Source organism: Phoxinus phoxinus (assembly GCF_949152265.1).
Source record: "Phoxinus phoxinus genome assembly, chromosome: 6".
Taxonomy (NCBI): Eukaryota; Metazoa; Chordata; class Actinopteri; order Cypriniformes; family Leuciscidae; genus Phoxinus; species Phoxinus phoxinus.
In genome coordinates this window covers 149,772-220,000 of record NC_136881.1, presented here as the reverse complement: position 1 = coordinate 220,000, position 70,229 = coordinate 149,772, and the positions used below count along the sequence as shown (strand labels likewise).

Here is a 70,229-nt window from a genome sequence, read left to right as displayed (position 1 = left end):
AGACAGAAGCGCGCAGCCAATGCCAGGTAAGGCCCCGCCCCCTTACCTAGTGGCATATAACGCCTGCAAGCGCTGCTATTCTCCAGTAAGTATATTCGCTTCTCGTGCGGCAAGCGGGGCAAAGCTGGTGGATCTCTCCACTCGATGTTTCAGAGAACCGGGGTTACGACAGTAACCTATTGTTCTCTTTCATCATCTAGTGTTCGAGATCCACCTATGGGAGAGACATGGACAGCTCCCCGATTGCCCAATACACTCACAGTGAGGTTCTGAAAGCCAGAGAAGGACGGTCGCCCCAGGGGGGCGGTGCCAGACACGTCCCATAATCATGAACCTGCAATCCTGACACACACACATAACTGCTGTGCACATGCAGGACATGAAACATGTATGTGGTAATAACCCCAGCAACACCAATGTGCATATACACCCAGGAAGGATTGGAAATACGTGCTTGGTGAGAGGAATGTGCATGGCCAGCCGGCCCATTCACTCCTTATTAGTTACTTCCAACGGGGTTACAGGGAAGGGCTAAGAAGACCCCACCCCTAAAACCGAATGTGCTACCGAAATTCTGGTGACATCCAGCCGGTAGTAACGCACAAAGGTATGAGGAGAAGCCCAACTGGCAGCGGAGCAGATGTCCTGCAGTGACACTCCCCTAAACAAAGCCCAAGAGGCGGCTAAGCCCCTTGTGGAATGAGCTCTGATGCCCCCTGGGGGCTGCACTCCTTTTGATTCATAAGCCACAGCTATAGCATTCACAAGCCAATGTGAGAGGCGTTGCTTAGATATGGGACTCCCTTTGTGAGGGGGCGCCCATGAAATAAAGAGCTGGTCGCTCTTCCGGAACGCACTGGTCCTGGTCATATATGTCTGTAAAGCACGGACAGGACACAGAGCATTTAGCCTCTGATCCTCCGGGGAGGAAAACGGTGGAGGGTGAAAAGCGGACAGCTCCAACACCTCCGAAGTGAACGCAGGGAAGCACTTCGGCATGAAGGCCGGATTAGGCTTAAGGGAAACCTTATCTCCACTAAGAGAGAATTTAGTGCACGAGGGATGAACCGAGAGTGCATGTAGCTCACTGACACGTTTAGCTGATGCCAAGGCCAAGAGCAAAGCTGTCTTGAAGGACAGCAGCTTAAGGGAAATACTTCCCAGAGGCTCAAAAGGATGTTGAGACAGAGCCTCCAGCACCATGGAGAGGTCCCACTCAGGAACAGTTCTCCTGACGACTGGCAAAGAGCGACGGGCACCCTTCATAAATCTGCGGATTAGAGGATGCTGCCCGACTGTTGAGCCCTCAAAGCCCACATGACAGGCCGAAATCGCAGCCAGGTAGACCTTAATGGTGGAAAAAGACCTCCCTTTTTCCATGAGGTCTTGAAGGAAACACAAAATATCAGGAACTGAGCACTGATAAAATGTGAGACCACGCCCATCGCACCACCCTTCGAACACTTGCCACTTACAGCCATATAAGGACCGTGTAGAAACGGCTCTGGCATTCTGTATAGTGGCAATCACACGCGGCGAAAGCCCCAGTGCGCTTAGGTTCGTCCTCTCACGGGCCAGGCCCAGAGAGCCACCCTGTCCGGGTGTGGGTGGTAAATCTCCCCGTTCGCTTGGGACAATAGGTCCGTGCGTGGGGGGAGGCGCCACGGCTCGGCATATAACAGAGGGATTATCTCCGCCAGCCACGGTGCCTTGGGCCACCTGGGTGCTATCAGAATGAGAGACAGGCTCTGCTCTCTCTCCCTGGCCAGTGTTGGAATTATCAAGCACAGGGGAGGAAAAGCATACAGCAGCACTCTGGGCCATGGGTGGGCCAGTGCATCTACCCCGAGGGGTGCGTCCACGTCCTTTAGCGAGAAGAACATAGGACAATGGTAGTTTTCGCGCAAGGCGAATAGATCTACGGTTGCCTGTCCAAATCTCATCCATAACATATCCACTATCTGGGGGTGAAGGCGCCAATCTCCGTAGATTGGATTTCCCCTTGATAGAAGATCCGCACCTCTGTTCAGAATGCCCGGAACATGAGTCGCGCGTAACGACAGGAAAACCCGTCTGCTCCACACCAAAAGCTTGTAAGCTAGAGCGTGAAGTTTCGATGTGCGCTGAACGTAGTCTGCTCGGCCACAGACCGTTCACCGTTCTGCCCTCCTGGGTGGCACCCCAGCCTGTTAAGGACGCATCTGTCGTCACAACTTTACGCATCATAACCGTCCCCAGAGGGGTTCCCTGTGCGTAAAAGTCTGCGCTCTTCCAGTGTCGCACGGCTGCCGAGCAGGCGCGCGTCACTATTACAGAGCGGCAAAGATCGCGAATCGGGCTGAAATGTAGTGACAAAACCCATTTCATGAACGCTCTCATTCTCAGGAGTCCCAGTGGCACAACTTGGATGGATGAAGCCATAAGACCCTGCAGCCTGAGGCATGTGCGATATTGCACTCTCGCCCCCTCTCTGAACTGCGATGGACAGTTCATTAGAGAGAGAACGCGCTCTTGAGAGAGACGCGCTCGCATGGAGACTGAGTTCAACTCCAAGCCCAGGAAAATGACATTCTGACTGGGTGTAAAATTGCTCTTGCTCACATTCACTCTGAACCCGAGAGATGTGACGTGCGCGAGCACACGGCAGGTGTCCTGCAACACTTTCTCCTTCGATTCGGCTATTATGAGCCAATCGTCTATGTATGTCAGAATCCTCAGACCAGACATTCTTATGGGTGATAAACCCGCCTCCGCACACAGACTGAGCCCAAACGGCAGAACTGTGAATTCGTAACATGTGCCTTGGTAGGCGAAACGAAGAAACTTCCTGTGTGGCGGATAAATGCTTATATGGAAGAAAGCATCTTTCAGGTCTACCGATGTGAACCAGTCGTTCTGTTTTATGGCGCGGGCGAGCGAGCCATGAGTTAGCATTCTGAAATTGTATTTCCTCAAATGTTTGTTCAACACACGAAGGTCCAAGATAGGGCGGAGAGAGCCGTCCTTCTTTGGGACCAGGAAATAACGAGAATAAAATCCCTGATTCATCAGACTGGGGGGCACCACCTGAATAGCTTCCTTGTTTAGGAGGGAGGATATTTCCTCTGCATTATAGTCCGCATCACCCACTCGGGAGCCCGTTCGTGACTCGCGAGTGTTCCCACCCGAGCCGCAGCGGAGCTGTGTAAGCCCAGCTGACTCATTTGTGATGCAATGGCGCCATCTAGTGGATGAACTAGGGGCGACATGCCGGGGTTTAGAATGATGTTCTCTCTCTGCAGGGAGATGAATTCTCTCTGCGGAGAGAGATCCTCTCTCCGTAACGAATTCATTTGATTCGTTTGTTTTAATGTGTTTTTTGTGTGTTTTGTGTTGGGGGAACACTGGGGCCGAAGCCTTTAATAATTTGGTGAGGGGAAGTGAGTGTGTGCGGTGTGGTGACACTGCTTTGTGACTTTTCCTCACAACAGACCCCTCGAACGTGAGGGGGGAACACACGTTCAACAAACACATGGGCTGGGCAGCCTCGCGAGAGACCCTGCGTCTTTTGGACAGGGGTTCTTGGACATGAAGAGAGTCCAAAGGGCTCGTAGCCCGTGAAAGTGGACTCGATGCCCCCACCGGCCGAACATCAGGCAGACCGCTTGCGTTTCGAGTCGGTGGGGGTAGGGTTAGATGGTCTTCCAGCCGCGGCCGCGGTGGGAGTAGATTTTCCCCAGTGCTTAGCAGGCGGTGGGTTATTCTGCCGTGGGGCGGGGGGTCTGTTGCGGGGCCTTTCCTTGCCCTGGTGGAAATGTCGTCCCATGGCAGGTGGGTTAGGCAAACGCGCAGGGGGTGCCTGGCGTGGGGCCGCCTTCCTAGGAAGGCATAACTTGAAGGCCTCATCCTCCTTCTTTTTGTCGTCACACCGTTGTTGCATCAATGCGACGGCGGGGCCGAAGAGAGCCCGGCCGGGCTCCACCGATGCGCCCGCGATGCGCCGCTTCTCACTGTCAGGAAGGCCCGACAGGTTAAGCCAGAGCGCGCGCGCTCTCCCACCACAGAAAGCGCCATAGAGCGCCCGCAGGCTTGGACGGCCTGCCGAGCGTTACGGAGGACGAGGTCGTTCACCGTGAGGATCTCCTTCCACAAGGTTAGAGAAGGAGTTCCCTTTTCCAGCTGTTGCCCTAATTCGTCCAAAATCTCCGCCTGGTAAGCGGAGAGGAGTGAAGAGACGTTCAGGGCCCTGACAGCCAAGGCCGAGGATTTGTATGCGGCCTGGTGAACTGAGGCAGAAAAACGGTCCATCTTGTTGGGCAAGACCGGCTTCGAGGGAGCGAGCAGCCCTCCCTGAGCGGGGTTAAGGTGCCTGGCGATGGAAGGCTCGATAGCGGGGGGGTCACCCATACCATGAGCTGCCATGTCCTTCACCTCCAGACCCGTGAGACCGTGTTTGAAGTCGAGGGGGTCGCTCCAATTGTGCCTCATGTGCTTCGCGCACGCTGGAAGGACGGGGAAGAGTTGTTTTCTCGGACCGGGAGGGGGTCCCAGCACTTTCCCGTCGTAAATATCCCTCTCCTGGTCGGTGGCGCTCTGTGGAGCCGGCCATTCCATGTTGAGGCGAGCGGCCGCTTCCAGGAGGATGGACTGAGGCAAGGCCGTGTGGGCGCTAGCCTGGGGAAAGCCAGAGGGCGGGATGGCCTCCTCGTCCTCTGAGACCCCAAGAAGGGCCGCGTCATCCTCATCGCCGGAACCGGCCGGTTCGTCGACGAGCGTGAGGTTGCCCGCGAAGATGTCCTCTTTGGGGAATGCGGGATTGGGCTGGTCAGCCCAAATGAGAGAGGCGGCGCCCCGGGAGTCCCCCGGTAGCGCGTCGTCGTCACCGTGTCCCCCATCCGAGTCGGAGAGGCCGAGCTCGGAGCACTGGGTCGCTGCAACTTTCAGACGACGTCGTAAAAGCTTCTTGGGCAGCATAAGGCAGTGACTGCAATTTTCCAGGTTCTCCAAGGCTTCTTGAGCGTGTTTAAGGCCCAAGCAGACCACGCAGAACGGGTGAAGGTCCTTAGCGGCGATGAGCGCACCACACGCGGCCGGGCAGGCCCGTGATAGGCTGTTCCCCGGAGAAGCGGAAGGTTTAGACAGCGACATTCCGGAGAAGAACTCGGAAAAATCCGTGGCGGGCAGCCGTGGAAGGAGGAGCAGGTGAAAAACGGCGAGAGCGCGGGCGGCTCCGAATGCAGAACACAGCAGAAAAGCTGAAAAAACGACTGTCACGTCTGACGGAGGCTGATCAGGCGATATGTCCTCCTGAAGACACGAAAGTGAGCAGCGTAATCCAACCGAACTGTGTCAGTGCAGAGATCGCGAGAAGCGAATGTCAACTGGAGAATAGCAGCGCTTGCAGGCGTTATATGCCACTAGGTAAGGGGGCGGGGCCTTACCTGGCATTGGCTGCGCGCTTCTGTCTGTCTAGCCAGACTTGGTGCAATTGGATGCTTCTGCAGAGGTCAGGTACGGATGCCCTTCCCATAGGTGGATCTCGAACACGAGATGATGAAAGAGAACTCTGGTGGCGGACGACACCAAAACACAGATATTGTACCACAAAACACCAATTAAAGGTAGGGTAGGTCAGAATTGTCAAAAAAAAACTTTTATTCAAATTTGTTTAAACTGTCTTTATATACCAATACATAATTAAAATGCAAGTACTCTGAAATAGAGAGTATAAAAAACCGAGTGGCTCTAGTGTATATAATCTTCAATAAACACAGCTCATTAATTCCATTCACTCCCACCTAAAAACGGGTGCGCGACTGCGTGCATGTGGGCAGAGCCAGTAATAGCGGCGGTAGTCATGGCGACGGAGAGTGACAGCCGCGCAAGCCAATCCTGTGATTCGTCCCGAATGGAAATAATGAGCTGTGTTTAATGAAGATTAAACGGTCTAGAGTCACTCGATTTTTATACTCTTTTTATCAGAGTACTTACATTTTAATTATGCATTGATATAGAAAGTTTAATCAAATTTGGTAAAAAGTTTTTATATAAATCCTACCTACCCTACCTTTAAATGAGTTAAAATCAATAGTAAGAGCAGCCATAGAAAAGTCTAGGCTTGTTTTTGTTTAATAGTGGTGCTAAAATGGGTTAGATTTAATTCGTTTTTAAAGGACTTGCACCCTGTGGACAGAAATATGCCCGAGTCCCCGTTGAGAGTGAAGGAGTGAAGCCCTTCTCCTCCAGATCAGATCCTCTCGGTGTGTGTGATGATGTGAGCTGGCAAGACCTGAGTTTCTCTTTCAAAAGCAGTTTCTTTCGTGTAAATCACGATGGAAGAGTGTGTGTCGAGCACCAACCAGCAGCGCAGATCATGTCTCAGAAACATGACTCATAAACGAACTTCTGTGAGTCAAATTAAACATCTGCGAAACTTCATCCACCGCAGAACACTCAGACGAACTGTGGTTTTAGTGTTCATTTTGTAATGTTCATTTTCAGTCTCTCAGATCATTTCAGACTTACATATTTTTTTTTTTTTTTTTTTTTTTTTTATTCTTATTTTGCAATAACCAATACAGAGAACAATATAATAATACACAATACTAAACAATACACAGTACAGAGGGTTACATAAACAAGAATATTAAACTAGCTTAAATGATTTACACCATTGTAGAGTCTTACAAGCAATAGAGTTTTTAGAGTTCCTCAAAGAATTTAGATATATATCAAAATCTTTCTTAAAAATAAAAAAAGAAGGAGTTTTCTTTGAAAATTTACACTTGTGAATATAAAATTTGGCAAGAAGAAGTAGCAAGTTAAGAACAAATTTAAAATGATAAGGATCTAATTTCAGAGAGTCACCAAAAAATACAATTTTCTGGCTTATATAGAAGTTTAAGGATATATTCCTTTTAACAAAGTTTGAGAAATCAAGCCAAAATATTTTACAATACACACATTCCCAAAATAAATGAATAATTGTCTCATCAAACTGATGACAGAATGAGCACAAAGGGGAAATACTATTATTAAATTTAGCAAATGTATAATTAACTGGGTAGCAATTGTGAATAATTTTGATAGAGACTTCAACCACTTTATTAGTTAAAAAAAAATTTCGCTGAAGAGACCAGAAATCTTCCCATACTATATCATCAAATTTGTTATTCCAAAAGCTTACACAAGCAGGCAAAGATATCTGATCTCTGCTTAGAATTGAGCGAATTTTCTTGTTTGACAAGCTGCTGAGAGGACAATGATCAACAAATATATTAGTGCTGTCAAAAATAAGTGGAGAGAATAAAGGACCATTAGGGTCAGGTTTGACTAAAGGTATCACACTATCAGGAATTGCACCAAAAACAATGGCATACTCTCTTGGGGGGACTGGAAAAGAGAATTTTTGCATAAAGTGTTCATAAGAGAGCAAGACACCCCTTTCATCTAAAAGTTGACTCACTAAAAGTATTTTTTTATCAAACCAATTATCTAAAAAAAGAGATTTATTTTTATATTTAATATTTTGGTTGTTCCATATAAAATATCTATGAGGAGAAAAATTATAATTTTATATTAAAGACCAGCATATTAAAGCCTGTTTATGAAAACTAGAAAGAGTTAAAGGTATTTTAGAGATGTTATAGTTGCAGCGCAATAAAAAATGCAATCCACCAACTGAATTGAAAATATGATTTGGAATAATATTCCAAGAAGAAGTAGGATTGTTCAAAAAAGATTTTATCCACTTAATCTTGAAAGAGTTATTAAGAGTGGAAAAGTCCACTAAGTCAAAGCCACCCATTGTCCGATCAGCTATCATAACACTTTTTTTAATTAAATGCTTTTTAGATTTCCAAACAAAGTTTACTATCATTTTGTCCAGCATTCTACAAATCTCCACAGGAACATCTAGAGCCATTGCAGGATAGATAACCCGAGATAACCCATCAGCTTTAGAAAGCAACACTCTACCCGTTATAGACAGATCACGCTGTAACCAAGAATTGAATTTGCGTTGAATAGAAAGAATAAGAGGTTCAAAGTTAAGTTTTGATCTTTTTTTCTGATCTTTACATATGATTATACCCAAGTATTTAACTTCGGATTTGACTGGAATGTCACAGACTTTAACATCCATGGACTGTTTAATAGCTAAGAGTTCACATTTGTGCACATTAAGAAATAACCCAGAAGCAGATGAGAAGAGATCAATTATCTTTAAGGCTACAGAAACTTGATCTTTATTATTTAAAAACAGAGTTGTGTCATCAGCCAATTGGCTTATTAATATTGATTGGTTTGTAACAGAGATACCTTTCAAATTACTATTTTGAATGTGGATGGCTAATAATTGCATAGGAAGCAGAAAAAGATATGGTGATATTGGGCAGCCTTGACGGATGCCTCTTTCAATATTAAATCTAGTACCATGCTGTAATTTAATTGAAGCATTGGCGTTATTGTACAGAGTTTGAATTGCATTGATAAAGTTGGGGCCAAAACCAAAAATATTCAAAGATTTAAGAATAAAAGGAAACTCAACAGAATCAAAAGCTTTATAAAAATCAAGAAAAAACAAGAAACCATCGTCAGGGATCATATCCGAATAGTCTAAAATATCAAGAACAAGTCTAATGTTATTTGCAATTAGTCTGTCTTTCATGAAACCTGATTGAAAGTCATCTATTATATTATCTAAAACACATTTAATTATTTTAGCAAAAATCATAGCTAGTATTTTGTAATCATTATTTAGCAAGCTTATAGGTCGCCAATTTTCAAGTTGAGCAGGGTCCTTTTGAGGCTTAGGGATCAAATTAATAACACCCTGAGTCATGGAGCTTGGGAGAGTTCCCTTAAGCAGGCTTTCTAAATACACTTGGAGAAGAAAAGGAGAAAGAATATTTGAGAATTTCTTATAGAACTCTGTGGTCAGACCATCATTTCCAGGAGATTTATTTAATTTCAGCTTATCGATCGCCTCAGAAACATCTTTAATTTGAATAGGAGCATCACACAGAGTTTTTCCAATATCATCAACTTTGGAGATACGGTCTGAGTCAAGAGAATTAAAAAATAAATCCAACTTTTGTTGGGCGTGTCTAGAACGATAAAGATTTTTGTAAAATTCTTCGCAATAATTAGAAATTTCTTTATGATCTTTTAAAACCACTCCATTAATGTTAAGACTATTTATAGAATTGAGATGATTACGTTGTTTCTCTAACTTAAAAAAATAATTGGAATTTCGCTCTCCCTCTTCCATCCATCTCCTTCTTGAACGAACAAAAGCACCCTTTGCTTTACCAATATACAAGTTATCTAATGAGTTTTGAAGTTCGGCCAATTCTAATTTCTGGACAAGTGATACATTTTCAAAGGGGATGCAAGAGAGACAGACAATTCTTTTAACAATGTTAAGTTCCTCTGATTTGTATTGCTTTGCTTTTTGAGATCCAATTTAGACTTACATATTAAACCGCGCGTTACAGTGAGGAAACGTCATATGATGAATATGTATACCTGTGCGCACGCGCGTCATATGACGCACCTGTGTTTGGGGTGGAGTGATGATGATGATGAGGGGGAGGAAGAGCAGAGCAATCACTAGCCGGTCTCTGAGAGGAACACAACTACAAGTTAAAGCGGCTTTTGGGATAAAATGCGGGTTTGATCCGTAACTCTGATCGCATTCACACTCGCGCTGGTTTCGGTTCGTTTACTGGAGATTCATCTGAACATCATGATGATCGTGTCTCTGCTGCTGCTGAGTGTCCTGAGCTCAGGTGAGACACACACACACACACACACCTGCTCATTTATAATGCAGAATAATACAGTGACATTGTGAAGGTTGGTCAGAGGAACAGTAACTGAGTTTCACTGTTGAGCGCGTCCGTTTCGGTCACGTGATCACTGGTTGTTGACATCGATCCAATTTAAAATGTACAAACATTGAAACAATGACGGGATGTAAATGTTTAAAACAATTTAAAGCACTCAAGAGTAAGAAAGTATGAAATCTATTGAAAATAAAAATGAAAACAAAATAAATAAATAAACAAGTATATAAACGCAGCGCTCAGGTGATCGTGAATGTTTATTTGAAATCCAAAAGATTAAAAGAAATAAAGTTTTCACGAATATTTTTGCTGAATGTTTGTCTTTACTAACACAGAAACTCGATTTGTTTGAAACCAGTGAAGAATTTCCTGCTCTTTGTGTCATTTCCAGTTTTACAGGTTTGGCAGCCTGTGTGTTTCTGTCTGTTTATCTCTCTCTCTCTCTCTCTCTCTCTCTCTCTCTCTCTCTCTCTCTCTCTCTCTCTCACACTCACACTCACACTCACACACACACACACACTTACACTTTCTCTTTAAAATGCACTTAATGTTACACTTTTTATTATTGATCTTACTGCACCGACACTATATGGTTAAGAACGAAACTTGATCTGAATAAAGACTCTCTTCTTCTGTAGAATATGAATGCGTGTCATATTTGATGAAGTTTGCTTCATTGATCGTGTTATTCTCTTGTCTGTCACTGTGACGCTGCTACTCGATCTGTATAAAGCAGACGTTCTCTTCCTCTCTTCAGGGATTCTGTGTATCCAGGTCACTCTCTCTGAGTTGGAGAGACGCACGACTCTCTTTGCTTCGGTCACTTTGCGCTGTGATTACTCCACCTCCGCGCAGATGCAGAATGTGTTGGTCACCTGGAAGTTCAAGTCCTTCTGCAAAGACCCTGTTCTGGACTATTACTCCACAGGTATCTCTTCAACATCAGTCTTCTCTCTATGATCTCCGTGCGTTCGATGCTTCACTGTCGTGAGCGCTAAAGTGAGCAAGAAGTTGTGAATGATTGAGTGGATCGGTGTGTGGCGATCTGAGCCCGAGTAGAAGCAGTAAAACATGTTTTGGAGTGAACTACTACTGTAATGTTCAACAGCAGATATCGTTGTCATTCCCATCAGATCAGCAGAGCCCGTCCAGCGCTGTCTAATCTGTGTGTGTGTGTGTGTGTGTGTGTGTGTGTTCTGCAGCGTACCAGTCTGCCCTTCAGATGGGTCAAGATCCAGCCAACGACTGCGTGGACTCGCAGCGCACCATCCGAACCGTGGCTCAGAAGCTGGGCCCCAACGAGGCGGTGCTGGGCTCCGAGTACAGGGACCGCAAAGTCTTCATTCAGAACAGTGAGTTGATGAAAATACGAGAAACGTGTGAAAGAGGATTTACAGTCAAAGAACCAGATATGATGATAAATTATAATAAATTGAAGAAAAGTTTTACTGAAGATAGTTTGCAGTCTCTCAGCTTCAAGACTCACGAGGAGTTCGCAGGCCGCCCCGTTTACAGTTACACAGATCAGAAGTTATACCCTACACCAAGGTCTACGCTACGTCCTTGCTTCAGGTTGAATGGTTCTGATTGGCTAAGAAATAGATAAACAGTAATTTTCCACACATGTACAGATAGACTGAAGCATGTCTCCATCGACTAGGCGACTGACACTCGGACCCTGAAGTTAGGCACGCAGTGATCTGGCAATCGCAGATTTGGGTTGCCAACCTGTCCAGAACAACAACTCAGTCAATCTCCTATAACACACACACCGACACACAGCTTCATCAAGGCTGGATCTGGTCAGCCTCGAACTATAAACAGGAGAGTCGTCTCAAAACATCAAGATAATACGTTCTTTCTCTCAAGGCGAGGACACTTTAATCTAACACAGTAAAGTAAGGCTTTAACTGAGAAATGTTAAATCCCTTAAAGGGCATATTGCAGTTTTTTTTTTTTTTCAGAATTAATATATAACCTTGTATGAAAATACCATATGAAGAGTAAATGCATGATTAAAAATTGTTTTGCCAGACATAAGGGCACAAATTTAGTAGAAAACGTGACAGTTTCCTTGACCGTGTTGAAAAAGCGCTTTTTTTTCACCATCGCGTCATATTACGTCAGAATGGGGAGTCGTTTGCCGGCTCTGCGTTCGCTCAGTGCAGAATAGGCTGGTATTATGTTGAAGCGGTCGTGATTCAGTGTGTTTTCAGTGGTTATTGTATTTCAATTAATAATTATCGTGATAAATGACTGTGAATTATGGCCTGTCAGAACATCGAGTCCACAGGTTTCCGAACAAGAAAAAGGATGGTGCTTTCTTCCGTGTGTGTGTGCGTTTTGTGCAGGGTAAGAGACGGCCTTCGCTTCTGCGTCTGCTTTGAAAAACGCGGTAGTGTGTAGCGTTCACTATAGACTGCATGATTATAATCCCGGCGATATGATGAGTTAACGTTACGTTATATGATGACGGCGATATGTGCACACTGTCCCGGCTCCTTCATCGGGTCGCCCGGTCCGCCGTCAGCATGTGGGTCGGCCACCGGTGGGAAACATGACGCTCACGGATCCGTCAGAGATCACTTATTGTACATTTGTTTTACAAAATGTGCCTTGTCTTAATTTAATTCATTAACGTATCCTCCATAAACTTGTAATGTCTTGCAAGTCTGCAGCCGACAATTATTATTATTATAATATAATATAATGTTCATTTTCAATCTGTACTCCGAATTTTAATGTTTGTGTTGGCTGTTTCTACATATAAAAATTTTATACAGTAAGAAAGTTGTGATTGTGATAATTTTTTTTATTCATTATCACCAAATGGGGCCATTCAAAACCTTTATAATGTCCCTCTTTCTCTGGAAACTGTCTCCTAATGGCTGACATACACATGCAGGTAAGGGTCTAAATACTAGCTTTGCTATTGCCTGACACATAATTACAATATTGTGATCTGAGCATAGTGTTATACATATCGTCGGCTAACATGAATACATCTATAAGCTAACACTGTTCTCTCATGAGACCCGACTCCTGCCCTGTTCTCCTCAGACCACAGCTCAATGCGTCTCCTCTGACCGTTGTTTTGTCTAATCCTGACCTGTCTACTCTCTTGGCTTCATATCAGGCTCATAATTATATGGCTGAGGTCCGTCATACGAGTAAACATTTAGGCTACAATTTCCTCAGCGTCCGAACTGTCATTGCGATCCATTGCTTTCCTATTGTTTACTTTGACCGCGCTCCCCCATGCTACGTCAGTTCCGGTTTGGCGGTTTTCAAACGCGGAAGTAAAATTTTCTCACAAAAACGACTCCAGAAGCCTAAATAGCGTTTTATAAGTATATGTTTATATTTAAATCTAGTTCCTACATTATTGTTCTATACATTGGCGCACTGGGTACTCTAACCTGCAATATGCCCTTTAAACTATAGACATCATTGACCCCATGTGACCATAGCTGTCAGGGTACCCCAGAAAAACAGATGTATGTAGTGACATATGTTGAAGAAGTCCTTTCTCAAACACAAAACAGGTCCACATTTCATTTCTGGAAGCCGGGCTGAATGAGCAAGCCCTGTTCCGTCAGATATCAAATACAAACATTAGAGAATACATGAAAAGAACATTTCAGTAATCACACTGGTAACTTAACTTCTATAACAAAGTAAAATCTCACAAGCCTAGAGGAGCCATTCAACTCATTTGATATTTAGAAGGACAAATATTGATTAATACCTTGATTATAGATATACATTGAAGCAGCAGTGGATTCCAGAATCCCCCCCTTCACGTGAAACACGAGATTGATTGTAAGAATGCAGGCGGACTGACGCTGAGACAAACCTGAGCCATCGTCACAAATCAACACAACGAATTCTTCACAATCATAACCCTTCAGCTTCAGTTCAACAAATTAATATTTTCTTTCACTACTGACCACTATCAGTTTGTAGCAGTAAACGAAGAGATGTCGTATCGATCACAAGTTCAGTATGGAGTACCACAAGGCTCAGTGCTAGGACCGCTGCTGTTCCGGACTAATCAGTTTGTTGTTTTCTCCATGAATGGTTATTGTTCCTATTTCAGTCTAAATCCAGATATTTTCTCTGTGTTTGTGTTGATCAGAAGCGGATCTGGTCATCAATGAGGTGATGTGGTGGGATAACGGGATGTATTTCTGCTCTGTGGATGCGCCTGGAGACACAATCGGAGATTCAGACAAAGAGATGAAGCTGATCGTGTACCGTAAGTAAAGTACCAATTACTAACACGAGTTAAACGCATGAGAAGAAAAAGCCTTACAGTCTCATTATACGCAACATGTTCAAAATTTCATTCACTTTTATCCAAAGCGACTTAAAGGAGTAGTTCACTTCAGAATTAAAATGTCCTGATAGTTTACTCTCCCCCACGTCATCCAAGATATTCATGTCTTTCTTTCTTCAGTTGAATAGAAATTTAGGTTTTTGAGGAAAACACTCCAGGATGTTCTCCATTTAGTGACTTCAATGGTCCAACGGTTTGAAGGTCCAGATGTGAGATTCAGTGCAGCTTCAAAGTCTCCACACGATCACAGCCGAGGAATAAGAGTCTTATCTAGACAAACCAGCGGACATTTTATTTAAAAAAATTAACATTTATATACTTTTTTTACCACAAATACTCGTCTTGCACTAGCTGTGATGCGCCACACATTACTTAATCATGTTGAAAGGTCACGTTGAAGTGAAGTGAACTACTCCTTTAAATTAAATTTAAGGTCTAGATTTGATCAGTTGATGCGTTTACTGAGAATAGAACCCTTGAGCTTGTGTGTGTGTGTGTGTGTAGACTAACTGATGCTGATCCTCCTGCTGTGTGTGTGTGTGTGTTGTTAGACTGGCTGACGGTGCTCTTCATCGTGATTGGAGTGCTGATGCTCGTCCTCCTGCTGTGTGTGTGTTGCTGTCAGTGCTGTCCGCAGAAGTGCTGCTGTTACGTGCGCTGCCCGTGCTGCCCTCAGACCTGCTGCTGCCCCGAGAAGGGTTAGTACACACACACACACACACACACACACACACACATCCTCAGACTCGCACACACCTGCCTCAGACTCTCAAACCACACATACTCCTAACGCTGTGTTTGTGTTCCTGTGTTCAGCCGTGATGCAGCACCGGCTGATGAAGGAGGCACAGAAGGGCATGGCACCGTGGCTGCAAGGACAGCCGATCTATGATCACATGAGCGACCACAGCTCCCACTACCTGATGAACCCCGCGCTGTACCCAGGTCAGTCCCAGTCCATCCTCACAGAGTCGGGGTCAGTCCCAGTCAGGTGCTCGGGGAGTCGGGGTCAGTCCCAGTCAGCTGCTCGGGGAGTCTGGGTCAGTCCCAGTCAGGTGCTCGGGGAGTCGGGGTCAGTCCCAGTCAGGTGCTCGGGGAGTCGGGGTCAGTCCCAGTCAGGTGCTCGGGGAGTCAGGGTCAGTCCCAGTCAGGTGCTCGGGGAGTCGGGGTCAGTCCCAGTCGGGTGCTCGGGGAGTCGGGGTCAGTCCCAGTCAGGTGCTCAGGGAGTCGGGGTCAGTCCCAGTCAGGTGCTCGGGGAGTCGGGGTCAGTCCCAGTCAGGTGCTCGGGGAGTCGGGGTCAGTCCCAGTCGGGTGCTCGGGGAGTCGGGGTCAGTCCCAGTCGGGTGCTCGGGGAGTCGGGGTCAGTCCCAGTCGGGTGCTCGGGGAGTCGGGGTCAGTCCCAGTCAGGTGCTCGGGGAGTCTTTATAAGGGTAATGTATTCAGCGTGTGTTTTTATTATTTAATATATATTTTCTAAGCTAATTTGCAACTTATTTTCATATTTTGCCTCTATGCATGCAGACATGTTTTTTAATGTGACATTTGTGTTTGTGGGTCAGGGTTCTGAGTCTCTCTGTTTTCCCGCTTCAGGGTCACAGAAGGGTCAGATGACGCCGGTTCTGCTGCCGCCTCCGCATATGCAGATGCTGCCTCCACATATGCAGATGCCGGGTCACATGCCTCCTCCCAGCATGCACGGCAACGGCAGCGTTCACGGGAACAACCAGATGCTGGAGTACCTGGAGAATCAGGTGCGCGGCATGGATGTGAACAGCCCTCTCCTGCAGCCCCAGCTCATGCCCGCCCCCCCGCAGCTCGTCCCGCAGCACGTGCCCTTCTCCGCCGGGCCTCCCAGCATGCTCTCCGGCCTGGACGACGGCCCCGCCTCACGCAGGCTCCCGCCCGGATCAAGAGGACCCAGATCACACTCCAGCGGCTCGTCTGCGTACGGCGCCCCACCGCGCGACGAGCGCCGCTACCCTCGCCCGCTAATCCCGCGCAGCTACAGCCAGGAGGACGTGCTGGACAGCCGGAGCCGGTCCGGAGGATCCCGCCCTCGCTCCCGATCCCGGGACGATCTGCTGGCCGCGGAGCGCAGAGGCCCGGCCCGGCGGGATGATTACTCTCCTCTGCCCCGTCGCGGCTCCTGGAGCTCTGCTAACGAGGAGGCTAGCAGACGCGGAGGAACACGAGGAGCTCACGGATCCGGATGGTCCGATCATCCTCCCACCTACAGCGAGTACGAGCCCGGGAAGAAGCCGAACAAGCGGCCGGAGCGCTTCTCTGTAAGAGTCTGAACTACTCCTGAGCGGCTCACACGTGCACTAACACTGCTTTCCTTTTTTTAATCCTGTCATTCTCCTCCTGTCACTAACATGTAGCACGTGAGTCCATCCGAGCGTCTGAAATCGCAATCACATCAAACATGTTTCATGAATGTAAGATAAATTCTTTCGTTTAAATCTGAAATGTGACCTATTATGCAGAATTCACTTTTACATGGTGTTAGAAGATAAATGTGTGTGTGTACAGTGTCCAAAAATTAGTTTTCCATACATGTTGACATCAGTGTAACAGGCCCCGCCCATGACTGCTGCCCTATTAGCATAGCTCCTCCCCTGAGCGAGCGTACACACTCATGTTTATCTCATTTAGCAGCGAGCACCAGCTCATTTGCATTTAAAGACACACACACACACACGATAACAGTGTGTTATTGCTTCCACCCAAAAAGGGGCGTGATGTAGTATCTGATCTGTGGGGTATTTTGAGCTGAAACTTCAGACAGATTCTGCAGTCACTTAAGACTTACACCGTATAAAAGGTCCCGTTCACCGTTTGTACAGACGCTCAGATGTTCTTTCACCGAAGATCTTTCTCAGAACATGATCATCAGGTTTAGCTCATGGAGCTCCAGTGCAAATACTGCAATCCTGTTAATTTACCAACCTAACTGGTGGATTTAAAGCGAACTCTTTTCTGTCCTGTGCTCTGTGGCGTCGGACTCGTCTGCACAGATCCGATCACGTCTGGCGTTCAGTGGTGGGTGTTGATCTAATCTTCGCTCTCCTCTTCCTCTGCAGGATAAGAGCTCTCGCAGCGGCACCAGCATCGTCATCTGAACACCAGCGTCTCGAGCTTCTGTGCTCATCAACACACAACGAAGAAAATGCTTTTAATGAACATATTTGAAGGATGTGGTACTTTGAAGATAGATCATGGATTTTTTTTTTTTTTTTTTTTTGTGCAGAGCAATTTATACACTTGACTGTGAATATTAATGTATTTCCTCTTCTAGTGAATGTGACATTGGCTGTGTATGACGTCACGTTTCTTGGGTTTGAGGTTTTATCTGTGTAAATATCACATCTTTTGTGTCAATATATGTATTAATATAGTAAGTTTTTTTAAGAATCCACTGCATTTACAGCACAGAGATATCATGCAATATAACACAAGAATTGTGTATGAGACTCTGAATTGCTCATTATTATGTCCGTAATAACTTATTCATTGTGATTTGTGATTGCAACTCTGGCTGCATAAACACAAGGAATAACTTATTCATAAGTTATTTATGTTTTTTGATCGTGCTCAGGTCAATCTGTTCTTTAGCCTTTTATAAATAATGTCTTTTTGGAACTTGTTACTGCATCTAAAGTTCAAAATCAGAATGATTTTTCAGTCTTGCCTTTATATCAACTTGATCTGAATATGTGAATGACTGTTTGCATCATGTGATCAGCCTCTGTAATGAAGGACTTGTACATGTTCTATTGTTCATGGACTGTATATTAATGTTTTGTTTCTTTACGTCATGCATCTTATTTGGGCAGAATTAAATTTTTTCCACTTGCATAAATAAATCTGCGAAAACGGCAGCATATGTCGACATGTTTGAGTACATCTGTGTTTCTCAGGCTAATATTAGCCGATCATGGCTCATCACAATCCCGTCATGTTTTCATCTTTGAACAGAACAATATTTCTCTCACATCGACAGTGTAAGAATGTTAGCAAGGCAGTTTCACAAAGCAAAATAAAAGCTAGAAGCTAGCAATACAACATTTAAATGTTACATTGAACTGTTTTAGTACCACATCTGTTCCCAGCGTGTAGTGTGTGCTGCGCCTGCGCAGTGCGCACCAGAGACGCGTCGCGGTGCTGATGGCGTCATGTGACGCAGCGTCGGTTTGCCACGTCGGTCTGTAACTGCGCGAGGAACTTCTGCAACTTTGTGTTTTGCATTTTAAGGCCGTTATACAAAGCAGCGCGCGAGTGCAACAACACACGCGAAACACAATATCCACATTGTCTGTCAGAAACTTTACACTGTATCATTATTTCAGAGAGAGAGAGCGAGAAACAAATGTGGTTGTTACAGAGTTTAGGTGACTGATGTCTGCGCTCATGATTGGTGTGCGGTAAGTGTTTCTTTAATTATTCATAAATGTTAATGTAAATCATGCATTCAGTCAACATTTACAGTATAAACATCAGCTCAATATTCATATAGTTCAGTTAAGGTTAGTTCAGTTACCAGCTGCAGACCAATGATTCTGTTTATTTCCTGTGTGTGTGTGTGTGTGTGTGTGTGTGTGTGTGTGTTTTGTGTTAGTTCATGTGTTATTTAGTTAGTTGATAACTAGTCTGTCTGATTAGTCTGTTTGTGGGTTGTAGTTTTGTAAGTGTGAGTGTAGTTGATGAGTTAGTCTGATTGTGGTGCTAGTTTAGTCAGTCTGGTTGCAAGTGTAGTTGATGAGTTAGTCTGATTGTGGTGCAAATATCGTCATTAGTCTGGTTGCAAGTGTAGTTGATGAGTTAGTCTGGTTGTGGTGCTAGTTTAGTAGTCATTAGTCTGATTGCAAGTGTAGTTGATGAGTTAGTCTGGTTGTGGTGCTAGTTTAGTCAGTCTGATTGCAAGTGTAGTTGTTGAGTTAGTCTGATTGTGGTGCTAGTTTAGTAGTCATTAGTTTGGTTGTGGTGCTAGTTTAGTAGTCATTAGTCTGGTTGTAAGTGTAGTTGATGAGTTAGTCTGGTTGTGGTGCTAGTTTAGTCATTAGTCTGGTTGTAAGTGTAGTTGATGAGTTAGTCTGGTTGTGGTGCTAGTTTAGTCAGTCTGTTTGCAAGTGTAGTTGTTGAGTTAGTCTGATTGTGGTGCTAGTTTAGTAGTCATTAGTCTGGTGGTTGTGGTGCTAGTTTAGTCAGTCTGATTGCAAGTGTAGTTGATGCGTTAGTCTGGTTGTGGTGCTAGTTTAGTCAGTCTGATTGCAAGTGTAGTTGATGAGTTAGTCTGGTTGTGGTGCTAGTTTAGTCAGTCTGATTGCAAGTGTAGTTGATGAGTTAGTCTGGTTGTGGTGCTAGTTTAGTCAGTCTGATTGCAAGTGTAGTTGATGAGTTAGTCTGGTTGTGGTGCTAGTTTAGTCAGTCTGATTGCAAGTGTAGTTCATGAGTTAGTCTGGTTGTGGTGCTAGTTTAGTAGTCATTAGTCTGGTGGTTGTGGTGCTAGTTTAGTCAGTCTGATTGTAAGTGTAGTTGATGAGTTAGTCTGGTTGTGGTGCTAGTTTAGTCAGTCTGATTGCAAGTGTAGTTGATGAGTTAGTCTGGTTGTGGTGCTAGTTTAGTCAGTCTGATTGCAAGTGTAGTTGATGAGTTAGTCTGGTTGTGGTGCTAGTTTAGTCAGTCTGATTGCAAGTGTAGTTGATGAGTTTGTCTGGTTGTGGTGCTAGTTTAGTAGTCATTAGTCTGGTTGTAAGTGTAGTTGATGAGTTAGTCTGGTTGTGGTGCTAGTTTAGTCATTAGTCTGGTTGCAAGTGTAGTTGATGAGTTAGTCTGGTTGTGGTGCTAGTTTAGTAGTCATTAGTCTGATTGCAAGTGTAGTTGATGAGTTAGTCTGGTTGTGGTGCTAGTTTAGTAGTCATTAGTCTGGTTGTAAGTGTAGTTGATTAGTCAGTCTGATTGTGGTGCTAGTTTAGTAGTCATTAGTCTGGTTGTGGTGCTAGTTTAGTCAGTCTGATTGTAAGTGTAGTTGATGAGTTAGTCTGGTTGTGGTGCTAGTTTAGTCAGTCTGATTGCAATTGTAGTTGATGAATTAGTCTGGTCGTGGTGCTAGTTTAGTCATTAGTCTGGTTGTAAGTGTAGTTGATGAGTTAGTCTGGTTGTGGTGCTAGTTTAGTCATTAGTCTGGTTGTAAGTGTAGTTGATTAGTTAGTCTGGTTGTGGTGCTAGTTTAGTCATTAGTCTGGTTGTAAGTGTAGTTGATTAGTTAGTCTGGTTGTGGTGCTAGTTTAGTCATTATTCTGGTTGCAAGTGTAGTTGATGAGTTAGTCTGGTTGTGGTGCTAGTTTAGTAGTCATTAGTCTGATTGCAAGTGTAGTTGATGAGTTAGTCTGGTTGTGGTGCTAGTTTAGTCAGTCTGATTGCAAGTCTAGTTGATGAGTTAGTCTGGCTGTGGTGTTAGTTTAGTAGTCATTAGTCTGGTTGTAAGTGTAGTTGATGAGTTAGTCTGGTTGTGGTGCTAGTTTAGTAGTCATTAGTCTGGTTGCAAGTGTAGTTGTTGAGTTAGTCTGATTGTGGTGCTAGTTTAGTAGTCATTAGTCTGGTTGTGGTGCTAGTTTAGTCAGTCTGATTGTAAGTGTAGTTGATGAGTTAGTCTGGTTGTGGTGCTAGTTTAATCAGTCTGATTGCAAGTGTAGTTGATGAATTAGTCTGGTCGTGGTGCTAGTTTAGTCATTAGTTTGGTTGTAAGTGTAGTTGATGCGTTAGTCTGGTTGTGGTGCTAGTTTAGTAGTCATTAGTCTGGTTGTAAGTGTAGTTGATGAGTTAGTCTGGTTGTGGTGCTAGTTTAGTCATTAGTCTGGTTGTAAGTGTAGTTGATGAGTTAGTCTGGTTGTGGTGCTAGTTTAAGGCAAGTGCACACTACAGGATTTTAAAACGTCGGGCTGAACTGTGCAGTTCACACTACATGACTTGCTCTCTGTGAAATCAGGAGTGTTCAAGTTGTTGAGCTGTTCACACCACACGACACAACGTGATTGATCCGCAACAGGAGGTAACTCACTACACGAGGTGACAACAACTCTGTCAGCCAACGATTCTACCTTGTCTACAAACCACGTTTTATCACGAAGAAATCACGCGATAAAACGAACCGGAAATTACGCAATACAGCACGCGCGCCACTACCCAGCAAAGAAGAACACAAGTACACAAAACGCGAGTCTATGTTTGAATATGGACGTCAGACAGAAATTAGTGCTGCAAACTGTTTGCGCGATGATTTGCTCTGGAAAAAATAATAATAATTCCCATAGACAGTATATAAACGGTATTTTCCCAGTGACCTCAACCCATGCCTTGCTCTGATTGGCTGTAGCTCATGGCATCACATGTGGTTGAGTCGTGCGACAGCTCCAGATATCTAGCATGCTAGATATTTTTCTGGGCTCGGCGACGCGTTCGCGAGGCGTCTGCGAGCGTCTTTGATGCGTTGTTGGCTCTTTCATACTAACAGATTGGCGAGCGTTCATCGGCCGCTAATCCCCCGCGATTTGCACGCGATAACAACCCGACCTGTCGGCGAGCTCAACGATTTGCAAATCGGGCTTAAATCGGGCTTAAAATCCTGTAGTGTGAACTAGGCATAAGTAGTCATTAGTCAGTCTGGTTGTGGTGCTAGTTTAGTAGTCATTAGTCTGGTTGTAAGTGTAGTTGATGAGTTAGTCTGATTGTGGTGCTAGTTTAGTCAGTCTGGTTGTACGTGTAGTTGATGAGTTAGTCTGGTTGTGGTGCTAGTTTAGTCATTAGTCTGGTTGCAAAATTGATGAGTTAGTCTGGTTGTGGTGCTAGTTTAGTAGTCATTAGTCAGTCTGGTTGTGGTGCTAGTTTAGTAGTCATTAGTCAGTCTGGTTGTGGTGCTAGTTTAGTAGTCATTAGTCTGGTTGTAAGTGTAGTTGATGAGTTAGTCTGATTGTGGTGCTAGTTTAGTCAGTCTGGTTGTACGTGTAGTTGATGAGTTAGTCTGGTTGTGGTGCTAGTTTAGTCACTTGTCTGGTTGTGAGTGTAGTTGATGAGTTAGTCTGATTGTGGTGCTAGTTTACTCATTAGTGTGGTTGTGAGTGTAGTTGATGAGTTAGTCTGGTTGTAAGTGTAGTTGATGTGTTAGTCTGGTTGTGGTGCTAGTTTAGTCATTAGTCTGGTTGCAAAATTGATGAGTTAGTCTGGTTGTGGTGCTAGTTTAGTAGTCATTAGTCTGGTTGTACATGTAGTTGATGAGTTAGTCTGGTTGTGGTGCTAGTTTAGTAGTCATTAGTCTGGTTGTAAGTGTAGTTGATGAGTTAGTCTGGTTGTGGTGCTAGTTTAGTCACAAGTCTGGTTGTGAGTGTAGTTGATGAGTTAGTCTGGTTGTGGTGCTAGTTTAGTCACTTGTCTGGTTGTGAGTGTAGTTGATGAGTTAGTCTGGTTGTGAGTGTAGTTGATGAGTTAGTCTGATTGTGGTGCTAGTTTAGTCATTAGTGTGGTTGTGAGTGTAGTTGATGAGTTAGTCTGGTTGTGAGTGTAGTTGATGAGTTAGTCTGGTTGTGAGTGTAGTTGATAAATTAGTCTGATTGTGAGTGTAGTTGATGAGTTAGTCTGGTTGTGGTGCTAGTTTAGTCATTAGTGTGGTTGTGAGTGTAGTTCATGAGTTAGTCTGGTTGTGAGTGTAGTTGATGAGTTAGTCTGGTTGTGGTGCTAGTTTAGTCACTTGTCTGGTTGTGAGTGTAGTTGATGAGTTAGTGTGGTTGTGGTGCTAGTTTAGTCATTAGTCTGGTTGTGAGTGTAGTTGATGAGTTAGTCTGGTTGTGGTGCTAGTTTAGTCACTAGTCTGGTTGTGAGTGTAGTTGATGAGTTAGTCTGGTTGTGGTGCTAGTTTAGTCACTAGTCTGGTTGTGAGTGTAGTTGCTGAGTTAGTCTGGTTGTGGTGCTAGTTTAGTCATTAGTCTGGTAGTGGTGCTAGTTTAGTCACTTGTCTGGTTGTGAGTGTAGTTGATGAGTTAGTCTGGTTGTGGTGCTAGTTTAGTCATTAGTCTGGTTGCAAGTGTAGTTGATGAGTTAGTCTGGTTGTGGTGCTAGTTTAGTCATTAGTCTGGTTGCAAGTGTAGTTGATGAGTTAGTCTGGTTGTGGTGCTAGTTTAGTCATTAGTCTGGTTGCAAGTGTAGTTGATGAGTTAGTCTGGTTGTGGTGCTAGTTTAGTAGTCATTAGTCTGGTTGTGGTGCTAGTTTAGTCATTAGTCTGGTTGTAAGTGTAGTTGATGAGATAGTCTGATTGTGGTGCTAGTTTAGTCAGTCTGATTGCAAGTGTAGTTGATGAATTAGTCTGGTTGTGGTGCTAGTTTAGTCATTAGTCTGGTTGTAAGTGTAGTTGATGAGATAGTCTGGTTGTGGTGCTAGTTTAGCTGTTAGTCTGGTTGTGCTAGGTTAGCTGTTAGTCTAGTCTTGGTGATCTGTGCATCATGAGGTGATTGCCATTGGCTGTTGTCTGGACGAGCAGCTCAGCAGGTTTGTGTGTTCATGCTTCTGGAGAGTTTAATGACTTTTTCTTCTTACTAACTTCAGCTTCATTGCACTGTAGCTTCCTCTTTTGGTGCAACGGTTTTAACAGAAAAACTGCTGCTTTGTGTCCGATGCTGATTTATCAGATGAGTGTTGGCCACTCTGACCTCACTGTGTTCCAATGAGAGTTGAGTTTTGTCTGTTAACATGTGATTTCACATCATGTTCAGCCCGCCGCTGCGTTTGTTAGCAGGCCGACGACCTGGATCTGAGTAGTTCTGACCTGAACCTTGGCTTTGTCCTGCAGTGGCCGGGCAGCTTTGGGCCGAGACGTGACGGGGCCGCAGGGAGCCGCTGGGGCAGACGTGAGGACGGGGCCGCAGGGAGCCGCTGGAGGTCATGCCCGGGGGCCGCAGGGGTCCCAGTAGACAGCAGCTGAGCCGCTGCGCTCTGCCCTCGCTGCAGACGCTGGTGGGCGGCGGCCTCAGCAATGGGGCGGGGCTTCGGTGCAGGTGAGGCGCTGATGCTTCTGACGTTCACCACAAAATGAAGTTGTTTTTTTATTACGTCCCTTTTCACAAGATGTAATAAATCTAAATCTAAAACAATGGAGCAGTATCAGACGACAGGCTAGCCGATTATAGACACGGAAAAAGTCTGATTTTCATTATTTGTCTCCTTTCACATCTAGTGGCTTTTAATAAACCCAAAACATGATTGTGTGGATGACAATCATAGTGGAGTAATATATATATGTGTATATATAAATATAAAGACGGAGGTGCTTCACTCACAAAACAAACTCTGTTTCAATATGAACTGCATCTAAACACTTAGTTGTCCACACGGATGCCTGTCATGTGTCAGGACCCCCACAGCTGTACTGAACATCTGCTCGTCAGTACACGGATCCAAAGCAGTCGCTCATTCTCGTTTAAAGAGACGCGCACCGGAACGTGCCGCTGTGAGCAGAGCTGTTTTTGAGGAGGTTTTACACAACCACTGAGGAATCTTAACCCTTAACCTAACCCTAACCCAATGTTACAAAATCTCCATGAAGACCCCACAGAATCACAACATGGGCATCCGACTAGGGAAGCTCATTTCGGTTCATTTCCCCGACCGACAACCGCCGCCCGTTATCCGATTATTAACCGTTAACTGATAAGATTATAATATTGAATTAAATAAAAATAAAATGAACGAATGTCTGTGACCCATTAAAAATACACAAAAAAATGATCACGGGTTTATTTTAACGAGCAAACAACAACAAGACCAACAACAGAACCTGGGGGCTGTTCCATAAAACAAGATTAGAATACAAGCCAGACTTATTTTGGTTAGTCAAACTTATTGTCGGTTGATTCTGTTTCATAAAGAAAACTTAAAATAGTTCAAACTCAGTTACCCTGGCAACTTATGCTGGGAAACTAGCCTGGTCCAGGGCAGGCTAACTGTCAGGCTAAGCCTCAGTTGTTGCACAGATCCTCTAACACTGACCAATAGGAACACAATTACTGACAATCTCTCATACCATTATTTGACTTTATTAACCACTATAAGCATAAAATCAACTTAAATAAGGCTACAATGATAAATTAGACAATATAGACCTACAAACATATATGTCGGGGTTTATATACATATATAAATATATATATATACATATATATATCCTACAGGTTTTCTTTTCTTACTGGCTGAATGTTTTGTGATTAATTAGATAGTTTAAAAAATTTATGAAACAGAACATTTAAAATAAATAATTACAATATCACAGTATACATTTAAACTGGTAAGATGAATCTGAGCTTAGTAATTGCTATATTAACCTACACTTGAATTACCCCATTACAATAGTCCCTTTACAGTTATTTATATCATAAAAATACACTAAATTGTAGGTTTAAAATTCTAAATAAGGCACATCTAATGTCCAACAACCAATATTTTAGCATATATATTTTATGTACTTTATTATGTCTTTCAATTCAAATACATTTCACAATTATACAAATGGACAGTTCCTTTAAAGACATAATATTTCCCCCCAATAAATCTTATTTTTCCTTCTACTTTTTTCTTTTGTGATAATACCCACCAACACATAAAAACAATTAGAACAACAACCATTAAGTACATAGTTAGACACTTTTACATATGACCAAAATCAAACATTCACATATTTATATCAAACTCTTATAATGACACAATTCATAATAAGTTATTAAAGTAATATTATTTAAATATAAAATATTAAATAAGTAAATAAATAAAATAACAAATAACTAGAATTAAGGGAGGGAAGGTTATTTAGTTATACGCTAATGTATTTTACGGAATATTCTTTGATTTTAGAGTTGCACATATCTTTTCAAAATGTATACTTTTGCTCTTAATTTCATGTTATCCTCTCCATAATGCACTGTATAAACTAAATCTAACCAAACCTTCTTGCTTTCTCCAAAAAAATAAAGATTGCTTTAAAAGCTGTAATTCCTAGCATTCTAATTAAATAAGTATAAGGCATCTTTTTTAAGTAGCTTAGGTCCTAAACCCAAAACTATATTTTGTATCTTTATTATATTTGGTTTCTTAAAAAAAACAAATTCCCTGAATTAGGCCTACTTCTGTTCAATTGTTTTATTATAAGTATAAAATTGTGTGAGTGTAAAAAAAAGAGTGTAATGAGATATAAGTTCACTGCAACTGATCCAACATCCTAAAGATAAATTATATTAATTTATAAATTATAAGATATTTCTGGTGTTATAAAATATCGCATAGCCTATTAATTTTCCAAGCAAAATGTATATTAGTCAGAATATTTGCTCCTATTTGGCGCGCATGCGCGCAGTAGCGCTCGTTCAATGTGAAGTTTACAGCAAAATTGAACTATTTGCACGACTTTCTAAGATTTTCAGATGGAGAATATTCCTGTGAAATGTAAGTTTTGCAAACACCATGTCTCAAACGCATAAAACAGCACAAGATATATGCAGTTTGATGGTGGATCGATTTGATCTATGATCGACCTTCAGGGCTGCTTAAGAAACGCGTGCACACGCAGTTATCTAGACTAGATAAACCTGGATCAAATTAGTGGGATTGCGTGAACTTGAATTACCTTTTATGAAACCGCTTTAGCCCCAACTTATTTGTTAGGTTTATTCAAGTCGGGTTTTGGAGTTTAATCCCCGCTTTTCTTAGCATCTTTTATGGAACAGCCCCCTGGATCCACATGATCACGTCTGCAGCGTTTCTGGCAGTGACAACAGAGAAAAACAAAAATAATATATAGAAAAAACTAAAATAGGCCTACACTAAATATATTTTTTAAACTTAAATAATTAACAAATTAATATGACAAGAAGAAAACACTGAAGCAGTTTGAAGCTTTTAAAAAACAAGGTTTTTTCCCCATCAGACAGCCGGCCTACCTCAATCCACCGCTTGTCTAGTTCTTATTTAAACTAAAGTCACATGTCTACATGATGTGGGTTAGTCTGGTCTCCGGCGGCACAGATGTCCCGGGAATACAGAGATAGCGTATCGCTAGAGTGGCCAACTTCGGAAAGCGCCTTTCATTTGCTTGTGGATGTTTGTTTCTCAAGTGATATTGCATTGTACTCGCACTAACCCTTTATTTTAATACCGCGTAGCATATTTTGCAAGTAACTTCGCCGTCCGTTCTGTCGAAGTGGTCCCACACAGTAGGCGGCTACTTTCCGCTTTCTTCATTTAGCGTTAGCTTGCTCAGCGAAATATGTCTTTAGGCGCGTGCGGTTGGGCGTGTCGACACTCCCCGTGAGTGAGTTAACAAATATAGGCTATATACTATCTTTTTTTAACCATGCAGCAAACAAACAACAAAAAAAGCTAAAAATATATATAATTTTTTTTACTTTTAAACCGTTTAACTGATAGTATTAATCGGTCAAAATTTACTTTCGGTTAAGGTTTAAACGGTCAATATGAGCATCCCTACATCCGACGCCCTCTTTAAGAGTCGTTCAAACTCGAAAGCAAAGCGGAGGTGGCAGTGACGTGTCATGAGACGTGTGTGTGTGTGTGTGTGTGTGTGTCTGTCTCAGGAACAGCAGTGCGCTGGGTCTCTCGGCTCCGCCCCTCACGGCCCTCATCACTCCAGATCCTGTCCGGCATTCCCGTATTCCTGATCTTCCTCTGGACAGTAATCTGCTGTTCGAGGCGCTGCTGTTCCTCTACCTGCTGGTGGCGCTGTTTGTTCAGTACATCAACATCTACAGGACGGTGTGGTGGTCCTCCTACAGCCAGCCCTCGGCCTCCACAACACTGGTACACACACACACACACACACACACACACACACGTCCCAGTACAGCTGTTATACTGGCGGCAGGTCGTCAGTGACTGGAGATGTTTAGCAGAATGTTCACGCTGCTCTTTAGCCGAGAAATATCATCATGACAGTTATTATATTCTGCTGGTGTTGATGATGCGTTGTGTGAGAAACTGACTGAAGTCAAGTCTGTATTTAATTTGCGCTTCTGATGAATGATTCATTTTTTACAGAGTTACACCATACCTGTCAACACTCCCGTTCCCCGGGATTCTCCCGTATTTCACACACATCTCCCGCCACGTCATTTCTCCTGAGAAACTCCCTTAATTTGTCTATCCAAACGTCGTTATATGAATAAACGCATCAATATATTATTCCAAGGTTGCCCAGTTGCCAGATCTTGTATGAAAGAACAGAGAAAAACACTCACTGCTTTTGACTAACTTTAATAATGATTAATCTATATATAATTGAACATTTATGCAGTGCGAACTGTTTGATAACTTTATCAAATTTCTGTATATTTCCTGCCTTTTAGACAAATATTTAAAAATATACTGTCTTTGTTGTTTCTACAATAATTTGAAGATTAAATGTGAAATTATTATTACATTTATAAAATATATTAAAAACATATTTTTTAAGGGCGATTCATTGTGAGTAATCACAGAAAAAAAGTGATTAATCTAGTAAAAAAAAATTGCAATCGATAAAAATAAATAAACATAAGTCTTATTCATATTTATTTTTATTGAATATTATGTATTTATGTTAATATCTGTGCAATTAATGTGTATTTAGCCTGCCTCTGCCATTGTGTGTGTGTGAATGCTCACGATCGAGATCTCTAGCAGTGTGTGTGTGTATGAACGCTTACAATCTGTAGCAGTGTGTGTGTGTATGAACGCTCACGATCGAGATCTTCAGCTGTGTGTGTGTTCTGCACGGAGGAGAGTGTGTTGATAATGTGCTCTTGTCTCTCTGTGAAGAACTATCACCTGATGGACTATCACCTGGCGGTGTTCATCACCGTGATGTTGGCCAGAAGACTCGTGTGGACCGTCGTCTCAGAGGTGAGTGTGTTCCAGTCTGTGAGGATCACATTAACATGTTCGTTAACTTCCCTTTCTGTTGGAAAATCCCAAAGTATATGAAGTACATCAGAGTGAGAGTGAGAGTGAGAGTGAGCGTGAGAGTGAGCGTGAGAGAGCGTGAGAGTGAGCGTGAGAGTGAGCGTGAGAGTGAGCGTGAGAGTGAGCGTGAGAGTGAGCGTGAGAGTGAGCGTGAGAGTGAGCGTGAGAGTGAGCGTGAGAGTGAGCGTGAGAGTGAGCGTGAGAGTGAGCGTGAGAGTGAGCGTGAGAGTGAGCGTGAGAGTGAGCGTGAGAGTGAGAGTGAGAGTGAGCGTGAGAGTGAGCGTGAGAGTGAGCGTGAGAGTGAGTGTGAGAGTGAGAGTGAGTGTGAGAGTGAGAGTGAGTGTGAGCGTGAGCGTGAGAGTGAGTGTGAGCGTGAGCGTGAGAGTGAGAGTGAGCGTGTGAGTGAGCGTGAGAGTGAGTGTGAGAGTGAGTGTGAGAGTGAGTGTGAGAGTGAGAGTGAGTGTGAGAGTGAGAGTGAGCGTGAGCGTGAGAGTGAGCGTGAGAGTGAGAGTGAGCGTGAGAGTGAGCGTGAGAGTGAGCGTGAGAGTGAGCGTGAGAGTGAGCGTGAGAGTGAGAGTGAGCGTGAGAGTGAGCGTGAGCGTGAGAGTGAGAGTGAGTGTGAGCGTGAGCGTGAGAGTGAGAGTGAGAGTGAGCGTGTGAGTGAGCGTGAGAGTGAGTGTGAGAGTGAGTGTGAGAGTGAGTGTGAGAGTGAGAGTGAGTGTGAGAGTGAGAGTGAGTGTGAGCGTGAGCGTGAGAGTGAGCGTGAGAGTGAGAGTGAGTGTGAGAGTGAGTGTGAGAGTGAGCGTGAGAGTGAGCGTGAGAGTGAGCGTGAGAGTGAGCGTGAGAGTGAGCGTGAGAGTGAGAGTGAGAGTGAGCGTGAGAGTGAGAGTGAGAGTGAGCGTGAGCGTGAGTGTGAGAGTGAGAGTGAGCGTGAGAGTGAGAGTGAGAGTGAGAGTGAGAGTGAGCGTGAGTGTGAGAGTGCGAGTGAGCGTGAGAGTGAGAGTGAGAGTGAGAGTGAGAGTGAGAGTGAGCGTGAGCGTGAGCGTGAGTGTGAGAGTGCGAGTGAGCGTGCAAGTGAGCGTGCGAGCGAGTGAGTGTGAACAAGGCTTTTATGGTCTGTTTTGTCACATCATGGTATTTGCATGATCATCATCAGTGACTGTGAACTGAAGAGTGTTTCCTTTATGAAGAGATGTGTGTGTGTGTTGCAGGCGTGTCCGTTGTCTCCGCTACGCTACACGGTTCTGGTCGTGGTCCGGTTGGTTCTGCTGACGCTGTGTGTGTGTGTTCTGTGCTGGACCCTCGTGCACCTCTTCAGGGAGTACTCCGTGCTCAACCTGCTGTTCCTGGGCTATCCGTGAGTCTCAGTTATTATTGTGTGCAGGTTCGGTGTGTACGTGCCGCTGGTGTGAGTAGTGTGTGTGTGCAGGTTCGGTGTAGTGTGTGTGTGTGTAATTTGTGTCTGTGTGTGTGCAGGTTCGGTGTAGTGTGTGTGTGTGTGTAATTTGTGTCTGTGTGTGTGCAGGTTCGGGGTGTACGTGCCGCTGGTCTGCTTCCACCAGGACTCTCGGTCCCCGTCGGACTGTATGTTCTCGGAGCCGGACGGGTCTGATGTTCCTCTGAGACCCAAACCCTTCCTGGCGCTCCTGCGGGAACACCTGCGGGATCAGCTCTGTGGCCCTGCCCCTGTCCCCGCCCACTCCTGCCCACCCGCCCCCCCCTCCCCAGACCGGGTCCGCTCCGAAGTCCAGCAGCTCAAGACCGACTTCAACCGGCGCATCAAAGAAGTGCTGTTCAACTCGCTGTTCAGCGCCTATTACGTGGCCTTCCTCCCGCTGTGCTTCGTCAAGGTGAGCGCGACCCACGTGTGTTCAGTCACACACAAACACACACACACTCACTCACTCGCTCTCCCACTGAGTTTTGTTTGCTCTGTTTTCCAGAGTACGCAGTACTACGACATGCGCTGGTCCTGCGAGCACCTGATCATGGTGTGGATCAACGCGTTCGTGATGCTGATGAGCCAGTTGCTGCCGCCCCGGTACTGTGACCTCCTGCACCGCTCCGCTGCGCACCTGGGCCGATGGCAGAGGCTCGAACCTGGCTCCGGCAGCAACGCCCCGCAGCACCTGTGAGCGCTCGCACTAACTCACACCACACCACACCACAACTCACGTCACCGCACAACACCACACCTCACGTCACCTCACGTCACCGCACCACACCACACCTCACCTCACCACACGCACAACACCACACCTCACCGCACCACACCACACCTCACCACACCTCATCGCACCACACCACACCACACCACACCTCACCGCACCACACCTCACCACACCACACCTCACCGCACCACACCTCACCGCACCACACCTCACCACACCTCACCGCACCGCACCACACCTCACCGCACCACACCACACCTCAGCACACCACACCTCACGACACATCACCACACCACACCTCACGACACATCACCACACCACACCACACCTCACCTCACCTCACCACACCACACCTCACGACACATCACCACACCACACCTCACGACACATCACCACACCACACCGCACCTCACCACACCACACCACACCACACCTCACCGCACCACACCTCACCACACCACACCTCACGACACATCACCACACCTCATGACACATCACCACACCTCACCACACCACACCTCACCTCACCACACGACACATCACCGCACCTCACCTCACCACACCACACCACACCTCACGACACATCACCACACCTCACCACACCACACCTCACCACACCACACGACACATCACCACACCTCACCTCACCTCACCTCACCTCACCTCACCTCACCACACCACACCTCACCTCACCTCACCACACCACACCTCACGACACATCACCACACCTCACCACACCGCACCTCACCGCACCACACCACACCTCACCACACCTCACCGCACCACACCTCACGACACATCACCACACCTCACCACACCACACGAAACATCACCACACCTCACCTCACCTCACCACACCACACCACACCTCACCTCACCTCACCTCACCACACCTCACGACACATCACCACACCACACCTCACCACACCTCACGACACATCACCACACCACACCTCACCACACCTCACCACACCTCACCACACCTCACCTCACCACACCTCACCACACCACACCTCACCACACCTCACCACACCACACCACACCACACCACACCTCACCGCACCACACCTCACCACACCACACGAAACATCACCACACCTCACCTCACCACACCGCACCACATCACACCTCACCTCACCACACCTCACGACACATCACCACACCACACCTCACCACACCACACCTCACGACATATCACCACACCACACCTCACCACACCACACCACACCTCACGACACATCACCACACCTCACCGCACCGCACCACACCTCACCGCACCACACCTCAGCACACCACACCTCACGACACATCACCACACCACACGACACATCACCACACCACACCGCACCTCACCACACCACACCTCACGACACATCACCACACCACACCGCACCTCACCGCACCACACCTCACCACACCACACCTCACGACACATCACCACACCTCACGACACATCACCACACCTCACCACACCACACCGCACCTCACCACACCACACCTCACGACACATCACCACACCACACCGCACCTCACCGCACCACACCTCACCACACCACACCTCACGACACATCACCACACCTCACGACACATCACCACACCTCACCTCACCACACCACACGACACATCACCACACCGCACCTCACCGCACCACACCTCACCACACCACACCACACCTCACCTCACCTCACCTCACCTCACCTCACCACACCTCACGACACATCACCACACCTCACCACACCACACCTCACCTCACCACACCACACGACACATCACCACACCTCACCTCACCACACCTCACCTCACCTCACCACACCTCACCTCACCTCACCTCACCACACCTCACGACACATCACCACACCTCACCTCACCACACCTCACCACACCTCACCTCACCACACCACACCTCACGACACATCACCACACCTCACCGCACCTCACCGCACCACACCTCACCACACCTCACCTCACCACACCTCACCACACCACACCTCACCACACCTCACGACACATCACCACACCGCACCTCACCGCACCACACCTCACCACACCACACCTCACCACACCTCACGACACATCACCACACCTCACCACACCACACCTCACCTCACCACACCACACGACACATCACCACACCTCACCTCACCACACCTCACCACACCTCACCTCACCTCACCTCACCACACCTCACCTCACCTCACCACACCTCACCACACCTCACCTCACCTCACCACACCTCACGACACATCACCACACCACACCATCACCACACCTCACGACACATCACCTCACCGCACCTCACCGCACCACACCACACCACACCTCACCACACCACACCTCACCACACCTCACCTCACCGCACCACACCTCACCTCACGACACATCACCACACCTCACCACACCACACCACACCTCACCTCACCACACCACACCTCACCACACCACACCTCACCACACCTCACCACACCACACCTCACCTCACCACACCACACCTCACCACACCTCACCACACCTCACCACACCTCACCTCACCGCACCACACCTCACCACACCTCACCTCACCGCACCACACCACACCTCACGACACATCACCACACCTCACCACACCACACCACACCTCACCTCACCACACCACACCACACCTCACCTCACCTCACCACACCTCACCGCACCACTCCACACCTCACCACACCTCACCACACCACTGTTACTGTAATCTCCTGTGATCTCTGTAAAGCTGCTGTGACACTCTATATTGCTAAAGCGCTGTATAGATGAAGCTGACTTGAGGGGAGTATAAGCCTGTACTATAAGCGTGTGTGTGTGTGTGTGTGTGTGTGTGTGTGTGTGTTATAACATTCAAATATAGTTTAACAATTAAACATTTAGTTTAAAGGTGGGGTATGTGATTTGCAAAACGGCCGGTAGATTTTGAAAATACACAACTCAAATGGTCCTACCTTCTTTTCTTTGACTCCACCCATTCAAAGAACATGGACCAATCAATGGTACGACCGATTGATTGACACACTTACTGTCCAATGATTCTAGGTGGTCTTGGAAATGATTGGCTGGTGTTTTTCGAGTCCTGCCCGTTCCACACCTCACCACACCTCACCTCACCGCACCACACCTCACCTCACGACACATCACCACACCTCACCACACCACACCACACCTCACCTCACCACACCACACCTCACCACACCACACCTCACCACACCTCACCACACCACACCTCACCTCACCACACCACACCTCACCACACCTCACCACACCTCACCACACCTCACCTCACCGCACCACACCTCACCACACCTCACCTCACCGCACCACACCACACCTCACGACACATCACCACACCTCACCACACCACACCACACCTCACCTCACCACACCACACCACACCTCACCTCACCTCACCACACCTCACCGCACCACTCCACACCTCACCACACCTCACCACACCACTGTTACTGTAATCTCCTGTGATCTCTGTAAAGCTGCTGTGACACTCTATATTGCTAAAGCGCTGTATAGATGAAGCTGACTTGAGGGGAGTATAAGCCTGTACTATAAGCGTGTGTGTGTGTGTGTGTGTGTGTGTGTGTGTGTGTGCGCGCAGCTGGTCCGACAGCACCATCTGGCCGCAGGGAGTTCTGGTCCGGCACAGTCGCTGCCTCTATAAGGCCGTCGGGCCGTGTAACGTGGCCTTGCCCTCCGACGTCTCGCACGCCAGGTTTTATGTGAGTATCTGCCTCTCCTCTCCTTTACTGATGATGACATTACTGACACGAGGGATCTGTGCGTCAGTTAAAAAACACTTACTCACTGTCAGGGATTTACTGTGGAACAAAAAGAGTGTTTTTGAAGAATCTTCAACCACAGACTCGTGTTTCAGCTGCTAACAGTGCTAACAGTGTTAACAGTGCTAATAGTGTTAACAGTGCTAATAGTGCTAACAGTGCTAATAGTGTTAACAGTGCTAATAGTGCTAACAGTGCTAACAGTGGTAATAGTGCTAACAGTGGTAATAGTGTTAACAGTGCTAATAGTGCTAACAGTGTTAATAGTGCTAATAGTGTTAACAGTGCTAATAGTGCTAACAGTGTTAATAGTGCTAATAGTGTTAACAGTGCTAATAGTGCTAACAGTGCTAATAGTGCTAATAGTGTTAACAGTGCTAATAGTGCTAACAGTGCTAATAGTGCTAACAGTGCTAACAGTGGTAATAGTGCTAACAGTGCTAATAGTGCTAACAGTGCTAATAGTGCTAACAGTGCTAATAGTGCTAACAGTGCTAATAGTGCTAACAGTGGTAATAGTGCTAACAGTGTTAACAGTGCTAATATTGCTAACAGTGTTAACAGTGCTAATATTGCTAACAGTGCTAACAGTGTTAATAGTGCTATCAGTGCTAACAGTGCTAATAGTGCTAACAGTGTCTGAGGCTTCAGAAGATGGAATTGTTTTAATCCCTTCAAACCAGTGAAGCACAAACCCTGCAGCCGATTGTAATCATTGCACTGGTCATCGTGTCAATCACCATCCATGATGTTTCTGAACTTCTCATGCCTGATCGAGCTGACCAATGAAACGGCTGCGTTTGGGGACGGGTTGGACATGGGGATTCTGATATAACTGTGATGCTCCAGTGTCTCTGAAGAGCTTCATGTGTGTGTTCCTCATGACGCTGGTCTGGTGTAACCCTGGCTTTAGGGAACCAGCAAAGTGGCTCGGCTTTCAGCAATTATTATTTTATAATAATTATATTTAAACCATAGATAATCAGTTATAACATTCAAATATAGTTTAACAATTAAACATTTAGTTTAAAGGTGGGGTATGTGATTTGCAAAACGGCCGGTAGATTTTGAAAATACACAACTCAAATGGTCCTACCTTCTTTTCTTTGACTCCACCCATTCAAAGAACATGGACCAATCAATGGTACGACCGATTGATTGACACACTTACTGTCCAATGATTCTAGGTGGTCTTGGAAATGATTGGCTGGTGTTTTTCGAGTCCTGCCCGTTCCACAGATGATTAAATTGCTTAATTTTTATTTCAGTGCTTCTAACTCAGTGGCTGTAAGTGGGTTAGGAATAGGATTTTAAGTGATTTTGAAAAAATGGCCAAAAAAGAGAATTACATACCCCACCTTTAAACAAATATAAATATATAATAAATACGATTTGCTATCGATAGATAAAGCTTTCAAAATGACTTCATGTTACAGTCTCTTTATATCTATATATCTGATCAACTATCAGAACTTCACAGCTCTCACTTGGACTGAGCTAGCAGCATATCTTATTCTGGCTGAGTAAATGTTTGTGTACCTCATATTAATGTAAGGCTGTCACTGCTGATGTCACTGCTGATGTCACTGCTGATGTCACTGCTGATGTCACTGCTGATGTCACTGCTGATGTCACTGCTGATGTCACTGCTGCTGATGTCACTGCTGATGTCACTGCTGATGTCACTGATTGGGTTGTTTGTAACCCCATAAGCCTGAGCTGAGTGTGTGCACCATCATCATGATACGGTGGGTTAGCCCAGTGTTCCCAGCCCTGCTCCCGGAGGAACCCCAGCACTCTTCCTGATCGCTCCGCCGTCAGTACCGGCTCAGACCCGGGTCTGCGGCTCAGACGAGGGAGACTGCTGGGCCTCAGGGGCCGGCTTGGGGAACGCTGGATGATGAACTGGTGTGTGTAACCGGACCTGCAGGTCCGCGCGCTGACTAACGCTTGTTGTGTTTCTCTCGGCCCAGTTCCTGTTCCACAAGCCGCTGCGGATCCTGAACCTGCTGATCGGGATCGAGTCGAGTGTGGTTCTGTACCAGCTGTACTCTCTGCTGCGGTCCGAGCGCTGGAACCACACGCTGTCGCTCGGACTCATCCTCTTCTGCAACTATTACGTGCTGTTCAAGCTCCTGCGGGACCGGCTGGTTCTGGGCAAGGCGTACTCGTACCCGCCGGGCCACGGCCTGCCCGTCAAGACGCCCTGAGACTCCACTCGCGCTTTGATACCGTCTGTTTTCATGCAACCTTTGTATCTATTTAATAAAATATTTTATTTTGTATATTGTTACGCACGCCTAGAAGACGGCGCTACGTTTACGGCGCATCCTGACGCCGGTGTTTTGTAGCCCGCGTCTCGCATGATGTCCGAATTCTGCCAAAGATTGAAAAAAGAACTGGAAGAGCTAATGCTGGCCAATCACGAGGACGGACTGGACGGGGCGGCCCGGTTCGCCGCCAGTGCTGGACGGTCATTTACACTCTTATTAAGTATTATCTGTTCAGAGCATCTTGTGTGTCCACTTGGTTTCAATCAATCTTTGTAGATGAACCGCTCCGGCAGGATCTGTTTTAAAGCTTGAGCGATCAGCATCTTCATGTTTACTCTGTGCCAAATCCCAGGGGGCCGTGGGGCATCAGGAGTGGGCGTGGTCACATGAGCTGTGGGCGGAGCCATGCACATATTTTACAAAACCGCTTTTGTTTCAAAGTTCCAATGACATCCAGAATAAATGACAAAACCAGCTCAAGTGCCCATGTGTCAATCATCATCATCACTGAACTCGTGTCTGGCTCATATTTCACTGCAAGATCAACATAAGGAAGATTTTTTAGCACATGAAGATTTTCATGACATTATGATAGCATGTTTGGGTTTGTTTCTTAGTAAAATTAAGAAATTTGCTTAATTTCAAAGTAAGAAAAGCCTTAAAAACATGATCTGTTTTCTTATGATTTTCAGGTGAAATATGTTCTCGACAAGCGTTCGCTTTCTAATGTCCATCTGATGTCTATCTGTGCCGTTCCCAGCAGCCATTTCTCATACTCAGTGGTGCTATATTTTTGCAAAAGCTTTTAATGTGTTGTTACAGAGGACATTAAAACTCTGAAAGTTATTAGTGTTATTGAATGAATATTGTGTGTGTGTGTGTGTGTGTGTAGATCTGTCTCTCACCACTAGAGGGAAACACACGCCTGTAAAAGCAGGATCTCGTACAGTAGTTCTCAGACATTAGCAATGCATGACATTTCCATTCAAACATCAATAGAGAAAACCAGTTCACAGAAACTTCACCAGTGCCTTTCTGTCCCAGTCCTTAACCAGTGGCCGTCCAGAACATCTTCCTTTAAAATACTTCCTTTAATGGTCACACTTTATATCAGGTGTCTTTATGTACTTGCATAAAAAGTAATAATGGCTGGGTTCGGTGTGCTTATTGTGTTGCACTCCGTTGAGGGGGGACGCGGGTCAGGTTAGGTAAAGTAAAGGGAAGGTCAACAGTAATTACATGTAGGGGTTTTAAAATAGAAATGCAATGTAAAACGTGTACACAATCATTGCATTGTATCAAATGATTAATGAAAATTCAAGCAGTTAAAGACACTTAATATAAAGTGAGTCCCCTTTGGTTTGTCTTTAAGAGCTTTCAGATAAAAATAAGGCACTCGTAAAACACACTATATTATAATGAAATGAGTTTGCTAAGTTTAAATGGGCATCAATGGAGAAACATTCTTTGGCACAACCTTCCTTTTGTACAGCAATGGCTTACAGGGTTAGTTCACCCAAAAATGAAAATGATCCCATGATTTACAGGCCGTCTGCCGGAAGCTAGTTATTTTAGTCGATAAAGTTTAAAATATGGATATTTTTCTTACACGACTGCATCGCTTTACCGACCGCTAAAGCCTTTATTAACCCCCGCCGGAGCCTGTGGTGCACTTTATGATGGACAGATGCACTTTATGGACTTCAAAACAGAAACGGCCATTCACTGCCATTAGAAAGCTTGGAAGAGCAGGACATTTAATTTAACTCCAACTGTATTCGTCTGAAAGAAGCACCTAGGATGGCTTCAGGGTGAGTAAATCATGGGGTACTTTTCATTTGTGGGTGAACTATCCCTTGATCAGGTCTTTAAAACAGTGTCTTCTAGCATGTTCTTGTATATTGCTGGACTGCAACTCTATATTGCAGGACTGCAACTCTCCTGCATGAAGAGAGTCTTCTGTGCTAATAAAGTGAAAGAAGCCGTCGCTCCTCAGCCTTCTCTGCAGTCCACGTAGTTCCCCGTGATCCAGTAGCAGATCTGGGCGTATTTGAGCGGCGTGATGCGCACCGCCACGTTGAACTCCTGAGGCGACCCGCTGAGATCCACCCGCTGGTGTCCGGAGAAGATCCCGATGACCTTGCGCTCCCAGCGCTGGCGCGTGCGGCTCCACATGCGGGCGTAGACGCCGGATCCGCTAGCGCCGGGCTGAGCGTCGCAGCGCTGGTACAGCAGGTCGTAGGTCTCGTCCGAAGCCTGGCAGAAGCGGTACACCAGCTGACCGGGCCGGTCGGTGTCGAAGCCGGAGAACTGGACCCGCTTCCCGGGCAGCAGCGCGGCGGAGGGACTGATGCCGAGCTTCATGTGGCGTCGCCGGTGCGCCTTCTTCAGCTCCAGCAGGGCGTAGTCGTAGTCCATGCCGATGTCGTTGGCGGTGCCCTTGATCCAGCCCTTCGGCACGTGTGTGCGCTTCACCCGGATCCACTGGAACTTCATCCGGTCCGGTCTGCCGCTCGTGCCGTTTCTGCCCGACGGATCTTTCTGCTGTTTCAGGAACCCGACTCTCAGCCTCTGGGCTCCTTTCACATAGTTCTTGCCGTCGTGGACGCAGTGCGCCGCCGTTAGCACGTGTCGTTCGCCCACTAGCGTCCCCGAGCACCCGGTCGACAGCTTCACCGCGGTGGAGAACGGGTAGTTTAAGAGGAAGTCCTGCCCAACGATACTGAAGCGGCCGTCGTGGCCGAAGATCTGGCGTTTGGGTCGGGAGCGACTGGCAGGCGTCTGGGTGACGCTGTTAGCATCGAACCCGTAGATTCCCACGGCGGTCTCGGTTAGCCGGCCGCTGGAGTGTAGCGTCTCGTAGGACAGGCGGAGCCGCAGGGCCGAGTCGCTGGGTGGAGCCGTTTGCCGATGGCAGGCCGGCCCGCAGGAAGTGCTGAGCTCCAGCTGAGGCGCCCGCAGGAAGTGAGGTGGCGCCCGGTCCTCCGTGTGCTGAGCCCAGATCACCGGCACCCGCTGGACGGGCCACTGGGGCCCCGGGGCCGCGCCGGCCGACAGCAGCAGCAGCGGCAGCAGAGCGGGGCCGAGAGAACACGCCATCAGCACACCTGAGAGCAGAGCGGGGAAACATCAGTCACACGCGCAGTTAAAGAGCTTCTGCTGTCTTCAGTGTGTGATGCTGTGTGTGTGTCTGAGAGCTCCAGTTCTCTATATCAGTGTGTAATGCTGCTGTGTGAGCCTGAAGAGCTCCAGTTCTGCTCTATATCAGTGTGTAATGCTGCTGTGTGTGCCTGAAGAGCTCCAGTTCTGCTCTATATCAGTGTGTAATGCTGCTGTGTGCACCTGAAGAGCTCCAGTTCTGCTCTATATCAGTGTGTAATGCTGCTGTGTGCACCTGAAGAGCTCCAGTTCTGCTCTATATCAGTGTGTAATGCTGCTGTGTGCACCTGAAGAGCTCCAGTTCTGCTCTATATCAGTGTGTAATGCTGCTGTGTGCGCCTGAAGAGCTCCAGTTCTGCTCTATATCAGTGTGTAATGCTGCTGTGTGAGCCTGAAGAGCTCCAGTTCTGCTCTATATCAGTGTGTAATGCTGCTGTGTGAGCCTGAAGAGCTCCAGTTCTGCTCTATATCAGTGTGTAATGCTGCTGTGTGTGCCTGAAGAGCTCCAGTTCTGCTCTATATCAGTGTGTAATGCTGCTGTGTGAGCCTGAAGAGCTCCAGTTCTGCTCTATATCAGTGTGTAATGCTGCTGTGTGTGCCTGAAGAGCTCCAGTTCTGCTCTATATCAGTGTGTAATGCTGCTGTGTGTGCCTGAAGAGCTCCAGTTCTGCTCTATATCAGTGTGTAATGCTGCTGTGTGCGCCTGAAGAGCTCCAGTTCTGCTCTATATCAGTGTGTAATGCTGCTGTGTGTGCCTGAAGAGCTCCAGTTCTGCTCTATATCAGTGTGTAATGCTGCTGTGTGTGCCTGAAGAGCTCCAGTTCTGCTCTATATCAGTGTGTAATGCTGCTGTGTGTGCCTGAAGAGCTCCAGTTCTGCTCTATATCAGTGTGTAATGCTGCTGTGTGTGCACCTGAAGAGCTCCAGTTCTGCTCTATATCAGTGTGTAATGCTGCTGTGTGTGCCTGAAGAGCTCCAGTTCTGCTCTATATCAGTGTGTAATGCTGCTGTGTGTGCCTGAAGAGCTCCAGTTCTGCTCTATATCAGTGTGTAATGCTGCTGTGTGTGCCTGAAGAGCTCCAGTTCTGCTCTATATCAGTGTGTAATGCTGCTGTGTGCACCTGAAGAGCTCCAGTTCTGCTCTATATCAGTGTGTAATGCTGCTGTGTGTGCCTGAAGAGCTCCAGTTCTGCTCTATATCAGTGTGTAATGCTGCTGTGTGCGCCTGAAGAGCTCCAGTTCTGCTCTATATCAGTGTGTAATGCTGCTGTGTGCACCTGAAGAGCTCCAGTTCTGCTCTATATCAGTGTGTAATGCTGCTGTGTGCACCTGAAGAGCTCCAGTTCTGCTCTATATCAGTGTGTAATGCTGCTGTGTGCACCTGAAGAGCTCCAGTTCTGCTCTATATCAGTGTGTAATGCTGCTGTGTGCACCTGAAGAGCTCCAGTTCTGCTCTATATCAGTGTGTAATGCTGCTGTGTGCACCTGAAGAGCTCCAGTTCTGCTCTATATCAGTGTGTAATGCTGCTGTGTGTGCCTGAAGAGCTCCAGTTCTGCTCTATATCAGTGTGTAATGCTGCTGTTACCCCTTTTCCACCAACAAGAACCAGGTGCTGGTTCAGAGCTAGAGCTAGAGCCGGTTCGGAGTTGGTTCTACTGACGGTTCTTCTAAGAACCGGTTTGCCTTTCCACAGGCTAGAGAGCCAAAACAGAGCCAGATCTTACGTCACTGTGTATACATCTCATGTTGCCCAGCAACGCTAGCGCGGCAGCGCCAAACAAAAACACACCAGGCTTGTTCGAGATGGTTCGGCTTTTCGCAGACCGATCGCCGCGCGACATTAAAGCACTGCGAAAGCGATCAAAAGCACAAGAGTCGTATGCTCTCCAAATACTCCCGGAGCTCTGATCGGTCCGCGCCGCTCCGATGCATCTCGAACAAGCCATCAACAATAACGGACGTTGCAATACTATGGATGCTCATGGGATTGCAAAAATACATCGGAATCCAACACGTTCGTGCAGCTCGCCGTAACTTACATATACGGATATTATAATCGAGCTGCTATTAGCTCGACTAGCTGCTATTTAAAAATGGCGGTCACAAGTTTCTATTCGTCTTGTTGGTCACGGTAACCCCGCCCCCAGAGCCTGACGCAAGCGGTTCTTACTTGGCTCCGTTCTAGACCCTGCAATGATTTGGTGCTACTTAAGAACCAGTTTTACTGGTTCGGAGCTGGTGCTTTGGCGGTGGAAAAACAAAGAACCGATTTGAAACTAGGCTCTGGCTCCGAACCAGCACCAGCTCTGCCTTGGTGGAAAAGGGGTATGTGTATGCCTGAAGAGCTCCAGTTCTGCTCTATATCAGTGTGTAATGCTGCTGTGTGTGCCTGAAGAGCTCCAGTTCTGCTCTATATCAGTGTGTAATGCTGCTGTGTGCGCCTGAAGAGCTCCAGTTCTGCTCTATATCAGTGTGTAATGCTGCTGTGTGAGCCTGAAGAGCTCCAGTTCTGCTCTATATCAGTGTGTAATGCTGCTGTGTGAGCCTGAAGAGCTCCAGTTCTGCTCTATATCAGTGTGTAATGCTGCTGCGTGTGCCTGAAGAGCTCCAGTTCTGCTCTATATCAGTGTGTAATGCTGCTGTGTGTGCCTGAAGAGCTCCAGTTCTGCTCTATATCAGTGTGTAATGCTGCTGTGTGCGCCTGAAGAGCTCCAGTTCTGCTCTATATCAGTGTGTAATGCTGCTGTGTGAGCCTGAAGAGCTCCAGTTCTGCTCTATATCAGTGTGTAATGCTGCTGTGTGCACCTGAAGAGCTCCAGTTCTGCTCTATATCAGTGTGTAATGCTGCTGCGTGTGCCTGAAGAGCTCCAGTTCTGCTCTATATCAGTGTGTAATGCTGCTGTGTGCGCCTGAAGAGCTCCAGTTCTGCTCTATATCAGTGTGTAATGCTGCTGTGTGAGCCTGAAGAGCTCCAGTTCTGCTCTATATCAGTGTGTAATGCTGCTGTGTGTGCCTGAAGAGCTCCAGTTCTGCTCTATATCAGTGTGTAATGCTGCTGTGTGTGCCTGAAGAGCTCCAGTTCTGCTCTATATCAGTGTGTAATGCTGCTGTGTGTGCCTGAAGAGCTCCAGTTCTGCTCTATATCAGTGTGTAATGCTGCTGTGTGTGCCTGAAGAGCTCCAGTTCTGCTCTATATCAGTGTGTAATGCTGCTGTGTGAGCCTGAAGAGCTCCAGTTCTCTATATCAGTGTGTAATGCTGCTGTGTGAGCCTGAAGAGCTCCAGTTCTGCTCTATATCAGTGTGTAATGCTGCTGTGTGTGCCTGAAGAGCTCCAGTTCTGCTCTATATCAGTGTGTAATGCTGCTGTGTGAGCCTGAAGAGCTCCAGTTCTGCTCTATATCAGTGTGTAATGCTGCTGTGTGTGCCTGAAGAGCTCCAGTTCTGCTCTATATCAGTGTGTAATGCTGCTGTGTGCGCCTGAAGAGCTCCAGTTCTGCTCTATATCAGTGTGTAATGCTGCTGTGTGCGCCTGAAGAGCTCCAGTTCTGCTCTATATCAGTGTGTAATGCTGCTGTGTGTGCCTGAAGAGCTCCAGTTCTGCTCTATATCAGTGTGTAATGCTGCTGTGTGCGCCTGAAGAGCTCCAGTTCTGCTCTATATCAGTGTGTAATGCTGCTGTGTGCGCCTGAAGAGCTCCAGTTCTGCTCTATATCAGTGTGTAATGCTGCTGTGTGCGCCTGAAGAGCTCCAGTTCTGCTCTATATCAGTGTGTAATGCTGCTGTGTGCACCTGAAGAGCTCCAGTTCTGCTCTATATCAGTGTGTAATGCTGCTGTGTGCGCCTGAAGAGCTCCAGTTCTGCTCTATATCAGTGTGTAATGCTGCTGTGTGCGCCTGAAGAGCTCCAGTTCTGCTCTATATCAGTGTGTAATGCTGCTGTGTGTGCCTGAAGAGCTCCAGTTCTGCTCTATATCAGTGTGTAATGCTGCTGTGTGTGCCTGAAGAGCTCCAGTTCTGCTCTATATCAGTGTGTAATGCTGCTGTGTGAGCCTGAAGAGCTCCAGTTCTGCTCTATATCAGTGTGTAATGCTGCTGTGTGTGCCTGAAGAGCTCCAGTTCTGCTCTATATCAGTGTGTAATGCTGCTGTGTGAGCCTGAAGAGCTCCAGTTCTGCTCTATATCAGTGTGTAATGCTGCTGTGTGCACCTGAAGAGCTCCAGTTCTGCTCTATATCAGTGTGTAATGCTGCTGTGTGCACCTGAAGAGCTCCAGTTCTGCTCTATATCAGTGTGTAATGCTGCTGTGTGCGCCTGAAGAGCTCCAGTTCTGCTCTATATCAGTGTGTAATGCTGCTGTGTGTGCCTGAAGAGCTCCAGTTCTGCTCTATATCAGTGTGTAATGCTGCTGTGTGCACCTGAAGAGCTCCAGTTCTGCTCTATATCAGTGTGTAATGCTGCTGTGTGTGCCTGAAGAGCTCCAGTTCTGCTCTATATCAGTGTGTAATGCTGCTGTGTGTGCCTGAAGAGCTCCAGTTCTGCTCTATATCAGTGTGTAATGCTGCTGTGTGCACCTGAAGAGCTCCAGTTCTGCTCTATATCAGTGTGTAATGCTGCTGTGTGCGCCTGAAGAGCTCCAGTTCTGCTCTATATCAGTGTGTAATGCTGCTGTGTGTGCCTGAACAGCTCCAGTTCTGCTCTATATCAGTGTGTAATGCTGCTGTGTGTGCCTGAAGAGCTCCAGTTCTGCTCTATATCAGTGTGTAATGCTGCTGTGTGCGCCTGAAGAGCTCCAGTTCTGCTCTATATCAGTGTGTAATGCTGCTGTGTGTGCCTGAAGAGCTCCAGTTCTGCTCTATATCAGTGTGTAATGCTGCTGTGTGTGCCTGAAGAGCTCCAGTTCTGCTCTATATCAGTGTGTAATGCTGCTGTGTGCGCCTGAAGAGCTCCAGTTCTCTATATCAGTGTGTAATGCTGCTGTGTGTGCCTGAAGAGCTCCAGTTCTGCTCTATATCAGTGTGTAATGCTGCTGTGTGCGCCTGAAGAGCTCCAGTTCTGCTCTATATCAGTGTGTAATGCTGCTGTGTGCGCCTGAAGAGCTCCAGTTCTGCTCTATATCAGTGTGTAATGCTGCTGTGTGAGCCTGAAGAGCTCCAGTTCTGCTCTATATCAGTGTGTAATGCTGCTGTGTGTGCCTGAAGAGCTCCAGTTCTGCTCTATATCAGTGTGTAATGCTGCTGTGTGCACCTGAAGAGCTCCAGTTCTGCTCTATATCAGTGTGTAATGCTGCTGTGTATGCCTGAAGAGCTCCAGTTCTGCTCTATATCAGTGTGTAATGCTGCTGTGTGCGCCTGAAGAGCTCCAGTTCTCTATATCAGTGTGTAATGCTGCTGTGTGAGCCTGAAGAGCTCCAGTTCTGCTCTATATCAGTGTGTAATGCTGCTGTGTGCACCTGAAGAGCTCCAGTTCTGCTCTATATCAGTGTGTAATGCTGCTGTGTGCGCCTGAAGAGCTCCAGTTCTCTATATCAGTGTGTAATGCTGCTGTGTGCGCCTGAAGAGCTCCAGTTCTGCTCTATATCAGTGTGTAATGCTGCTGTGTGTGCCTGAAGAGCTCCAGTTCTGCTCTATATCAGTGTGTAATGCTGCTGTGTGTGCCTGAAGAGCTCCAGTTCTGCTCTATATCAGTGTGTAATGCTGCTGTGTGCGCCTGAAGAGCTCCAGTTCTGCTCTATATCAGTGTGTAATGCTGCTGTGTGCGCCTGAACAGCTCCAGTTCTGCTCTATATCAGTGTGTAATGCTGCTGTGTGCGCCTGAAGAGCTCCAGTTCTGCTCTATATCAGTGTGTAATGCTGCTGTGTGTGCCTGAAGAGCTCCAGTTCTGCTCTATATCAGTGTGTAATGCTGCTGTGTGCGCCTGAAGAGCTCCAGTTCTGCTCTATATCAGTGTGTAATGCTGCTGTGTGCGCCTGAAGAGCTCCAGTTCTGCTCTATATCAGTGTGTAATGCTGCTGTGTGCGCCTGAAGAGCTCCAGTTCTGCTCTATATCAGTGTAATGCTGCTGTGTGCACCTGAAGAGCTCCAGTTCTGCTCTATATCAGTGTGTAATGCTGCTGTGTGTGCCTGAAGAGCTCCAGTTCTGCTCTATATCAGTGTGTAATGCTGCTGTGTGCGCCTGAAGAGCTCCAGTTCTGCTCTATATCAGTGTGTAATGCTGCTGTGTGCGCCTGAAGAGCTCCAGTTCTGCTCTATATCAGTGTGTAATGCTGCTGTGTGCGCCTGAAGAGCTCCAGTTCTGCTCTATATCAGTGTGTAATGCTGCTGTGTGAGCCTGAAGAGCTCCAGTTCTGCTCTATATCAGTGTGTAATGCTGCTGTGTGTGCCTGAAGAGCTCCAGTTCTGCTCTATATCAGTGTGTAATGCTGCTGTGTGCGCCTGAAGAGCTCCAGTTCTGCTCTATATCAGTGTGTAATGCTGCTGTGTGTGCCTGAAGAGCTCCAGTTCTGCTCTATATCAGTGTGTAATGCTGCTGTGTGTGCCTGAAGAGCTCCAGTTCTGCTCTATATCAGTGTGTAATGCTGCTGTGTGTGCCTGAAGAGCTCCAGTTCTGCTCTATATCAGTGTGTAATGCTGCTGTGTGTGCCTGAAGAGCTCCAGTTCTGCTCTATATCAGTGTGTAATGCTGCTGTGTGCACCTGAAGAGCTCCAGTTCTGCTCTATATCAGTGTGTAATGCTGCTGTGTGTGCCTGAAGAGCTCCAGTTCTGCTCTATATCAGTGTGTAATGCTGCTGTGTGTGCCTGAAGAGCTCCAGTTCTGCTCTATATCAGTGTGTAATGCTGCTGTGTGAGCCTGAAGAGCTCCAGTTCTGCTCTATATCAGTGTGTAATGCTGCTGTGTGTGCCTGAAGAGCTCCAGTTCTGCTCTATATCAGTGTGTAATGCTGCTGTGTGCACCTGAAGAGCTCCAGTTCTGCTCTATATCAGTGTGTAATGCTGCTGTGTGCACCTGAAGAGCTCCAGTTCTGCTCTATATCAGTGTGTAATGCTGCTGTGTGTGCCTGAAGAGCTCCAGTTCTGCTCTATATCAGTGTGTAATGCTGCTGTGTGTGCCTGAAGAGCTCCAGTTCTGCTCTATATCAGTGTGTAATGCTGCTGTGTGCACCTGAAGAGCTCCAGTTCTGCTCTATATCAGTGTGTAATGCTGCTGTGTGTGCCTGAAGAGCTCCAGTTCTGCTCTATATCAGTGTGTAATGCTGCTGTGTGCGCCTGAAGAGCTCCAGTTCTGCTCTATATCAGTGTGTAATGCTGCTGTGTGTGCCTGAAGAGCTCCAGTTCTGCTCTATATCAGTGTGTAATGCTGCTGTGTGTGCCTGAAGAGCTCCAGTTCTCTATATCAGTGTAATGCTGCTGTGTGCGCCTGAAGAGCTCCAGTTCTGCTCTATATCAGTGTGTAATGCTGCTGTGTGCGCCTGAAGAGCTCCAGTTCTGCTCTATATCAGTGTAATGCTGCTGTGTGCACCTGAAGAGCTCCAGTTCTGCTCTATATCAGTGTGTAATGCTGCTGTGTGCACCTGAAGAGCTCCAGTTCTGCTCTATATCAGTGTGTAATGCTGCTGTGTGCGCCTGAAGAGCTCCAGTTCTGCTCTATATCAGTGTGTAATGCTGCTGTGTGCGCCTGAAGAGCTCCAGTTCTGCTCTATATCAGTGTGTAATGCTGCTGTGTGTGCCTGAAGAGCTCCAGTTCTGCTCTATATCAGTGTGTAATGCTGCTGTGTGCGCCTGAAGAGCTCCAGTTCTGCTCTATATCAGTGTAATGCTGCTGTGTGCACCTGAAGAGCTCCAGTTCTGCTCTATATCAGTGTGTAATGCTGCTGTGTGTGCCTGAAGAGCTCCAGTTCTGCTCTATATCAGTGTGTAATGCTGCTGTGTGTGCCTGAAGAGCTCCAGTTCTGCTCTATATCAGTGTGTAATGCTGCTGTGTGTGCCTGAAGAGCTCCAGTTCTGCTCTATATCAGTGTGTAATGCTGCTGTGTGCGCCTGAAGAGCTCCAGTTCTGCTCTATATCAGTGTGTAATGCTGCTGTGTGCGCCTGAAGAGCTCCAGTTCTGCTCTATATCAGTGTGTAATGCTGCTGTGTGCACCTGAAGAGCTCCAGTTCTGCTCTATATCAGTGTGTAATGCTGCTGTGTGCGCCTGAAGAGCTCCAGTTCTGCTCTATATCAGTGTGTAATGCTGCTGTGTGTGCCTGAAGAGCTCCAGTTCTGCTCTATATCAGTGTGTAATGCTGCTGTGTGAGCCTGAAGAGCTCCAGTTCTGCTCTATATCAGTGTGTAATGCTGCTGTGTGAGCCTGAAGAGCTCCAGTTCTGCTCTATATCAGTGTGTAATGCTGCTGTGTGCGCCTGAAGAGCTCCAGTTCTGCTCTATATCAGTGTGTAATGCTGCTGTGTGAGCCTGAAGAGCTCCAGTTCTGCTCTATATCAGTGTGTAATGCTGCTGTGTGCGCCTGAAGAGCTCCAGTTCTGCTCTATATCAGTGTGTAATGCTGCTGTGTGAGCCTGAAGAGCTCCAGTTCTGCTCTATATCAGTGTGTAATGCTGCTGTGTGAGCCTGAAGAGCTCCAGTTCTGCTCTATATCAGTGTGTAATGCTGCTGTGTGAGCCTGAAGAGCTCCAGTTCTGCTCTATATCAGTGTGTAATGCTGCTGTGTGTGCCTGAAGAGCTCCAGTTCTGCTCTATATCAGTGTGTAATGCTGCTGTGTGTGCCTGAAGAGCTCCAGTTCTGCTCTATATCAGTGTGTAATGCTGCTGTGTGAGCCTGAAGAGCTCCAGTTCTGCTCTATATCAGTGTGTAATGCTGCTGTGTGAGCCTGAAGAGCTCCAGTTCTGCTCTATATCAGTGTGTAATGCTGCTGTGTGTGCCTGAAGAGCTCCAGTTCTGCTCTATATCAGTGTGTAATGCTGCTGTGTGCGCCTGAAGAGCTCCAGTTCTGCTCTATATCAGTGTGTAATGCTGCTGTGTGCGCCTAATGCTAAAAAATAAACGTGTAAGAGCGTGTTATAGGCTGTCATGTTATAGTCAGATATGACGGCGCTACTGCAGATGAGCAGCTGAGAAACTCTTCATCAAGCCAAACTATCACAAATCAAAGTTTTGTGAACAATTGTGAACACCATCATCTTCATTAAAAGTAAAGAAACCAAATGATCTTTGCAGAGTTGCCGCTCTCTTGTAATGCAGTCTTTGATTTTTAAATTAGCTGATGATCAATAAAATGCTGCTCATATCTGTAGCTTTTGCTTGCGTGAACTCCATTAAATCTGCACGGGAACTGAAGATCGGATTTATATCCTTTTTGTGAAAACACATTTATGTGAGCAGTTGATAAATCAGAGAGCTATCCGATCAGTAAACGCATGAACCGCTGACCCTGGCCCGGTGTAAACGCCCTGAGTGTTGTCAAAGGTAGCGACTTCGGTACAATGTCGGCACTGAAATAAAAAAAATGTGAGGCTTGGAGCTGTTGAGCGGAATCGTAAACACCTGATTGGCCGCTGTGTTCACGGGCTCAGCGGATGTGTCTGTGATTGGCTACAATGATCCGCACACGGGAGCGTTTGAAAACACAATCCGCCGTCTATCAGCGGCCGGCCCTGCTTTCAAACGCTCGCGTGTGTGTCCGTGTTAGCGCTCGCTGAGTCATTGATGTTTCTTTACAACATGTTTTTGAAGCGCTGATCATTGTAGCCAATCACAGACATATCCGATGAGCTCGTGAACACAACGGCCAATCAGAGGTGTTTACGACTCCGCTCAACAGCTCAAAGCCGAAGTCGGTACTTTTAACAACACTAACATCAGAGTTTCTGAACTCCTGAAGCGTCTGTTGTAGTCTTGAGTTTCTTCCGGGAACGAACACGTCACAATACTCATTTAAATAATTAATACGCAGAATAAAGGGGCGGGGCCTGGTTGAGCTAGTTAATGGTGTGGGTTTTAATGTCAGTGTTCCTCGACTGCACTGTAATTCTGCACAGTTTCAGAACTCCGTTACTACAGTCGCACAACAACTGCTCTGTGCCAAAGGTCAAAGGTCTAAAACTGCGTCTGTGTGAATCATGTAAACGCGTTTTCCTCTTCACTGCCAGTCGAGTGAGTCACAGTGTCTGGGCTTCGGGGATTTACTTTATTCACCAGGGACAGAATCCATGGAAATATTTCTGAAGGATGAGTGTGAGAAAATATCCGCTTCCATGACAGCCACGAAAACAGCTGGAATCGCCATGGTTACTAAACACAGGATTCTGCTGTCCAGAGCCAGAACTCCTCACATCTTCATCACACGGACTAGATTAAAAACTCTCTAACGAGATGAGCGTGATTTACACACACTGTGAAAAATTATAGGATCAATAAGTTATGACAACATGTTTTTACATTGCTTTGACTCATCAAAAGCAGGTTTAAACTTTTATGTTATACAAGATTCAACTTTTTTTAGTCCGTTCAATGTAACTTAAAGGTAGGGTAGGTAGGATTTATATAAAAACTTTTTACCAAATTTGATTAAACTTTCTATATATATCAATGCATAATTAAAATGTAAGTACTCTGATAAAAAGAGTATAAAAATCGAGTGACTCTAGACCGTTTAATCTTCATTAAACACAGCTCATTATTTCCATTCGGGACGAATCACAGGATTGGCTTGCGCGACTGTCACTCGACGTCGCCATGACTACCGCCGTTATTACTGGCTCTGCCCACGTGCGCGCAGTCGCGCACCCGTTTTTAGGTGGGAGTGAATGGAATTAATGAGCTGTGTTTAATGAAGATTAAACGGTCTAGAGTCACTCGATTTTTAAACTCTTTTTATCAGAGTACTTACATTTTAATTATGCATTGGTATATAAAGACAGTTTAAACAAATTTGAATAAAAGTTTTTTTTAGACAATTCTGACCTACCCTACCTTTAAAGTGTGTATGTCAGGTTAAATTTTTAATTTTGATTAACACAAAATAGTGAGGGGAAATACACGTTTGACAAGTTGATGTATTGTTTTGTATGTTTTTCGATTCCTAAAGGCAGAATATAAGATGAAAAAGTTCGTTATTTTCAGTCCTCCCTTAAAACTGCTCCTCATTCCAAACGAATCGTTTGACGTCATAACAGGGAGACGTCTCCCCCGCTCGCTGAGCTGTGTTGATAATTGCACGAGTGATAGAGCAAGAGAATTAGTGATTAGGACATTTATTTAGTTATTTAGTTAGTTATTTAAGTTAGGTCGTTAGTATACGCAGGCGTATTTTCACGATGGTGAATTACTGCGTTTGTGCTGGGTGCAAAAACACCGTTAAAACCGGTCACAGAGTCCACTGTGTGCCGTGCCTGGGTCAACTTTGTTCGGACCAAACGCGCCGACTTCAGTGCTGCTTCCGTATCCAAGACTTCGGTCATTTGCAGCGCCCATTTCACTGAGAAGGACTACGCGGTTGGAGATCTCATGAGTTATAAAATGGGATTTAAAACCCGAGTGAGACTGGCAGCTGATGCGGTGCCTACGGTGTATGCTACTGTAGTAAAGCAGTCGATCGGGCCCGCGCCCCTCTCTCTCTCTCTCCCTCTCCCTCTCCCTCTCCCTCTATCTCACACACACACACACACCAACCAACATATTCCAGCATTGCAATATTGACATCGATCGTAGCCTGTTCATTATAGCCACGGAGCTTCAGACAGAGCTAAGGCGGAGCTACAGATTAGGTATCCCTAAATAACGCGTATCTAACAGTAGTTCCGCATTAATTAATTTGCACACGAGTTTAATTTATTTTTATACTGTGTATTCTCCGTGTATATTCATGCACTGAACCGTGACACCCGTACCGTTTCGGTTCAATACGAATACATACCGTTATGCCTATACTTACAAGACACCTGACCAACTCTCCACTGGTTCTTCTTCACACCAGATATTTATGTTTCTTCGATATGAATTATATACATTTCTGTTTGGCTCCTCATCTGTCTCCCGCCTGGGAGGCTCAAAATTGTATGGCTGTGGGCCATCGTATAGGTTTGAGGGGGATTTTGCATCTCCTCAGACTCAAAACTCTCCATACTTGAATAGAACTTTGTTGGCGCGACTCCCTTGTATGACGTCACAGCTCAGCTGCGTTTTAAAAATATGATCTTGACAGAAATGGCTATAAATCTTATTGTAGGGCAGTTACAGTAGTAATTTTAATGATAATTACATTTTCACTCAGACATCTAAACCTTATTTAATATATCTAAAAAAAAAATTTAACCTGACATACACACTTTAAGTTGAAGTTTTTTTTACAGTGCAGTTTAAAGTTCAGATCACATGAATCCCTCGATATGTAGTTCTACAGCAGAACTAACGCAGATGTGTCTCAGGTGAATGCAGAGCTGAAGGGGGTCTCACCTGTTCGCGCGCAGGTGTGTCGGATGTTAAACTGATCCAGTGATCCCAGTAAAACAAGAGCAGTGTTCACACACGGATGATGAGATCCTGCAGTGTCTACATGTCTCCTCGCTCTGCTGAGTTCTGCTCGTGCTCGTGCTCGTGCTCCGCGAGTGAATGTCCGTGGGCGCGCCGCTCGTGCTGAGACTCCTCCGATCACGTGACTCGAGATAAAGAGTCTTTACAAGATCCGTGGAGATTCTGCGTGTTTGTTTTATGATCTATTATAGTAATTCGCCTGGAAAAGCCCACTGACTGGGTTTGAGTGCTTTAAATAATGTTGTTATTAATCTTTAATTTCTTCACTCAGTCTCTCTGTCGGTGTTTATTTTAATGTGTGTGTGTGTGTGTGTGTGTGTGTGTGTGTGTGTGTGTTTAGGGGATGTGGATGTTCATAAACTTTAGGGATTAAATGCTCTACCGTGCTGATGAGTATGGGGAGGCTGCAGACCTGGAGCCGGTAGATATAGGACCCAAACAGTTTTACGCCCCTGTTGTTCCTGATGCGTCCAGTAGGGGGAGACTGTACAGCGACACGAATTGAGGTGTGTTTTAATCTTTTCTTAAATTAATTAATTAATTTATTTTGTATTGCAAATGAAAGGATACAGACATTAACAGTGAGAAGAGGGGGAAAAACAAACAAAAAAACAAAAAAAAACAAGGGGGTATACGGACATTTGAGATTGAATTAGGCTACACAAATCAATACAATATTACATTGTCAATAAAAAATTAAAGGTTCTTTACAACAGACTCGAGGATATTATTTGTTTTAGAAACCTTTGAGTTTAAAGGTTTTGCCATTGGATGGTTCTGTCTTTATGCAGATGAAACTTGTCCAGAATTTACCTAAAAGTTCAGGACGATCTGGCTTAAACTTATCTTACCATGTATGTACAGTAGGACACTGTTTTGTAGCTGTATGACGACCAATAGAGAATAGTACAGCAGATATTAAATCGAGGATCCATATGATTACACGGTACTGTATGTCTAATGGTCTAAATATGGTTAACATCTAAATGTAACTTTATATAAATTCACAACAACATATTTCACTTAGTCTCCATATAAAAACCTACGGTGAATAGGCCTATAATTGCAGTAGGTCATATCATTACTTGTCATAACACGTAGTTGATCCAACTATGTGTATTTTTAATTTTTCAATTCACAAAAACAAGTCTTCTGTAGGCTGAGTGAAGAGTGAACACCGACTGAATGTCTGCATCTATTTTTCTATTTTAATCCGTGCAGATCTACACTGTAGCGTTTTTATTTAAATGAACAAAAACACAAAATTGTCAAGTCTATGGACGGGTTATTAATGTGTTAGCGTCGATTTAATGATGTTATTTCGCAGTATATCCCCCTACTGGACGCATCAGGAACAACAGGGGCGTAAAACTGCCAGTGGCGTAAAAGTGTTTGGGTCCTATATCTACCGGCTCCAGGTCTGCAGCCTCCCCATATAGTGCTGATGGCCTGCACCCCAGCAGAATCGGAGCGGCTGTTCTGTCGGACAACATCTCCAAGACGTTACACACCATATGACTAGTAAGTCAAAGTCCAAATCACATTCTTTGCTGTCCCAAATTAATTGATATAAGTACCAGTGTAGAACACTTTATAGAAACTGTGTCTATTCCTCGTTTAGTGAGGCCAAACAATAAATCTACTGCAGGATCTAAGAAAAATCTAATTGTGATTAAACCAGAAAATCTCAATATTAGTGAACAAAAACAATTTCTAAAGCTAGGTCTTCTAAACATTAGATCGCTTACACCTAAGGCGGTTATTGTAAATGAAATGGTCACTGATAATAGCTTCGATGTACTCTGCCTTACTGAAACCTGGCTTAAATCGAATGACTATTTCGGTCTTAATGAGTCCACTCCACCAGGATACGGTTATAAGCATGAGCCCCGTCTGATTGGTCGTGGCGGCGGTGTTGCAACAATCTATAGAGATATTCTTAATGTTACTCAGAAAACAGGCCACAGGTTTAATTCGTTTGAAGTACTTGTGCTAAATGTTACGCTCCTAGATGTAAGAAAGAAATCCCGATTATCTCTAGCCTTGGCTACCGTATATAGACCACCAGGGCCTTACGCTGATTTCCTAAAAGAGTTTGCAGATTTTCTCTCAGATCTATTGGTCAATGTCGATAAGGCAATAATTGTTGGAGATTTCAACATACACGTTGATAACACAAATGATGCGTTAGGAGCTGCGTTTACAGATTTATTAAACTCCTTTGGGGTCAAGCAAAACGTTAGTGGTCCCACTCATCGTCTTAATCATACTCTAGATTTAATTATATCATATGGAACCGATCCAACCGATATAGATATTATACCGCAAAGTGATGATGTCACTGATCATTACATGGTAACTTGCATACTACGTACGGCTGAAATGTGTCATGTTGCGCCACGTTATCGACCAGGCAGAACAATCCTTCCAACTACTATAGATAGATTCTTGAATAGCTTACCTGATCTATCTCCGCTCCTCAGTGAACCCAAACAAACAGAGGAACTAGAGGAAATGACTAGCAGTATGAGCACCATTTTCTCTAGTACATTAGAAATTGTTGCACCAATTAGATTAAAAAAGGTTAGAGAGAAAACTAAAGCACCATGGTACAACAATACTACGCATGTTATCAAGAGAGAAACTCGTAACTTAAAAGCAAATGGAAACAAACTCATCTAGAGGTCTTTAGAATCGCATGGAAAGACAGTATGTCACGTTATAAAAAGGCTCTAAAAGCAGCCAGGGCTGAGCATCTCCGCAAACTAATAGAAAATAACCAAAACAATCCAAGGTTTTTATTTAACACCGTGGCTAGATTAACAAATAAACAGACATCACCTGAACAAAATATTCCGTTACATTTTAGTAGTAATGATTTCATGAATTTCTTCACTGAGAAAATAGAAAGCATCAGAAACACAATTGTAAATGTACAATCTTTGACAGCGTCTTATGATTCAGCCTCAATTATCGCCACTCAAGAACAACTACAGCGCTTTACAACTATAGGACAGGAAGAGCTAAATAAACTTATCACTGCATCTAAACCAACAACATGTTTATTAGATCCAATACCCACTAAACTACTGAAAGAAGTGTTACCTGTAGTGGAAGAGCCTCTTCTCAATATTATTAACTCGTCTCTATCTTTAGGACATGTTCCAAAAACATTCAAGCTGGCAGTTATAAAACCTCTTATTAAGAAACCACAATTAGATCCAAATAACCTAGCAAATTACAGACCCATCTCAAATCTTCCATTTATGTCTAAAATACTAGAAAAAGTTGTGTCCGCTCAACTGTGCTCTTTCTTGCAAGAAAACGATATATATGAAAAATTTCAGTCAGGATTCAGGCCACATCATAGCACAGAAACTGCGCTGGTTAAAATTACAAATGATTTACTTTTAGCTTCTGACCAAGGCTGTATCTCAATACTAGTTTTAGTTGATCTTAGTGCTGCGTTCGACACTATAGATCATAAAATACTCTTAGATCGACTTCAAAATTACACTGGTGTTCAGGGACAGGCATTAAGCTGGTTTAGATCGTACCTATCAGACCGTTACCATTTTGTCCATTTAAATGGGGAAAAATCAAAGATAACGTCAGTAAATTATGGAGTGCCGCAGGGATCTGTATTAGGCCCCCTGCTATTCTCAATTTATATGCTGCCACTTGGTAATATTATAAGAAAACATGGAATAAGTTTCCACTGTTATGCTGATGACACTCAATTATATTTTTCATCAAGACCAGATGATAACACTAAATTATCTAAAATGTCAGAGTGTGTTAAAGATATAAAATATTGGATGACGTGTAATTTTCTTCTATTAAATTCAGATAAAACGGAGGTATTACTGATTGGTCCAAAAAACCGCCCACAAAACCTCTTACAATACAACCTTAATCTAGATGGACGTCCTGTTACTTTATCCTCTACAGTAAAAGACCTGGGTGTTATACTAGACCGCAACTTGTCTTTTGAAAATCATATTTCAAATGTCACAAGAACAGCCTTTTTCCACCTTAGAAACATTGCTAAGCTACGTAATATCAACTAAAACTTTCAAAACACACTCACAAAAATTTTAGAAAAAGTGGTGTTGCAGCAACTACTATCATTTTTAAATAAAAACTCAATAGGAGAAATGTTCCAATCAGGGTTCAAAACCGCCCACAGTACAGAGTCGGCACTATTGAAAGTGCTAAGCGATATCTTTTTGGCCCTAGACAAAGGAGACGATGTTGTTCTAGTGCTGCTTGATTTGAGCGCCGCTTTTGACATGATCGACCACAACATCCTCATCTCCCGCCTGGAACATTCAGTAGGATTAAAAGGCACAGTCCTGAAATGGTTTCAGTCCTACCTGAGCGGTAGGTGCTTCTCAGTTAAACATAATAATGCGACCTCGGGTAAAAAATCTCTTTCGTGGGGGGTTCCGCAAGGATCGATCCTTTCACCAGTATTATTCTCGTTATATCTGCTACCTTTGGGTAGCATTTTTAGAAAACACGGAGTGTCATTCCATTTTTACGCCGACGACACGCAAATGTACTTACCATTCAAGCGCTCCACTAGTGCATTTGAGTCACTTTTAGAATGCCTAAACGACGTTAAAATCTGGATGGCTAAAAACTTTTTAATGCTAAACGAGGAAAAAACAGAGGTTATTATGTTTGGTCACAAAAACTCTGCAGAAATTATATTAGACTCAAGTCCCCTAGCACCGTACTCGCGAAAAATAGTTAGAGATTTAGGCTTTTTAATTGACAACAACCTAAAATTTGACAAACAAATAAATTCTGTGGTCCGGTCATGTTTTTATAATTTGCGTCTACTAGCGAAAACCAAACCTTTTTTATCAAATAAAGACTTTGAAAGAGCTATCCACACTTTTATCTTTTCTAGGCTTGATTTTTGTAATTCGCTATACGGTGGCGTCACCGCTGCTTCGTTGTCTCGTCTACAATCGGTGCAAAATGCAGCAGGGAGGCTTTTAATGAGAGTTAAAAAACATGAATCAATAAAACCCGTCCTGGAGTCTCTAAACTGGCTTCCAGTACAAGCCAGAATAAAATATAAAACACTACTTTTTATCTATAAAGCTTTAAATAACCAAGCCCCACCATATCTGACTAGTCAGCTAACGCCATACAATCCGTCTAGAACATTGCGCTCTGAGACCCAGAAGTTACTCACAGTGCCCAGAACACATCGTCTCCACAAAGGTGACCGGGCCTTTGCGGTAATAGGGCCGAGACAGTGGAATGAGTTGCCACTATCTATTAGAACTGCCAAATCACTTTCCATTTTTAAAAACTTGCTGAAACGTCATTTGATGTCATTAGCGTTTAATTAGATAGATGAGATGTTGTTGTATGCCGTGTATATATTGTTTGTGTTGTGTTTGCGAAGCTCAGCATAAGCTGTCTTTGTACTAAATTCTGTATGTAAAGCACTTTGGTTCAACTTGGTTGATGTTTAAATAGTGCTATATAAATAAACAAACAGAAACAGAATATGCTATCAGTTTCTGATGCAGAAAAGTTAGTTCATGCATTCATGACCTCGAGACTAGATTACTGTAATGCTCTATTAGCTGGTTGTCCTGCATCCTCCGTAAACAAGCTACAGTTAGTCCAAAATGCAGCCGCTAGAGTTCTTACTAGGTCAAGAAAATATGATCATATAACACCAATTTTATCATCTCTACACTGGTTACCTATTAAGTTCCGTATCAACTACAAAGTATTGTTACTGACCTATAAAGCCCTAAATGGTTTAGCTCCTGTGTATTTAAGAGATCTTCTATAGCCATATATTCCATCGCGCTCTTTAAGATCGCTAAATTCGAGGCTTCTGGTCGTACCTAGGATATCTAAGTCCACTAAAGGAGGGAGGGCGTTTTCACATCTAGCTCCTAAACTCTGGAATAGCCTTCCTGATATTGTCCGAGGCTCAGACTCGCTCTCCCAGTTTAAAACTAGATTAAAGACGCATCTCTTTAGCCAAGCATTCACATGATGCATCTCATACCTTTTATACTACAGTTAAATCAGATCAAATGCATTCATATTATGAACAGCAGCTACGCTAATTATTTCCCATCTGCCTTTTTTGTTGTTATCTCGGGACGCCTGTCCCTATAACTCAAATAGAGTTCGTCAGCTCCAGTTATGTATCCAGCCTCTCATGGAGACTTCAGATGCCCCAACGCCTGTGATGAGATGACTCGACGCCTGTGAAGAGACGACCCAACGCCGGCGATATGTTATGCCCTAAATTTTACGATTAGCTAACTGTATTTTTGTATGTATATTTTTGAAATGCATTTTCTGTAAAGCTGCTTTGAAACAATATGTATTGTGAAAAGCGCTATACAAATAAACTTGAATTGAATTGAATTGAAAATGGAGCACATTCTATAGTTGTAATATTTTTGTTATTAATATATAATGGTCGTCCATTTCCTCCAGTTTGACCGGTTAAAGCAGATTTACAGACCAGTTGCACGCAGGAGAGCCGGGCTTGACGTCACACTGACACCTGTCAATCACAGCAGGCTCTTCATCATCAGATCGCATTAACCTCCACCTGTGAGTGAGAGACACTTGCCTCCATCAGTTATAAGTATATCAGATAAAATTTCGTAATGCTTTATTTTCTTTGTTGCCAGAGAACAAGCCCCTGTAATGTCGAACAGTGCAGATCTCCTGTTAGCACAGAAACTGGGACAGGGAGATACTGTGTCCCAGAATGCAGTGCGCTTGACTTGACCTTCCACTTCCAGTGTGATGAATGAACAGTAACACTAACCCTGATATTTGATCTGAATAAGATCATGCAAAATAGCCGTTCTTATTTCCCAAGTGATGGTCATGAGAAAGCAATGTAGCGCCGGACTGAAGAGTTTATCACTGCATACTTCTAACGTAAGAGTGCAGTTAGCCAGTGTGTTCAGTCCTCAGTCTTAAGTGTTTAGTCTTCAGTGTGTTCAGTCTTAAGTCTTCAGTGTCTTCAGTCTTCAGTGTCTTCAGTCTTCAGTGTGTTCAGTCTTCAGTGTGTTCAGTCTTAAGTCTTCAGTGTCTTCGGTGTGTTCAGTCTTCAGTCTTAAGTGTGTTCAGTCTTCAGTCTTAAGTGTGTTCAGTCTTAAGTCTTCAGTGTGTTTAGTCTCCAGTCTTAAGTGTGTTCAGTCTCCAGTCTTAAGTGTGTTCAGTCTTAAGTCTTCAGTGTTGTTCAGTCTTAAGTCTTCAGTGTGTTCAGTCTTCAGTGTCTTCAGTATCTTCAGTCTTCAGTGTGTTCAGTCTTCAGTGTGTTCAGTCTTCAGTGTGTTCAGTCTTAAGTCTTCAGTGTCTTCAGTGTGTTCAGTCTTCAGTCTTAAGTGTGTTCAGTCTTAAGTCTTCAGTGTGTTTAGTCTCCAGTCTTAAGTGTGTTCAGTCTCCAGTCTTAAGTGTGTTCAGTCTTAAGTCTTCAGTGTGTTCAGTCTTCAGTGTCTTCAGTCTTCAGTGTGTTCAGTCTTCAGTCTTAAGTGTGTTCGGTCTCCAGTCTTCAGTGTGTTCAGTCTCCAGTCTTAAGTGTGTTCAGTCTCCAGTCTTAAGTGTGTTCAGTCTTAAGTGTGTTCAGTCTTCAGTGTGTTCAGTCTTCAGTCTTAAGTGTGTACGGTCTCCAGTCTTAAGTGTGTTCAGTCTTAAGTGTGTTCAGTCTTCAGTCTTAAGTGTGTTCGGTCTCCAGTCTTCAGTGTGTTCAGTCTCCAGTCTTAAGTGTGTTCAGTCTCCAGTCTTAAGTGTGTTCAGTCTCCAGTCTTAAGTGTGTTCAGTCTCCAGTCTTAAGTCTTCAGTGTCTTCAGTCTTCAGTGTGTTCAGTGTTCAGTGTCTTCAGTCTTCATAGTGTTCAGTCTTCAGTCTTAAGTCTTAAGTCTTCAGTGTCTTCAGTGTCTTCAGTGTCTTCAGTGTCTTCAGTCTTAAGTCTTCAGTGTCTTCAGTGTCTTCAGTGTCTTCAGTGTCTTCAGTCTTCAGTGTCTTCAGTCTTCAGTGTCTTCAGTCTTCAGTGTCTTCAGTCTTCAGTCTTCAGTGTCTTCAGTGTCTTCAGTCTTCAGTGTCTTCAGTCTTCAGTGTCATCAGTCTTCAGTGTCTTCAGTGTCTTTAGTCTTCAGTCTTCAGTCTTCAGTCTTCAGTGTCTTCAGTCTTCAGTCTTCAGTGTCTTTAGTCTTCAGTGTCTTCAGTCTTCAGTGTCATCAGTCTTCAGTGTCTTCAGTGTCTTTAGTCTTCAGTATCTTCAGTCTTCAGTCTTCAGTGTCTTCAGTCTTCAGTCTTCAGTGTCTTTAGTCTTCAGTGTCTTCAGTCTTCAGTGTCATCAGTCTTCAGTCTTCAGTGTCTTTAGTCTTCAGTATCTTCAGTCTTCAGTGTCTTCAGTCTTCAGTGTCTTCAGTGTCTTCAGTGTCTTCAGTGTCTTCAGTCTTAAGTCTTCAGTGTCTTCAGTGTCTTCAGTGTTCAGTGTCTTCAGTGTTCAGTGTCTTCAGTCTTCAGTGTCTTCAGTCTTCAGTGTCTTCAGTCTTCAGTGTCTTCAGTGTCTTCAGTGTCTTCAGTGTCTTCAGTGTCTTCAGTCTTCAGTCTTCAGTCTTAAGTCTTCAGTGTCTTCAGTGTCTTCAGTGTCTTCAGTGTGTTCAGTCTTCAGTGTCTTCAATCTTCAGTGTCTTCAGTCTTCAGTGTGTTCAGTCTTCAGTGTGTTCAGTCTTCAGTCTTAAGTCTGCAGTGTGTTCAGTCTCCAGTCTTAAGTGTGTTCAGTCTTAAGTGTTCAGTCTTCAGTGTGTTCAGTCTTCAGTCTTAAGTGTGTTCAGTCTTAAGTCTTCAGTGTGTTCAGTCTTCAGTGTGTTCAGTCTTCAGTGTGTTCAGTCTTCAGTGTGTTCAGTCTTAAGTGTGTTCAGTCTTAAGTGTGTTCAGTCTTCAGTGTCATCAGTCTTCAGTCTTCAGTGTGTTCAGTCTTCAGTGTGTTCAGTCTTCAGTGTCTTCAGTCTTCAGTGTCTTCAGTCTTCAGTGTCTTCAGTCTTCAGTGTCTTCAGTGTCTTCAGTGTCTTCAGTGTCTTCAGTCTTTAGTGTCTTCAGTGTCTTCAGTCTTAAGTGTGTTCAGTCTTCAGTGTGTTCAGTCTTCAGTCTTAAGTCTTCAGTGTGTTCAGTCTTCAGTCTTAAGTGTGTTCGGTCTCCAGTCTTCAGTGTGTTCAGTCTCCAGTCTTAAGTGTGTTCAGTCTCCAGTCTTAAGTGTGTTCAGTCTCCAGTCTTAAGTGTGTTCAGTCTCCAGTCTTAAGTCTTCAGTGTCTTCAGTCTTCAGTGTGTTCAGTGTTCAGTGTCTTCAGTCTTCATAGTGTTCAGTCTTCAGTCTTAAGTCTTCAGTGTCTTCAGTGTCTTCAGTCTTCAGTCTTAAGTCTTCAGTGTCTTCAGTGTCTTCAGTGTCTTCAGTGTCTTCAGTCTTCAGTGTCTTCAGTCTTCAGTGTCTTCAGTCTTCAGTCTTCAGTGTCTTCAGTGTCTTCAGTGTCTTCAGTCTTCAGTGTCTTCAGTCTTCAGTGTCATCAGTCTTCAGTGTCTTCAGTGTCTTTAGTCTTCAGTATCTTCAGTCTTCAGTCTTCAGTGTCTTCAGTCTTCAGTCTTCAGTGTCTTTAGTCTTCAGTGTCTTCAGTCTTCAGTGTCATCAGTCTTCAGTGTCTTTAGTCTTCAGTATCTTCAGTCTTCAGTCTTCAGTGTCTTCAGTCTTCAGTCTTCAGTGTCTTTAGTCTTCAGTGTCTTCAGTCTTCAGTGTCATCAGTCTTCAGTGTCTTCAGTGTCTTTAGTCTTCAGTATCTTCAGTCTTCAGTGTTCAGTGTCTTCAGTCTTCAGTGTCTTCAGTGTCTTCAGTGTCTTCAGTGTCTTCAGTCTTAAGTCTTCAGTGTCTTCAGTGTCTTCAGTGTTCAGTGTCTTCAGTGTTCAGTGTCTTCAGTCTTCAGTGTCTTCAGTCTTCAGTGTCTTCAGTCTTCAGTGTCTTCAGTGTCTTCAGTGTCTTCAGTGTCTTCAGTGTCTTCAGTCTTCAGTCTTCAGTCTTAAGTCTTCAGTGTCTTCAGTGTCTTCAGTGTGTTCAGTCTTCAGTGTCTTCAATCTTCAGTGTCTTCAGTCTTCAGTGTGTTCAGTCTTCAGTGTGTTCAGTCTTCAGTCTTAAGTCTGCAGTGTGTTCAGTCTCCAGTCTTAAGTGTGTTCAGTCTTAAGTGTTCAGTCTTCAGTGTGTTCAGTCTTCAGTCTTAAGTGTGTTCAGTCTTAAGTCTTCAGTGTGTTCAGTCTTCAGTGTGTTCAGTCTTCAGTGTGTTCAGTCTTCAGTGTGTTCAGTCTTAAGTGTGTTCAGTCTTAAGTGTGTTCAGTCTTAAGTGTGTTCAGTCTTCAGTGTCATCAGTCTTCAGTCTTCAGTGTGTTCAGTCTTCAGTGTGTTCAGTCTTCAGTGTCTTCAGTCTTCAGTGTCTTCAGTCTTCAGTGTCTTCAGTCTTCAGTGTCTTCAGTGTCTTCAGTCTTTAGTGTCTTCAGTGTCTTCAGTCTTCAGTGTCTTCAGTCTTCAGTCTTCAGTCTTCAGTGTTCAGTGTTCAGTGTTCAGTGTTCAGTGTCTTCAGTCTTCAGTGTCTTCAGTCTTCAGTCTTCAGTGTCTTCAGTCTTAAGTCTTCAGTGTCTTCAGTGTTCAGTGTCTTCAGTCTTCAGTGTCTTCTGTCTTCAGTGTCTTCAGTCTTCAGTGTCTTCAGTCTTCAGTCTTCAGTCTTAAGTCTTCAGTGTCTTCAGTGTCTTCAGTGTCTTCAGTGTCTTCAGTGTGTTCAGTCTTCAGTGTTCAGTCTTCAGTGTCTTCAGTCTTCAGTGTCTTCAGTCTTCAGTCTTCAGTGTCTTCAGTCTTCAGTCTTCAGTCTTCAGTGTCTTCAGTGTCTTCAGTGTCTTCAGTCTTCAGTGTCTTCAGTGTCTTCAGTCTTCAGTGTCTTCAGTCTTCAGTGTCTTCAGTCTTCAGTGTCTTCAGTGTCTTCAGTCTTCAGTGTCTTCAGTGTCTTCAGTGTCTTCAGTCTTCAGTCTTCAGTGTCTTCAGTGTTCAGTGTCTTCAGTCTTCAGTGTCTTCAGTCTTCAGTGTCTTCAGTGTCTTCAGTCTTCAGTCTTCAGTCTTAAGTCTTCAGTGTCTTCAGTGTCTTCAGTGTGTTCAGTCTTCAGTGTCTTCAATCTTCAGTGTCTTCAGTCTTCAGTGTCTTCAGTCTTCAGTGTGTTCAGTCTTCAGTGTCTTCAGTCTGCAGTGTGTTCAGTCTCCAGTCTTAAGTGTCTTCAGTCTTAAGTGTTCAGTCTTCAGTGTGTTCAGTCTTCAGTCTTAAGTGTGTTCAGTCTTCAGTGTGTTCAGTCTTCAGTGCAGTGGCGCAGATAGGATTTTTTAACTGGGGGGGACCAAGCTGTCAGCAAATGATTTAAACTCAATTCCTTTTTTTGCGTAATTTGGGCTTTAACTAGTGCTCAAGTAGTTACTTTGCGTAATTTGGGCAAATGATTTGCGCTAAAAAGCCATTGGGGTATTATTATTTGAAATCATGGATAAACAACAATGAATGAACAAAGGTAAACAAAGGCCTACCTGATCACCACTAGCAATGCATGATCAGACTGTTATTTGACTAGTATACCAATCACCCACCCAAATCTCCTAATTTCAGTTAACTCTATACCTCTATAGAATTTCACAACAATGTGAAATACAACATATTCCTGAGAATTAATGGCTAAAACTACTATGTCAAATATCTAAGAATAACTGAAAATGTAAAATTTAGGAGTTAATTACAAGTTTGTTTGCAATTTATATATTAGAAATATCTTTCAAATGATGTATGACATATTAAGAAATGTTTTTCATAGCCCATAATTTAAGAATCTATATCCTCCGTTCGTTGCTCTGTACGTACAATAAAAAAACATGATTTCCTACTATAAGAGGGTGTCAAAAGTTTATGTAGGCCTTTATTTGTTGTTTGCACAAACCTTGCACCACACAAATGTACTTATTATTTATAATTATAATTATTTTTATAGTGGCTTACACGACAGTGAACATACCTCAGTCAATTTATACAGTACAATGGGTTAAATTATAAGATAAAACATTATTTCCTGACGACGATAAATTGTTTGATTTATCCAACCATTCTTTTTGTGTTCATTCATTATTTGCCTCTGTCCACTCACCTAAATGCATAGTTATGGTCTCCACATTTTGCTGTGTTTGCTAAGTGCAAAAGACTAGCTATTCGGACTAGCTATTCCCCTTAACAAATCTAATCTGCCACATCTGGGAAAGTCAACAGGCATAGGATACTTACATTGTTTGGTTTTTGAAAAAACGAGGTGATTGTTTTTTGTCTCTTCATTGCTTTTATGTGGCATTTACAGTCGATTTTTTTCAGTTCAGAAAATCACTGACTCAGCTCAGTCATAGATGGTATATGATCACTATGGTTACCGCTCGTCCGCTCCTACAACCACGATTGAGGCAGCTACCAGCTCCTCATAGGACCCCTGCGTCACTCAGGAGTCGTAGCACACACACACAGAGAGAGAGAGAGTGTAAACGTCGGTGTCATCATGTGTTTATTGACAACAGAAAAGCGTGTAGTGAGAACGTGGGTACAAAGTAATGGTGACCGGTGTAGATTATTATTGTGTGTCAGCCTGCGTCTGCCCCGACCCGATTCTGAAGCGCAGTGGCGGGCCGGGGCACTGCTTTGGCTAATGTACATAGCGCAAACACTGGTTATTCCTCTGTTTTACCGATTTTTGTCGCCTTTCGTGGGGATAGTGAGGGCGGGGGACGGATCGGGTCACTATGAATCTGGGGGGGTCATGTCCCCCCCGTCCCCAGTGCCATCTGCGCGCCTGCTTCAGTGTGTTCAGTCTTCAGTGTCTTCAGTCTTCAGTGTGTTCAGTCTTAAGTGTGTTCAGTCTTCAGTGTCATCAGTCTTCAGTCTTCAGTGTGTTCAGTCTTCAGTGTGTTCAGTCTTCAGTGTCTTCAGTCTTCAGTGTCTTCAGTCTTCAGTGTCTTCAGTGTCTTCAGTCTTTAGTGTCTTCAGTGTCTTCAGTCTTCAGTGTCTTCAGTCTTCAGTCTTCAGTCTTCAGTCTTCAGTGTTCAGTGTTCAGTGTTCAGTGTCTTCAGTCTTCAGTGTCTTCAGTCTTCAGTCTTCAGTGTCTTCAGTCTTAAGTCTTAAGTCTTCAGTGTCTTCAGTGTTCAGTGTCTTCAGTCTTCAGTGTCTTCTGTCTTCAGTGTCTTCAGTCTTCAGTGTCTTCAGTCTTCAGTCTTCAGTCTTAAGTCTTCAGTGTCTTCAGTGTGTTCAGTCTTCAGTGTCTTCAGTCTTCAGTGTCTTCAGTCTTCAGTGTCTTCAGTGTCTTCAGTCTTTAGTGTCTTCAGTGTCTTCAGTCTTCAGTGTCTTCAGTCTTCAGTCTTCAGTCTTCAGTGTTCAGTGTTCAGTGTTCAGTGTCTTCAGTCTTCAGTGTCTTCAGTCTTCAGTGTCTTCAGTCTTAAGTCTTAAGTCTTAAGTCTTCAGTGTCTTCAGTGTTCAGTGTCTTCTGTCTTCAGTGTCTTCAGTCTTCAGTGTCTTCAGTCTTCAGTCTTAAGTCTTCAGTGTCTTCAGTGTGTTCAGTCTTCAGTCTTCAGTGTCTTCAGTCTTCAGTCTTCAGTCTTCAGTGTCTTCAGTCTTCAGTGTCTTCAGTCTTCAGTGTCTTCAGTGTCTTAAGTCTTAAGTCTTCAGTCTTAAGTCTTAAGTCTTAAGTCTTAAGTCTTCAGTCTTCAGTGTCTCCAGTCTTCAGTGTCTTCAGTCTTAAGTCTTCAGTGTCTTCAGTGTCTTCAGTCTTCAGTGTCATCAGTCTTCAGTCTTCAGTGTCTTCAGTCTTCAGTCTTCAGTCTTCAGTGTCTTCAGTCTCTTCAGTGTCTTCAGTCTTAAGTCTTAAGTCTTAAGTCTTCAGTGTCTTCAGTGTTCAGTGTCTTCAGTCTTCAGTGTCTTCAGTCTTCAGTCTTAAGTCTTCAGTGTCTTCAGTGTCTTCAGTGTTCAGTGTCTTCAGTGTCTTCAGTCTTCAGTGTCTTCAGTGTCTTCAGTCTTCAGTCTTCAGTCTTCAGTCTTCAGTCTTAAGTCTTCAGTGTCTTCAGTGTCTTCAGTGTTCAGTGTCTTCAGTGTCTTCAGTCTTCAGTGTCTTCAGTGTCTTCAGTGTCTTCAGTCTTCAGTCTTCAGTCTTCAGTCTTAAGTCTTAAGTCTTCAGTGTCTTCAGTGTTCAGTGTCTTCAGTCTTCAGTGTCTTCAGTGTCTTCAGTGTCTTCAGTGTCTTCAGTGTCTTCAGTGTCTTCAGTGTCTTCAGTCTTAAGTCTTCAGTGTCTTCAGTGTCTTCAGTCTTCAGTGTCTTCAGTGTCTTCAGTTTTCAGTGTTCAGTGTCTTCAGTGTTCAGTGTCTTCAGTCTTCAGTGTTCAGTGTCTTCAGTCTTCAGTGTCTTCAGTCTTCAGTGTCTTAAGTCTTCAGTGTCTTCAGTCTTCAGTGTGTTTAGTCTTCAGTCTTCAGTGTCTTAAGTCTTCAGTGTCTTCAGTCTTCAGTGTCTTAAGTCTTCAGTGTCTTCAGTCTTCAGTGTGTTTAGTCTTCAGTCTTCAGTGTCTTAAGTCTTCAGTGTCTTCAGTCTTCAGTGTCTTCAGTTTTCAGTGTTCAGTGTTCAGTGTCTTCAGTCTTCAGTGTCTTCAGTGTTCAGTGTCTTCAGTCTTCAGTGTTCAGTGTCTTCAGTCTTCAGTCTTCAGTGTTCAGTGTCTTCAGTCTTCAGTGTCTTCAGTCTTCAGTGTCTTAAGTCTTCAGTGTCTTCAGTCTTCAGTGTGTTTAGTCTTCAGTGTCTTGTGTCTTCAGTCTTCAGTGTCTTCAGTGTTCAGTGTCTTCAGTCTTCAGTGTTCAGTGTCTTCAGTCTTCAGTGTCTTCAGTCTTCAGTCTTCAGTGTATTTAGTCTTCAGCCTTCAGTGTATTTAGTCTTCAGCCTTCAGTGTCTTCAGTGTCTTCAGTGTTCAGTGTCTTCAGTCTTCAGTGTTCAGTGTGTTCAGTGTCTTCAGTCTTCAGTGTTCAGTGTGTTCAGTGTCTTCAGTCTTCAGTGTTCAGTGTGTTCAGTGTCTTCAGTAACATTAACCGCAGCGGTGGGCGACTCCGTCTTCAGATGAAAGACTCGTCTGTCTCACTCAAGACTTCACGTCTGCAGACGCTCCTACGCTGATCTGAGACCTGCTTTCTCTGCACACTTTAACTTTCAGTGCCCAAATTATCTCTGTGTTGCGTCCAGTGTCGTCTTTTGGAGTTTATAGCCTTTAATTAGTCGCATTCCAACCACATTTTCACTTACAGAAGATGCTTAATGTGAGGCCATTTAAAATAATCTCCTTTTGTTCTCCACAGAAGAAAGAAAGTCATACAAGTTTGGAACAAATGAGGGTGTGTGAATGATGAGAAAATTACAGTATGTGTGCTGTTTATTTAAATGCATTTTAATGCATTTTTGCATTCAGTCATTGATTATCACTGATGGAAATATGTGATCGTGAGAAGTGCTGGAGTCGCGCTGAATCACTGCTCTGGCACGAAAGCCCGAGTGAGGAGCAGAAACATCTGCGCTTGAGATGTGAGCGAGTCAATGAGAAACGGGTTAAGACACCTGACGTTTGCCAACTCAAGATAAACCGCCTCATGAAGCTGTTTTCCCCATATCCGTGCCAGAAAGATAAACTACTGTGCAAAACAAAATTCCTCTTCTTGTGTGTCTCAAATAAAAGGCCTGATAGTTTACCATTTGCACTTTTGCAGAGTTAGAAATAAGAACATCTGGTTTTTGATCCTAGAAAGCGTGACGTAATTTGTAACAAATCCATGTTTAGAGTTGAGGAATTTACAGGCCGAACCCCCCCGCGCTTCCCACAGGAGTCCCACGTCCCTGCTCATGTGTTCGGGAGCGCTGGGCTGGACTCGGAACAACAAGCCTGTCCAAAACAAACCAAAGCGTGTCTCTCACTCAGATGTTCTCACAGCACATTCCTCAGGGATTAGTGTTTCTGCCAGCCGATGAACACATGAGCGCGACGCTGCAGAAAACACCCTGGAGTCAAGCAAACATTGGAGATTTTATTTTAGTTATAGCATTTAATAGTATTTACATGAAACATTTACAAATAAAGCAGCATTTCCATCCTATGTGTTCAAGAGAACAAAACCGTCACTTCCTAGGAAATTGGAGCAAAATGTCAGTAATTAAAATGGAAGTTTCTGCAGTCGTGTTCTTTTTCCTCCATCATAAATGAGTTGTGGCTCAGAGATCTGAAAATGAACACGTGAGGCTGTTTGTTGTCAGTTCAGTGTAGTTTATTTTTATCTCCCCGTTCTTCCACAAATACTCAAGCCTGATTGCATGGTAAAATTAACCGGCCAATGACGCGCGAGTGCACAAGCTAGGGGCGGAGCCTGTCACTATAGAGCTCGCCGTCACTGACTCAGAATCTCTCTCTGTCACAAAGCAAGCATCGAAGCGTCGAAATACTTCTCGCCGTTGAAAATGCCCTCAAGTGGACGACGATCCCTTGCGCGTGTTGCGCATGCAGAGGACCGGAGGAGCTCCCGATAACTGATGCTGCGTGTGCATGCAGAAGCTGCACTGGATAAGGCTTCACTAAACCTTCAGGATTGTACCATCTAGAACCGCATGCCGAACACCGGTCGCGCTTCCAGCGTCAGCAGTTCCAGCGTGCGGGTCGTTCCGGTCCTCGTGTCCTGTTGAGGAAGAGGTCCGTAAGCTGGGCTCTGTCGGACGCCGAGAGTGACGTTATGTCCACAGCTCTGACTCTGAGACGGGTCTGTCGGACGCCGAGAGTGACGTTATGTCCACAGCTATGACTCTGAGACGGGTCTGTCGGACGCCGAGAGTGACGTTATGTCCACAGCTCTGACTCTGAGACGGGTCTGTCGGACGGCGAGAGTGACGTTATGTCCACAGCTCTGACTCTGAGACGGGTCTGCCGGACGCCGAGAGTGACGTTATGTCCACAGCTCTGACTCTGAGACGGGTCTGTCGGACGGCGAGAGTGACGTTATGTCCACAGCTCTGA

The 70,229-nt window shown here is 44.9% G+C and overlaps 3 protein-coding genes across 3 annotated transcripts; 2 read left to right on the top strand and 1 right to left on the bottom strand.

The window, feature by feature from the left end:
• The first annotated feature begins 9,488 nt into the window (after positions 1–9,488).
• Positions 9,489–18,047, top strand: ildr1a (immunoglobulin-like domain containing receptor 1a). The gene is made up of 8 exons (XM_079614777.1): positions 9,489–9,770; positions 10,585–10,755; positions 11,030–11,179; positions 13,966–14,085; positions 14,718–14,864; positions 14,983–15,111; positions 15,757–16,451; positions 17,250–18,047. The coding sequence occupies exons 1-8, from the start codon at positions 9,728–9,730 to the stop codon at positions 17,286–17,288; spliced, it is 1,494 nt and encodes a 497-aa protein (XP_079470903.1). The 5' UTR covers positions 9,489–9,727; the 3' UTR covers positions 17,289–18,047.
• Positions 18,048–18,096: 49 nt separating this feature from the next.
• Positions 18,097–38,250, top strand: tmem39a (transmembrane protein 39A). Its single transcript, XM_079614778.1, has 9 exons — positions 18,097–18,590; positions 24,006–24,210; positions 27,796–28,018; positions 29,015–29,098; positions 30,370–30,515; positions 30,684–31,008; positions 31,102–31,289; positions 34,952–35,072; positions 37,106–38,250. The coding sequence occupies exons 2-9, from the start codon at positions 24,098–24,100 to the stop codon at positions 37,340–37,342; spliced, it is 1,437 nt and encodes a 478-aa protein (XP_079470904.1). The 5' UTR covers positions 18,097–18,590; positions 24,006–24,097; the 3' UTR covers positions 37,343–38,250.
• A 21-nt stretch (positions 38,251–38,271) lies between these two features.
• LOC306999795 (serine protease 23-like) lies at positions 38,272–53,209 on the bottom strand. The gene is made up of 2 exons (XM_079614779.1): positions 53,016–53,209; positions 38,272–40,512 (listed from the first exon to the last, which is right to left on the bottom strand). Exon 2 carries the CDS (start codon positions 40,502–40,504, stop codon positions 39,398–39,400), a length of 1,107 nt encoding a protein of 368 aa, XP_079470905.1. The 5' UTR covers positions 40,505–40,512; positions 53,016–53,209; the 3' UTR covers positions 38,272–39,397.
• Between the last annotated feature and the right edge of the window lie 17,020 nt (positions 53,210–70,229).

What these genes read in the sequence shown, in the direction of transcription:
- ildr1a (XM_079614777.1), top strand. Translation starts at nt 9,728, where the DNA reads ATGATGATCGTGTCTCTGCTGCTGCTGAGTGTCCTGAGCTCAG. An exon ending in GATGAAGCTGATCGTGTACC is followed by an intron (nt 14,086 to 14,717) that starts GTAAGTAAAGTA and finishes GTGTGTTGTTAG; the next exon opens with ACTGGCTGACGGTGCTCTTC. An exon ending in GAACCCCGCGCTGTACCCAG is followed by an intron (nt 15,112 to 15,756) that starts GTCAGTCCCAGT and finishes TTCCCGCTTCAG; the next exon opens with GGTCACAGAAGGGTCAGATG.
- LOC306999795 (XM_079614779.1), bottom strand. Translation starts at nt 40,504, where the DNA reads ATGGCGTGTTCTCTCGGCCCCGCTCTGCTGCCGCTGCTGCTGCTGTCG.
- tmem39a (XM_079614778.1), top strand. Translation starts at nt 24,098, where the DNA reads ATGCCCGGGGGCCGCAGGGGTCCCAGTAGACAGCAGCTGAGCCGCTGC. An exon ending in TGTGGACCGTCGTCTCAGAG is followed by an intron (nt 29,099 to 30,369) that starts GTGAGTGTGTTC and finishes TGTGTGTTGCAG; the next exon opens with GCGTGTCCGTTGTCTCCGCT. An exon ending in TCTCGCACGCCAGGTTTTAT is followed by an intron (nt 35,073 to 37,105) that starts GTGAGTATCTGC and finishes CTCTCGGCCCAG; the next exon opens with TTCCTGTTCCACAAGCCGCT.